Consider the following 72,089-nt stretch of genomic DNA (forward strand, 5'->3'; position numbering starts at 1 on the left):
TGAGCGGTGTTGTTTACCATACTGTTCATTTCGAAAGTATAGATGCCACATAGATGCCACACCTGTGACAGGTAAAACTATGATTTTTTCTTGAAAAACAGCGCCATCTGTTGGACGTAGGAGCAACACACGCTGTAATCTCTGAAAGTTCTTCACCGATTTCTTTGAAATTTTGACACAACGTTGCATTCATATAGGCGCATCTTTTTATTACCTACTACATAGATGCCACCTATGTGACAGGTAAAAACATGCGTTTTTGAAAAACAGCGCCATCTGTTGAACATAATGGCAACATGCATGCTATACTAAATATGTCACGAATTCTATTTCAATGTTTCCAAATTGCATTGATAAATTTTATATGCAAAGATTTAGATTTATTTTATTTTTTAGTGAATTATTTTTTGTGATATTGTGTTAGAATTGAGCGGTGTTGTTTACCATACCGCTCATTTCGAAAGTAAATGTATAGATGCCACACCTGTGATAGGAAAAACTTAGTTTTTTCTTGAAAAACAGCACAATCTACTGGATGTAAGAGCAACACACCCTGTAATCTTCGAAAGTCCTTCTCCAATTGCTTTGAAATTTTGACACAAAGTACCATTCGAATAACCGCATGTTTTAATATACCTACTACATAGATGCCACACCTGTGACAGGTAAAAACATGCTTTTTTGAAAAACAGCTTCATCTGTTGGACGTAATATCAACACACACACTATACTAAATATGTTACGATTACATTTCAACGTTTCCGATTGCATTGATAAATGGAATTTTCATAGATTACAATTTATTTTCAATTTGATTTAATTATATTGTTTGACATTGCATTGGAATTGAGCTGTGTTGTTTACCATACTGTTCATTTTGAAAGTATATGTATAGATGCCACACCTGTGACAGGTAAAAACATTATTTTTTAAGTAACTGTTTTTCTTATATAGCAGTGATAGGAACATCAGATCATTTGATGTTCCCAATTCTCTGATGGGTACATCAGATCATTTGTGAATGCATCAGACGAGGGAGTGGGGAATGGTTAGGAGCACGAGGGGACAGGAGTGGGGAATTGTGGGGAGGACGACGAGACAGGGGAAGGTGTAATTGTGGGGAGGACGACGAGACAGGGGAGGGTGTAATTGTGGGGAGGACGAGGGGACAGGGAATGGTAGGGAGGATGAGGGGACTGTGGTGTGGGGGAAGGGTTAGGAGAATGAGGGGGAGGGGGGGGGGGGAATGGTGGGCAGGACTGGGCAATCGGGGAGGGTTGGTGTGTCTCAGCAACGCGTGGCCGGGTACAGCTAGTATATATATATTATATATATATATATATATATATATATATATATATATATATATATATATATATATATACATATATATATATATATATATATATATATATATATATATATATATATATATATATATATATATATATATATATATATATATATATATATATATATTTAAATATGACCGAAAAAGTAAGATTAATAATTCTAACACGAATTTTCTCAATCTTTCGTACATTTCGCTTCACTGTTGGAGGTAAATCAAAAATCAATTCTCCAAAATTCATTTTTATTTCTAGTCTGACGCGACACGAGCGCGTTTCGTAAAACTTATTACATTTTCAAAGACTTTAGTTCGCAAATACACAACTGAATAGAACTTACGCATCTCCGATTTTATATCTACATTTGAGTGAGGTGGAAGGGGTGATGTGGCATTAACACAAGACAGAACAAGATGTGGTATTAATAGGGTATTAATTTCATCAACACAAGACAGAACAAGAGTATTAATAGGGTATTAATTTCATCAACACAAGACAGAACACGAAACAATGGATATTGAATAGAAGTGTTTGTAGAAAGCCTATTGGTCCATATTTCTTGATGCTTCTATATTGGAGCGGAGTCTTGAGGTGGGTAGAATATAGTTGTGCAATAATTGGCTGTTGATTGCTGGTGTTGACTTCTTGATGTGTAGTGCCTCACAAACGTCAAGCCGCCTGCTATCGCTGTATCTATCTTTGATTTCTGTGTTGTTTACTAGGATTTCTCTGGCGATGGTTTGGTTGTGGGAAGAGATTATATGTTCCTTAATGGAGCCCTGTTGCTTATGCATCGTTAAACGCCTAGAAAGAGATGTTGTTGTCTTGCCTATATACTGGGTTTTTTGGAGCTTACAGTCCCCAAGAGGGCATTTGAAGGCATAGACGACGTTAGTCTCTTTTAAAGCGTTCTGTTTTTTGTCTGGAGAGTTTCTCATGAGTAGGCTGGCCGTTTTTCTGGTTTTATAGTAAATCGTCAGTTGTATCCTCTGATTTTTGTCTGTAGGGATAACGTTTCTATTAACAATATCTTTCAGGACCCTTTCCTCCGTTTTATGAGCTGTGGAAAAGAAGTTTCTGTAAAATAGTCTAATAGGGGGTATAGGTGTTGTGTTAGTTGTCTCTTCAGAGGTTGCATGGCTTTTCACTTTCCTTCTTATGATGTCTTCGACGAACCCATTGGAGAAGCCGTTATTGACTAGGACCTGCCTTACCCTACAGAGTTCTTCGTCGACTTGCTTCCATTCTGAGCTGTGGCTGAGAGCACGGTCGACATATGCGTTAACAACACTCCTCTTGTACCTGTCTGGGCAGTCGCTGTTGGCATTTAGGCACATTCCTATGTTTGTTTCCTTAGTGTAGACTGCAGTGTGGAAACCTCCGCCCTTTTCCATGACTGTTACATCTAGAAAGGGCAGCTTCCCATCCTTTTCCATCTCGTAAGTGAAACGCAGCACGGAACTCTGCTCAAATGCCTCCTTCAGCTCCTGCAGATGTCTGACATCAGGTACCTGTGTAAAAATGTCGTCAACATACCTGCAGTATATGGCCGGTTTCAAGTTCATGTCGACTAAGACTTTTTGCTCGATGGTACCCATGTAGAAGTTTGCAAACAGGACACCTAGGGGAGAACCCATGGCGACCCCATCTACTTGCTTATACATGTGCCCATCCGGGCTCAAGAAGGGTGCCTCTTTAATACAAGCTTGGAGTAGTTTCCTCAGAATATTTTCTGGTATGTCAAGAGGAGTACAGGCTGGATCACGATACACTCTGTCGGCTATCATTCCGATTGTCTCGTCCACAGGTACGTTGGTAAACAGCGATTCTACGTCCAACGAGGCTCTTATCCCTGTGGCCCGTGTGCCCCGCAGTAAGTCAACAAATTCCTTTGGAGACTTCAGGCTGAAGGCGCAAGGAACATAAGGAGTCAGCAGGCCGTTGAGTCGCTTCGCCAGTCTGTACGTGGGTGTGGGTATCTGGCTAATGATTGGCCGAAGTGGGTTTCCAGGCTTGTGCGTCTTGACATTTCCATACGCATATCCAGGTTTATATTCCCCAATGATCTTTGGCAGGTGGAGTCCGGATTTCTTGGCGTTCACAGTTTCGATCAGTTTGTTGACCTTTGCTTTTAATTCGGCTGTAGTGTCCTTCGTTACCCTTTGGAACTTAGTTTGGTCAGAGAGTATGATGTTCATTTTCGCCAGATATTCGTCTTTTTTAAGAATGACATATATTGGCGACTTGTCACCTCTCCTGACAACTATCTCCTTGTTCTCACGAAGGCTTTTAGCTGCCGCTTTAAGCTCGGGGGACAGTATGGTGCTTCTGTAGTTGCCTCGATTCTTTCCTCCTTCTGCAATAAGTTCTGCTTGTAAAGTATCTTTGGTAGTGACCTTCTTTTGTGTCTCGAGGTCGAATATGTCGTCCAACAGAATTTCCAACTCTACTTTCCGGGCCATCTCACTCGGTCTGGACATAACATGACAGTTTATGCCCAGATTTAGGAGAGTGACTTGGTCCTCAGTGAGGTTAATTCCTGCAAGGTTCAGGAAGCCATCTCTTGGTCGTGGAATTGCCATAGGTCCTCCATATAATGTTGTTAGTTTCTTGATAATCCTTGTTTCAGTGCTGAGGTGATGTTGGTCTGTGAGGATGTCGAGGTGTTGTTCAATGCGGGTACGGATACTATCGTCGATGTTGCTATTTCTCCACTCGTTTGTAGCATGAAGTAGTTGCGTTTTGTTGTCTTTGATTTGACAACAAAATGCAACTACTTCATGCTACAAACGAGTGGAGAAATAGCAACATCGACGATAGTATCCGTACCCGCATTGAACAACACCTCGACATCCTCACAGACCAACATCACCTCAGCACTGAAACAAGGATGATCAAGAAACTAACAACATTATATGGAGGACCTATGGCAATTTCACGTCCAAGAGATGGCTTCCTGAACCTTGCAGGAATTAACCTCACTGAGGACCAAGTCACTCTCCTAAATCTGGGCATAAACTGTCATGTTATGTCCAGACCGAGTGAGATGGCCCGGAAAGTAGAGTTGGAAATTCTGTTGGACGACATATTCGACCTCGAGACACAAAAGAAGGTCACTACCAAAGATACCTTACAAGCAGAACTTATTGCAGAAGGAGGAAAGAATCGAGGCAACTACAGAAGCACCATACTGTCCCCCGAGCTTAAAGCGGCAGCTAAAAGCCTTCGTGAGAACAAGGAGATAGTTGTCAGGAGAGGTGACAAGTCGCCAATATATGTCATTCTTAAAAAAGACGAATATCTGGCGAAAATGAACATCATACTCTCTGACCAAACTAAGTTCCAAAGGGTAACGAAGGACACTACAGCCGAATTAAAAGCAAAGGTCAACAAACTGATCGAAACTGTGAACGCCAAGAAATCCGGACTCCACCTGCCAAAGATCATTGGGGAATATAAACCTGGATATGCGTATGGAAATGTCAAGACGCACAAGCCTGGAAACCCACTTTGGCCAATCGATAGCCAGATACCCACACCCACGTACAGACTGGCGAAGCGACTCAACGGCCTGCTGACTCCTTATGTTCCTTGCGCCTTCAGCCTGAAGTCTCCAAAGGAATTTGTTGACTTACTGCGGGGCACACGGGCCACAGGGATAAGAGCCTCGTTGGACGTAGAATCGCTGTTTACCAACGTACCTGTGGACGAGACAATCGGAATGATAGCCGACAAAGTGTATCGTGATCCAGCCTGTACTCCTCTTGACATACTAGAAAATATTCTGAGGAAACTACTCCAAGCTTGTACTAAAGAGGCACCCTTCTTGAGCCCGGATGGGCACATGTATAAGCAAGTAGATGGGGTCGCCATGGGTTCTCCCCTAGGTGTCCTGTTTGCAAACTTCTACATGGGTACCATCGAGCAAAAAGTCTTAGTCAACATGAACTTGAAACCGGCCATATACTGCAGGTATGTTGACGACATTTTTACACAGGTACCTGATGTCAGACATCTGCAGGAGCTGAAGGAGGCATTTGAGCAGAGTTCCGTTTTGCGTTTCACTTACGAGATGGAAAAGGATGGGAAGCTGATCTTTCTAGATGTAACAGTCATGGAAAAGGGCGGAGGTTTCCACACTGCAGTCTACACTAAGGAAACAAACATAGGAATGTGCCTAAATGCCAACAGCGACTGCCCAGACAGGTACAAGAGGAGTGTTGTTAACGCATATGTCGACCGTGCTCTCAGCCACAGCTCAGAATGGAAGCAAGTCGACGAAGAACTCTGTAGGGTAAGGCAGGTCCTAGTCAATAACGGCTTCTCCAATGGGTTCGTCGAAGACATCATAAGAAGGAAAGTGAAAAGCCATGCAACCTCTGAAGAGACAACTAACACAACACCTATACCCCCTATTAGACTATTTTACAGCAACTTCTTTTCCACAGCTCATAAAACGGAGGAAAGGGTCCTGAAAGATATTGTTAATAGAAACGTTATCTCTACAGACAAAAATCAGAGGATACAACTGACGATTTACTATAAAACCAGAAAAACGGCCAGCCTACTCATGAGAAACTCTCCAGACACAAAACAGAACGCTTTAAAAGAGACTAACGTCGTCTATGTTTTCAAATGCCCTCTTGGGGACTGTAAGCTCCAAAAAACCCAGTATATAGGCAAGACAACATCTCTTTCTAGGCGTTTAACGATGCATAAGCAACAGGGCTCCATTAAGGAACATATAATCTCTTCCCACAACCAAACCATCGCCAGAGAAATCCTAGTAAACAACACAGAAATCATCGATAGATACAGCGATAGCAGGCGGCTTGACGTTTGCGAGGCACTACACATCAAGAAGTCAACACCAGCAATCAACAGCCAATTATTGCACAACTATATTCTACCCACCTCAAGACTCCGCTCCAATATAGAAGCATCAAGAAATATGGAACAATATGCTTTCTACAAACACTTCTATTCAATATCCATTGTTTCGTGTTCTGTCTTGTGTTGATGAAATTAATACCCTATTAATACTCTTGTTCTGTCTTGTGTTGATGAAACTAATACCCTATTAATACCACATCTTGTTCTGTCTTGTGTTAATGCCACATCACCCCTTCCACCTCATTCAAATGTAGATATAAAATCGGAGATGCGTAAGTTCTATTCAGTTGTGTATTTGTGAACTAAAGTCTTTGAAAATGTAATAAGTTTTACGAAACGCGCTCGTGTCGCGTCAGACTAGAAATAAAAATGAATTTTGGAGAATTGATTTTTGATTTACCTCCAACAGTGAAGCGAAATGTATGAAAGATTGAGAAAATTCGTGTTAGAATTATTAATCTTACTTTTTCGGTCATATTTAATAATATATGCCTACAGGAAAGACTGCTACCAAAATATACTAATATATATATATATATATATATATATATATATATATATATATATATATATATATATATATATATATATATATATATATATATATATATATATATATATATATATATATATATATATATATATATATATATATATATTGTATTGGAAACATTGCTGATCAGACCTTTATATCCGCATGGTGGAACATGGTGGTTCCATGGGTTAAGAACCCTGTGGGTGAAAAAGCATCACCTGTTCTCAGTCCTACATTATGCTTGTTGAGCTTGAAACCGTTGTTCCTTGTTTGTTACATCTGACCTTTTGAAGAAATTATCAGGATCAACATTTTCCAAATTGTTCAATATTATAAAAGTTTCAATGAGGTCAGCCTCGTCATGCCTGGTTTGCGTTGCTGTTAGCCCTGTGGCCCTCAACCGCTCCTGATATATCCCTGAATACGTGGGTAAAGTATGAGAATATCTTCTCATGTTCATTATGTAGGAGAATATTCCTGAGTGAATGAAATAATTACAACACAGTGGACACCGTTAGTTGAAAGCGACCGATGTTACACAATAAACAGTGTGTAACGTCGGTCGCTTTCAACCAACGGTGCTCACTGGGAAAAAGCTCCACTATCTTATGGTGTTTAGTCTATAATCCTTGATAACGAGTATTCATTAACATCTTGTAGAGTGACGCTGGTCCTAGCTCCTGCTCACAGAGTTTCTGGGAATGAAAGTGAGGCAAATTGGTATAAATTTATTCAGTAATATAACATCAATAATAGCGTAAAAGTTAGTTATAAAAATGTAAATTGTTCTACAAACAAAATCACGTGAAACAGAACACTGACATATAGGCTGCTCGAAACTGAATTACATTCAACTATAATAACCCTCAACTGAATCTCTCATGTACTGTCTATCACAACCTTCACTTTAACGATACCAACTGTAAGTACTACAGAGCAAAACTTGCCAACAATGTATTATCAAATAACCATAATGTGTCTCTAATTAACATCAATGCAAGGCCTCTTTAGCGAACACCATGATGATGTTGGTACCTTATTGCAATCACTAAACTACCAATTCTCCCTTGTTGTTCTTATTGAGACCTGGTTAAATGATGACATTACCCAACTATATAATATTCCCAATTATTCTGCTATCCACAACTGTAGACCTAACCAGAGAGGTGGGTGGTACACTAATTTAACAATTTAGTGCATTCAATTTAATTTATTACCATATGGAACTATCACGTACAAAAATGATCAAATCTAGTATATATATAGTATATATACATGGAGAGTATATATTTTCCCAGTTCAAATTGAAGGGCCTGAACACCAACTTAACTTTGGGAGCAGTCTACAGAATTCCTAATACTGTTGTAGCCGAATAAAATTCGAAGCCTAGAACCTTAATAATATAAAACAAGCTTAACAAAAATCAACTAATATTAACTGGAGATTTCAACATTGATCTATGCCAGCCTGATAACCCACTTGTTGCCAGCCTCCTCAACTGTATGAACTCCTGTATGTTTTTGCCTTTGATTACTAAACCCTCGAGAATTACTGAAACTGCCTCCACCCTTGACCACATTTGGACTACCTTAACCTCTCCACTAAGCTCAGGAATAATCGCCGATGATACAACAGACCACTACCCAACATTTCTCCTAACCGACATTTTTTAACCTTCTCCTCAAACAAAGAAAACAAGCTTTAGACTGCTTACTGAAGCTTCCATAAGTAATTTTACAACTGCTGCTGCAACATAAACTGGGAAACGGAATTTGGAAATATGACTAATGTTAATCTAAGAGCGCAGACATTTCTTCGCACAACTCGAAGCCTCTATAACTGTCGTTTACTTAGTAAGCAAGTCTCAACTAAAAGGGCCATCAACTCTTGACTCAATAAGGTTTTACTTACTTAAATAAATAAAAAAAAATAATATGAGAAGAAATGCAGGCTTGATATCATTCCCAGGGAATTGACTAAGCAATACTCCTCACTGCTTTCTAAGATATTAAAAAAAGTCAAGGCAACCCACTATGAAAATAATTTTAAACTTATAAAAGGTAACAAGAAGAAAATATGGGACACTATTTCCCAGATATTAGGGTCAAAGAAGAACTTGGATAAAAAAAATTATATATATTCCTAGCTGGAAATAGTAGAATGTTATCAGGCGCTGAGACAGCTACTAAATTCAATAGTTTCTTTTCTTCCATTGGCACCTCCTTGGCAAATGAGATCCCAGCATCCCTAGTAATGTGAGCGGAAACCTCTCTGACAGCTATTGTGAGCCTCTGTACATGTTCCCAGCTAACTCCTTATATTTTTTTATATTACCCTGTCACTTAAAACTAAATCCTGTAACCCTTCCGAGATACCAACCGTAATCTATAAAAAGTCCTCCAGGTTTCTAGCTCCTGCAATAGCGTTGCTCTACAATAAATCTCTGGAGCTCCAAGCCTTCCCTGATGCTCTTAAAAAAACTTGCTTAAGTCATTTCAGTCCATAAGAGTGAAGATCTCCCCGAAATCAACAATTTCAGACCAATATCAGGCCTTCCCACCTTGTCCAAAATCTTTGAGTAGCTCCTGTACAAACAGCTCTATTCGTTTCTCGATAAACACAATATACTCAGTTCAAGCCAATATGGCTTCATGCCCCATAAAAGCACCAGTGATGCTCTTATAAATATGCTTAACCTATTACATGCAGCTCTTGAGAAAAATGTGTACCACATTTCTCTGTTTGTTTACCTAGGTAATGCGTTTGACACTTAACCACAATAACCTTCTCTCAAACTCCAACACTATGGAGTCAGAAGCCACTCTCTACAGTACTTGCAATCTTACCTCAGTGACAGGCAACAGTATGTTTCAGTGAACGAGTCTACTTCTCCTGTTTTACCAATATACATTGGCGTTCTGCAGGGTAGTATACTTGGTTCACTCTTCTTTCAGCGAGAGGAGAAAGAGATATCCGAAATTCGAATAATTTCGAACCCTCGACCAGGGTACTCCCAAGCCGTGCACCTTACCTCTGGACAACAACATTGTAAAAGTTATTCAAGATGGGATTCAATCGAATCTACAATACGTCTTGCTCCAATTTTTTTCATTGATATATCACGCTAGTGTGACCTGCTTGTGTAAATAATAATAATATAATATTAATGATAATAAATAAAGCCATTAATACGCAAAGCATTTCAGGCAAAACTTAAAATAATTCAGTTAATTTTGTTGTTATAGATAAAATGGAATGAAGACAATACTAAACAAGAAGTAAACTAACAAATGTGAAATGTTCAAGAAATGTATCTAATGATAAGCAATATAAAGGTGATAGAGTACAGGACAGTCAAGCTTTAGGTAGCCAAGGGTGAGGCTGTGAGGTAGTCAGTTGTTGGATGGTCGAACATATTATCAATAATGAGGTACTGAAGTGTGAGGAACAGGATGAGGCGCTTCACGCTTGATTGTGGTGATACCGTTGACGATGAGGAGTGAGGTGCTCTCTAGGAACTGTCTATCTGATGTCTTCTGCATCTCCGGCTCTTCTTCCCATTTATCCACTGTCTCATTCTCCTCTTTCACACTCACTTCTTCTGCTTCCTTAATCATGGGATAACTTCTCTGCATCACACAAGCACGTTTGATCACTTCTATGTCACATTTTTCCCTCACCTTGAGTTCCCTGGTTAAATAACAGTCGTTGCCAAGATCTTGATATCTTCCCCATATACCATTAATGTGTTTACTTTCTAAGTTATAATCCTCTGTCTCCACTTTTAGACCCACTTCTTCTGCCTCCCTAATCATGGGATAACATCTGTGCATCACACAAGCATGTTTGATCACTCCTATGTCACATTTATCCCTCACCTGCAGTTCCCTGGTTAAAATATAGTTGTTGCCAAGAACTCGACATGTTCCCCATATACCATTCATGTGATTACTGTCTAAATTATAATATGCTTCTGTATTTCCGAGATATTTTCTACCCTCATACTTATTTAGCTTATCATTCGTGTTTATCTTATCAAAATTAGTTTCACCAGTAAAACACGAATCCTGAGATAAGACGTTTACAGCTGTTTTATGATGATCTGCAGCTGGTTTGTGATGGTCTACAGCTGTTCTGTGATGGTCTACATCTGTTTCGTGATGGTCTACAGCTGTTTTGCGATAGTCTATAGCTGTTTTGTGATAATCTACAGCTATTTCGCGATGGTCTACAACTGTTTCGTGATGGTCTATAGCTGTTTTGCGATAGTCTATAGCTGTTTTGTGATGGTCTACAGCTGTTTCGTGATGGTCTACAACCGTTTTGCGATGGTCTATAGCTGTTTTGTGATAGACTACATTGTCTCGTTGATGGTGCACAGCTGTGCTGTTGTGAACAGCTGGTGTATGGTCAGTAGGGACGCTTGTGACTTGCCGTTGGTCGATATTAATGTAAGCACCACTGCTGTCTCTTGACGTACTAACTGTATCAGAGTTGTAAACCTTCACTACCCAGGCTGGATTGATACGTTTTTTGCTATGAGTCATTCTATGGAGTAAGTTGTCATAACCTTTCCTTCCAGGTTCAGCATGATCAAGCAGATGCGTTAGAAGTCCTTCGTATGTTTTACAGTCCTCACGACAGAAGTCACATAAGAAACGTACATGTGTTTTCGTGCAATCCATGATCCTTCTATGTTTTCGAGCGGTGCTGTCATTATTAAACTGGGTTCCACATAGCTTACAAAAGAATGGTTTAAAAACATAGTTTCTCTTGCATCCAGTTTGTGAAGTTTGGTGACGGAGAACATGTCTTTTAGAGTTGAGCATCCTTCCACATTGTTCACACTGAACTCTGCCAATATTAGTATGAGTCATCGTGTGCAAGATAAGAGAACTTCTTACTGCAAATCTTTTCATGCATATGTCACACTTGTGAGGTTTTTCATTTGAATGTACGGATTTTAGATGACTTGCCACCGAAATTTTGCTTTTAAACTTTCTTCCACATTCTCCGCATTCAAATGGTCTTTCATTTGAATGTTTAACCATATGGTTTTTAAGTTTAAGGTTGGAGGTAAATTGTTTTTTACATATTTTACACTCAATCTTACTTTTTCTTTGACACAACAATATGTGCCCACGATAATTTATTCTCGTAACAAATTTTTCTGGGCAAGTGGTACATTGGTATTGTTTTTCTCCTGTATGACGCCGCATGTGGTCAGCTCGAGTTGCACTCTGAGTGAACCTTGCACCACAAATATTGCACTCATAAGGTTTCTCACCTGTGTGACCTCTCATGTGCATAATGAGTACTGATCGTGTTGTGAAGGCCTTTGAGCAATTGTCACACTTGTATGGTCTCTCACCTGTGTGTTTTCTTCTGTGAATATCGAGGCCAGATTTTGTTACGAATTTCTTGTCACAGTCTTGGCACTCATGTGGTTTGTTTGCTTCATGTCTCTTCATGTGTCTTTCAAAGCTTAATGTTGTGGCGAATGTCAACTGGCAGATGTTACAGCGATGGGTTTTGGTTTTGGTGAGAGCACCACCAGCCTGTTGGTGCTCGCCGGCCTGTTGGTGCTCGCCGGCCTGTTGGTGCTCGCCGGCCTGTTGTATGTCTCCATTCTCCTGATGTTTCTCAGTGTGTTGCTCATCCTCGTTACACTGTTTCTCATCAGCCGATTGTCGGTTCTCAGCTGTTCGTTTGAGGAGCTTACTGGACAGTTTGCGGCTCCGTCCCATGACTGTCGTCCCTCTGGAACCAAACGAAAGATTGAATTATACACAAATGATTATCATAAGGCATTCGAGTGTTTAAAATCTGTGTGTACACATTTTTATCCAACATCTATAATTTGATTTAAGTTCTGTTAAGAGGATAATGAACGTTTACAGACTGTAAAATCCTAACATTCTAGACGAACAATCAGGGATCCCGTGTTCGATCCTTGGGCTGGACAGAGATGATTGGGTATGTTTTAATTCACCTAATGTAACTGTTCATCTAGAAGTATAAAGGCAACGAGTTAGTTAGGTGAGTTAAATTGAATTAGGCAACTGTTGTGTGTTGTTAGGCTCATTCACTTTTGTCCTTCACAAGTTCTTCCTTCTTCACCGTCTGGTATTCTCGTGAAAATTTGGGTCATTCAGCTCTTCAAACCTTCACAATAATTGAATGTTATTTTAAAACTGGACCCGAGTAGTTACCACGATACCAGTGTATAGTGTTTATATAATAATAATAATAATAATAATAATAATAATAATAATTTTTATTTAGGCAAAGGTACATACATAAAGAGATTTTACAAAGTTTGTTGGCTTTATAGATAGAGCTAGTACATACAATGCCTAAAGCCACTATTACGCAAAGCGTTTCGGGCAGGAAAAAACACTAGTGACTAAAGCTTAAAACTAATGGGTAAAAAGAAAAAAATGCGTTGAGTACAAATAAAAATAGGGGTAAAAGAGGGGGGAACATTGTTGAAAAAACAGAACAAATACAATTACAAATTATTACAGAAAATTACATTAAAACAGCGTTGATTTGAAAAACAAAAAAAACAAAAAACATACATGGGTTGACAATAGAGGGGTAAGGTAGGTTACAGGGAATTTATTAGGTATAGCTTCGTTTTTAACTTAAACTGGTTGAGAGAGGTACTGTCTTTAACATGGTTGGGAAGGTCATTCCACATTCTGGGCCCCTTGATTTGTAGAGCATTTCTGGTTTGATTAAGTCGTACTCTAGGAATATCAAAACTGTATTTATTTCTGGTGTGGTGCTCATGGGTTCTGTTACAACCTTCTATGAAGCTTTTGAGATCAGGATTGGCATTACAGTTTAGCGTTTTATATATGTATAATACACATGAGAGAATGTGCAGTGACTTAATGTCTAACATATTCAGGGATTTGAGTAGGGGTACCGAGTGATGTCTGGGGCCAGAATTGGATATTGTCCTAATAGCAGCTTTGTGTTGAGTAATTAGAGGACGTAAGTGATTTTGGGTAGTAGAGCCCCAAGCACAAATACCATAGTTGAGATATGGATAGATAAGGGAGTAATAGAGAGTCACCAGGGCAGGGCGTGGTACATAATATCTGATCTTAGAAAGAATGCCCACAGTTTTTGAAACTTTTTTTGATATGTTTAGAATGTGTCCCTGGAAATTCAGCTTGTGGTCAATGAGAATGCCAAGGAATTTGCCATCTAATTTGTTACAAATTTGGGTATTGTTTATTTTGAGATTTATTTGATTAGAGGATTTATTGCCAAACAGAATATAGAAAGTTTTGTCAATGTTAAGGGTGAGTTTGTTGGCAGTTAGCCACAGATGGACTTTATTTAGCTCAGTATTTACTGTGGCATTTAGAACAAGGGGATCAGGACTGGAGTAAATGAAGGTTGTGTCGTCAGCAAATAGGATTGGTTTGAGGTGTTGGGAGGCATTTGGAAGGTCATTAATGTAGATGAGAAAGAGGAGAGGGCCAAGTATGCTGCCCTGGGGAACACCAATGTTGATGGGTAGGGTGGGAGAAATTGTATTATTCACAGAAACACATTGGAGCCTGTCAGAAAGGTAGGATTTGAGGTATTGTAGGGAGTGTCCTCTGACACCATAATGATGTAATTTAAGAAGAAGGTTTTGGTGGTTGACAGTATCGAAAGCTTTACGCAGGTCCACAAATAACCCAACAGGGAACTCATTTTTATCAAGAGCTGTATGAATCGAGTTAAGCATACTAATAAGTGCATCGTTAGTGCTTTTTTTGGGCCTGAAGCCATATTGGCAAGGGCTAAGTATATTGAGTTTGGCTAGATATGAGTAAAGCTGCTTATAGATTAGTTTTTCAAAAATTTTAGACAAGTTTGGCAGGATTGATATAGGTCTGTAGTTGTTAACATCTGTGAGATCACCACATTTGTGGACAGGCGTTACTCTCGCTTTTTTTAGAATATCTGGAAAGGTTTGGAGTTCAAGTGACTTGTTGAAGAGCAAAGCAATAGCAGGGGCTAAAGATCTGGAGGCTTTTTTGTAGATTAAAGTTGGTATCTCCTCAAGGGCACCAGACTTGGTTTTAAGGGAAAGGATTATCTCATTGACGTCAATGGAATTAATAGGCTTTAGGTACAGAGACTGGGGATAGTTCCCTGTAAGATAGTCCTTAATGTCAGTACTGGAAGATGGAATATCATTAGCAAGGGATGAACCAATGGAAGAGAAGAACCTATTGAACTCAATAGCAGAATCAGAGGCTGAAAGCTGACCATCGTTATTAGACAGGAGAGTCGGTTTGTTATTTAAAGACTTCTTTGATCCCAATATTTGTGAAATTGTTCTCTCTATATATATATAGATGTGTATTTAACCCAATCTACTACAGTGGTACAGTTGAGTATGTTGTCCTCCCATTAGTGTCACAGGTGTGTGTATGTTGTCCTCCCATTAGTGTCACAGGTGTGTATGTTATCCTCCCATTAGTGTCACAGCTGTGTATGTTGTCCTCCCATTAGTGTCACACCTGTGTATGTTGTCCTCCCATTAGTGACACAGCTGTGTATGTTGTCCTCCCATTAGTGTCACAGCTGTGTATGTTGTCCTCCCATTAGTGACACAGCTGTGTATGTTGTCCTCCCATTAGTGTCACAGCTGTGTATGTTGTCCTCCCATTAGTGTCACAGCTGTGTATGTTGTCCTCCCATTAGTGACACAGGTGTGTATGTTGTCCTCCCATTAGTGTCACAGCTGTGTATGTTGTCCTCCCATTAGTGTCACAGCTGTGTATGTTGTCCTCCCATTAGTGACACAGGTGTGTATGTTGTCCTCCCATTAGTGACACAGGTGTGTATGTTGTCCTCCCATTAGTGTCACAGCTGTGTATGTTGTCCTCCCATTAGTGTCACAGCTGTGTATGTTGTCCTCCCATTAGTGTCACAGCTGTGTATGTTGTCCTCCAATTAGTGTCACAGCTGTGTATGTTGTCCTCCCATTAGTGTCACAGGTGTGTATGTTGTCCTCCCATTAGTGTCACAGGTGTGTATGTTGTCCTCCCATTAGTGTCACAGGTGTGTATGTTGTCCTCCCATTAGTGTCACAGGTGTGTATGTTGTCCTCCCATTAGTGTCACAGCTGTGTATGTTGTCCTCCCATTAGTGTCACAGGTGTGTATGTTGTCCTCCCATTAGTGTCACAGGTGTGTATGTTGTCCTCCCATTAGTGTCACAGCTGTGTATGTTGTCCTCCCATTAGTGTCACAGGTGTGTATGTTGTCCTCCCATTAGTGTCACAGGTGTGTATGTTGTCCTCCCATTAGTGTCACAGCTGTGTATGTTGTCCTCCCATTAGTGTCACAGGTGTGTATGTTGTCCTCCCATTAGTGTCACAGGTGTGTATGTTGTCCTCCCATTAGTGTCACAGCTGTGTATGTTGTCCTCCCATTAGTGTCACAGCTGTGTATGTTGTCCTCCCATTAGTGTCACAGGTGTGTATGTTGTCCTCCCATTAGTGTCACAGGTGTGTATGTTGTCCTCCCATTAGTGTCACAGCTGTGTATGTTGTCCTCCCATTAGTGTCACAGGTGTGTATGTTGTCCTCCCATTAGTGTCACAGCTGTGTATGTTGTCCTCCCATTAGTGTCACAGGTGTGTATGTTGTCCTCCCATTAGTGTCACAGCTGTGTATGTTGTCCTCCCATTAGTGTCACAGGTGTGTATGTTGTCCTCCCATTAGTGTCACAGGTGTGTATGTTGTCCTCCCATTAGTGTCACAGCTGTGTCTGTTGTCCTCCCATTAGTGTCACAGGTGTGTATGTTGTCCTCCCATTAGTGTCACAGGTGTGTATGTTGTCCTCCCATTAGTGTCACAGGTGTGTATGTTGTCCTCCCATTAGTGTCACAGCTGTGTATGTTGTCCTCCCATTAGTGTCACAGGTGTGTATGTTGTCCTCCCATTAGTGTCACAGCTGTGTATGTTGTCCTCCCATTAGTGTCACAGCTGTGTATGTTGTCCTCCCATTAGTGTCACAGGTGTGTATGTTGTCCTCCCATTAGTGTCACAGGTGTGTATGTTGTCCTCCCATTAGTGTCACAGGTGTGTATGTTGTCCTCCCATTAGTGTCACAGCTGTGTATGTTGTCCTCCCATTAGTGTCACAGGTGTGTATGTTGTCCTCCCATTAGTGTCACAGGTGTGTATGTTGTCCTCCCATTAGTGTCACAGGTGTGTATGTTGTCCTCCCATTAGTGTCACAGCTGTGTATGTTGTCCTCCCATTAGTGTCACAGGTGTGTATGTTGTCCTCCCATTAGTGTCACAGCTGTGTATGTTGTCCTCCCATTAGTGTCACAGGTGTGTATGTTGTCCTCCCATTAGTGTCACAGGTGTGTATGTTGTCCTCCCATTAGTGTCACAGGTGTGTATGTTGTCCTCCCATTAGTGTCACAGGTGTGTATGTTGTCCTCCCATTAGTGTCACAGGTGTGTATGTTGTCCTCCCATTAGTGTCACAGGTGTGTATGTTGTCCTCCCATTAGTGTCACAGCTGTGTATGTTGTCCTCCCATTAGTGTCACAGGTGTGTATGTTGTCCTCCCATTAGTGTCACAGCTGTGTATGTTGTCCTCCCATTAGTGTCACAGGTGTGTATGTTGTCCTCCCATTAGTGTCACAGGTGTGTATGTTGTCCTCCCATTAGTGTCACAGCTGTGTATGTTGTCCTCCCATTAGTGTCACAGGTGTGTATGTTGTCCTCCCATTAGTGTCACAGCTGTGTATGTTGTCCTCCCATTAGTGTCACAGGTGTGTATGTTGTCCTCCCATTAGTGTCACAGCTGTGTATGTTGTCCTCCATTAGTGTCACAGGTGTGTATGTTGTCCTCCCATTAGTGTCACAGCTGTGTATGTTGTCCTCCCATTAGTGTCACAGGTGTGTATGTTGTCCTCCCATTAGTGTCACAGCTGTGTATGTTGTCCTCCCATTAGTGTCACAGGTGTGTATGTTGTCCTCCCATTAGTGTCACAGGTGTGTATGTTGTCCTCCCATTAGTGTCACAGCTGTGTATGTTGTCCTCCCATTAGTGTCACAGGTGTGTATGTTGTCCTCCCATTAGTGTCACAGCTGTGTATGTTGTCCTCCCATTAGTGTCACAGGTGTGTATGTTGTCCTCCCATTAGTGTCACAGCTGTGTATGTTGTCCTCCCATTAGTGTCACAGCTGTGTATGTTGTCCTCCCATTAGTGTCACAGGTGTGTATGTTGTCCTCCCATTAGTGTCACAGCTGTGTATGTTGTCCTCCCATTAGTGTCACAGGCTGTGTATGTTGTCCTCCCATTAGTGTCACAGCTGTGTATGTTGTCCTCCCATTAGTGTCACAGCTGTGTATGTTGTCCTCCCATTAGTGTCACAGCTGTGTATGTTGTCCTCCCATTAGTGTCACAGGTGTGTATGTTGTCCTCCCATTAGTGTCACAGCTGTGTATGTTGTCCTCCCATTAGTGTCACAGCTGTGTATGTTGTCCTCCCATTAGTGTCACAGCTGTGTATGTTGTCCTCCCATTAGTGTCACAGCTGTGTATGTTGTCCTCCCATTAGTGTCACAGCTGTGTATGTTGTCCTCCCATTAGTGTCACAGCTGTGTATGTTGTCCTCCCATTAGTGTCACAGCTGTGTATGTTGTCCTCCCATTAGTGTCACAGCTGTGTATGTTGTCCTCCCATTAGTGTCACAGCTGTGTATGTTGTCCTCCCATTAGTGTCACAGCTGTGTATGTTGTCCTCCCATTAGTGTCACAGGTGTGTATGTTGTCCTCCCATTAGTGTCACAGCTGTGTATGTTGTCCTCCCATTAGTGTCACAGCTGTGTATGTTGTCCTCCCATTAGTGTCACAGCTGTGTATGTTGTCCTCCCATTAGTGTCACAGCTGTGTATGTTGTCCTCCCATTAGTGTCACAGGTGTGTATGTTATCCTCCCATTAGTGTCACAGCTGTGTATGTTGTCCTCCCATTAGTGTCACAGCTGTGTATGTTGTCCTCCCATTAGTGTCACAGGTGTGTATGTTGTCCTCCCATTAGTGTCACAGCTGTGTATGTTGTCCTCCCATTAGTGTCACAGCTGTGTATGTTGTCCTCCCATTAGTGTCACAGCTGTGTATGTTGTCCTCCCATTAGTGTCACAGCTGTGTATGTTGTCCTCCCATTAGTGTCACAGCTGTGTATGTTGTCCTCCCATTAGTGTCACAGGTGTGTATGTTGTCCTCCCATTAGTGTCACAGCTGTGTATGTTGTCCTCCCATTAGTGTCACAGCTGTGTATGTTGTCCTCCCATTAGTGTCACAGCTGTGTATGTTGTCCTCCCATTAGTGTCACAGCTGTGTATGTTGTCCTCCCATTAGTGTCACAGCTGTGTATGTTGTCCTCCCATTAGTGTCACAGCTGTGTATGTTGTCCTCCCATTAGTGTCACAGCTGTGTATGTTGTCCTCCCATTAGTGTCACAGCTGTGTATGTTGTCCTCCCATTAGTGTCACAGCTGTGTATGTTGTCCTCCCATTAGTGTCACAGCTGTGTATGTTGTCCTCCCATTAGTGTCACAGGTGTGTATGTTGTCCTCCCATTAGTGTCACAGCTGTGTATGTTGTCCTCCCATTAGTGTCACAGCTGTGTATGTTGTCCTCCCATTAGTGTCACAGCTGTGTATGTTGTCCTCCCATTAGTGTCACAGCTGTGTATGTTGTCCTCCCATTAGTGTCACAGCTGTGCATGTTGTCCTCCCATTAGTGTCACAGCTGTGTATGTTGTCCTCCCATTAGTGTCACAGCTGTGTATGTTGTCCTCCCATTAGTGTCACAGCTGTGTATGTTGTCCTCCCATTAGTGTCACAGCTGTGTATGTTGTCCTCCCATTAGTGTCACAGCTGTGTATGTTGTCCTCCCATTAGTGTCACAGCTGTGTATGTTGTCCTCCCATTAGTGTCACAGCTGTGTATGTTGTCCTCCCATTAGTGTCACAGCTGTGTATGTTGTCCTCCCAATATAAAAACAATAATTTACTGTTCAGTACTCAATAAGTTTGCCTTTAATATTTCATGATCCTTTAGAATCTACATTCTAGTTAAGATTCTATTACTCTACTAAGTAAACCTCATTAATAAACTGGTGACGAACCACACTGGTTCCTAGATATATATGAATTTCTAGAAATATCCCCCCCCCCAATGTTGATATTTGAGGCTTTTAACTTTAATCAATTAGTAATACAGTCCATTCATTCTCTTTAAGTGATTGTTAAATAATTTAACACACATAGGCACTGGTTCTATAGTGTCAGTCTTATAATCCCTTTATTTGTTTTCCCTCTTTTCTCAAAAGTGGGTGGTCCTTCGATTATATTAATTTTCATGATTAAATAATTCCATATTTGAGTTAAAGCCCCAGATAACCAACACGTGTGCCCCTTGTGTTAAATATCCTGTCTTTATCTACCCTATCAATTCCCTTGAAAATCTTGAATGTGGTGATCATGTCCCCCCTTAACTCTTGTCTTCCAGCGAAGTAAGGTTTAATTCCCGTAGTCTTCCTTCGTAGCTCATACCTCTCCGCTCAGGTATTAGTCTGGTGGCAAACCTCTGAACCTTTTCCAGTTTAGTCTTATCCTTGACTAGATATGGACTCAATGCTGGGGCTGCATACTCCAGGATTGGCCTGACATATGTGGTATACAAGGTTCTGAATGATTCCTTACACAAGTTTCTGAATGCCGTTCTTATGTTGGCCAGCCTGGCATATGCCGCTTATGTCATCCTCTTGATATGGGCAGCAGGGGACAGGTCTGGCATGATATCAACCCCCAAGTCTTTTTCTCTCTCTGACTCTTGAAGAATTTCATCTCCCAGATGATACCTTGTATCTGGCCTCCTGCTCTCTACACCTATTTTCATTACATTACATTTGCTTGGGTTAAACTCTAACAACCATTTGTTCGACCATTCCTTCAGCTTGTCTAGGTCTTCTTGAAGCCTCAAGCAGTCCTCCTCTGTCTTAATCCTTCTCATAATTTTGGCATCATCAGCAAACATTGAGAGAAATGAATCTATACCCTCCGGGAGATCATTTACATATATTAGAAACAAGATAGGACCGAGTACAGAGCCCTGTGGGACTCCACTGGTGACTTCACGCCAATCTGAGGTCTCACTCCTCACCGTAACTCTCTGCTTCCTATTGCTTAGGTACTCCCTTATCACTGGAGCACCTTACCAGCTACACCTGCCTGTCTCTCCAGCTTATGTACCAGGCTCTTATGCGGTACTGTGTCAAAGGCTTTCCGACAATCCAAGAAAATGCAGTCTGCCCAGCCTTCTCTTTCTTGCTTATACTTTGTCACCTGGTCGTAGAATTCTATTAAGCCAGTCAGGCAAGATTTACCCTCCTGAACCCATGTTGGCGATTTGTCACGAAGTCCCTTCTCTCCAGATGTGTTACTAGTTTTTTTCTCATGATCTTTTCCATCACCGTGCATGGTATACAAGTCAAGGACACTGGCCTGTAGTTCAGTGTCTCTTGCCTGTCGCCTTTTTTGTATATTGGGACCACATTCGCCCTCTTCCATATTTCTGGTAGGTTTCCCGTCTCCAGTGACCTATTATACACTATGGAGAGTGGCAAGCAAAGTGCCTCTGCACACTCTTTCAGTACCCATGGCGAGATCCTCTCTGGACCAACAGCCTTTCTAACATCCAGATCCAGCAGGTGTCTCCTGACCTCCTCTCTCGTAATTTCGAAGGCCGCCTGGTTTACTTCCCTTTCTCCTAGCACAGTGATCTCACCTTGTTCTATTGTGAAGACTTCCTGGAACCTCTTGTTGAGTTCTTCACACACCTCTTTGTCATTCTCTGTGTACCTGTCCTCGCCTGTTCTAAGTTTCATTACCTGTTCTTTAACTTTTGTTTTCCTCCTAATGTGACTGGAGTAGCTTTGGTTCGACCTTGGCTTTATTTGCTATATAATTTTCATAATTTTTCTCTGCTTCTCTTCACACCCTAACATACTCATTCCTGGCTCTCTGGTATCTCTTTCTGCTTTCTGGTGTTATGTTATTCCGGAAGTTCCTCCACACCCTTTTGTTCAGTCCCTTTGCTTCCATACATGCCCTATTATACCATGGATTCTTCATTTGCTTCTCGGATTTTTCCCTTTGGGCCGAGATGAACCTGTTTACTGCCTCCTGACACTTTTGGGTGAAATAGTCCATCATATCTTATACAGACTTAGCTCTGAGGTTTGTGTCCCAAAGTATTTTCCTTAGGAAACTTCTCATCTCATAATTCCCCTTTCGGTATGCCAGCCTTTTGTTTCCTAGTTCTTTTTTGGGGAGATAATTCCTAGCTCTACCATGTTGTTGTTGTTAAAGATTCGCTACCTGGAACAGAGTTTCCAAGTAGCACGGGCTATGGTGAGCCCGTAGTGCCTTATAGCTCTACCAGGTACTCAAAGTTCAATACACTGTGATCACTCATTCCCAAGGGTGCTTCCATCTTAACTTCCCTTATATCCCACTCATCAGATCGAGCATGGCTGGTTCATCTTCTCCTCTCATTCTTGTTAGTTCCTTGATGTGCTGGCTTAGAAAGTGCCTTGTTGCCACGTCCAGCAGCTTATCTTTCCATGTTTCTGGTCCTCCATGCAGGTCTCTGTTCTTCCACTCTATCTTTCCGTGGTTGAAGTCTCCCATGATTAGTAGTCCAGATCTATTCATGCTAGCAACAGAAGCTGCTCTCTCTAATATGTTAATGGTGGCCATGTTGTTTCTATCATATTCCTGTCTGGGCCTTCTGTCATTTGGTGGTGGATTATATATGACTACGACTATAATTTTTTGTCCACCAGTTTTTACGGTACCTGTTATGTAGTCTCTGAAACCTTCACATCCCTGAATAACCATCTCCTCAAATTCCCAGCCTTTTCTTACCAGCAGAGCTACACCAGCACCACCTCTTCCTTCTCTCTGTTTCCTCATAACATAATTGTCCTGTGGGAACACTGCATTTGTTATGGTTTTCGTTAGCTTTGTTTTTGTGAGTGCTGTTATGTCTGGGTTTTCTTCTAGTGCCCATTCTCCAAGTTCATTTGCTTTATTTATAATTCCATCTATGTTAGTGTACATTGCCTTGAGGCTCGCTTTCTTCTGTCCCTTCTCAAATCATCTCCTTGGTGAGTGTTCTGCTGGTGGGAGAAGCTGTTCCATGCGTGTGAGGATTTGTGAGGTGGATAACAGGGTCTCAGTGGATACTGGGGTGAGGGGTGGGGGGTCAAGTGAAGAATGGGGGGAGGGGGCAGGGGGGATATGGGATGAAGGGGGAGGGAGAACAGGAAGGAAAAGGGGGGAGGGGGGACATATCGGGAGAAGGGGAGGGGTAGCAGGGTGGGAATGGGGTTTGGGGGGAGGGAGATTTGGCTGAGCATTTGAGTGGGGGCAGGGAGGGTTTGGGGTAGGGGGGGGGTTTCTATGCAGAGGAGGGTGGTGGGGTTGTCCTCCCCTCTGGCGTTACTGGGTAGCTGGTTGTGGGTTCCCCCCTCACCTCTGAGGATGTTGTGTTGGGAGCTGTGATTTCCTAGTTTTCCCCTCTCGCCCTGCGTTTCTTCCTTGCTTCGGCCGCCGTGGCTCTCCTCCCTCATCATGTCCCTCTGGAGGAATACGTTTTTGAATTCTCCCATATATTGTAGGTGGCTCTTCCTTGTTAGAATCTTCTCCTTTGTGTTCTCTGTTGCTAACACTATCTTTAACACACGGTCTCGATCTTTGTTGTACCAGCTTAGCCTGAAAACCTTCTCAATGCTATGCTCACTTCCATGTCTAGTGCCTTCAGTATTTCATCCACTGCCGCTTTGTCCTTATCATTCCACTCTGTCCTATTGGAACCTTCCTGCTCTTTAATACCCACAGCTACCACTGATCGAGGGGGAAGTGTGTGTTCCCCCTTCCTCAAGGGGGAAAATTCTACATGTGTGTGTGTGTGTACTCACCTAGTTGTGCTTGCAGGGGTTGAGCTCTGGCTCTTTGGTCCCGCCTCTCAACCGTCAATCAACAGGTGTACAGATTCCTGAGCCTATTGGGCTCTATCATATCTACACTTGAAACTGTGTATGGAGTCAGCCTCCACCACTTCACTTCCTAATGCATTCCATTTGTCAACCACTCTGACACACTGTGTGTATGTGTGTGTGTGTGTGTATGTGTGTGTGTGTGTGTATGTATGTAAATAACACTCAGGTAGGGGTTACCCCTACACTCAGGCTCGTTACCTGACAGAAACCCCCCTGACAGGGGTTTCTGTCAGGTAACGAGCCTTATCTTCCCACTTGCGTGCGACACCGGTCACCCTACTCCTGCCCCACGCCTATCCCCCCTGCTCAACCTTAGTCACGACACCCGCACTGCCCTCTTCCTTATATCCTCCCTTGCCCCCCAACAGCTCCCCCACCAATCGATCATATCTTCCCCCCTCGCACCCTACCAACTCCTCCGTATCTCACCCCCTCTCATTGCCAGCTCCTGTAAAATGAAATAATTATGTCTCTTTTTTTTCTCTCTCTTATTTTCCCGTTCTACATCTATCTCTCTCGTCTCATGGAACAATGTATCTTGTAAAAACAGCTTTTACAATGCATTTTACCACTATTCTTCTTACTGTATTTTGTCAATACTCAAGTGTTTAGGGCTCAACTGTTCTATATTCCGGGCATGTTCTTACATGTTCTCTGCATATCGTTATTCGTTCTTACATGCTTCCTCCGTCCTTTGAATATTCTTACATGTACTCTGCACTTCTTCTTATGCGTTTTGCATGTTCTTAAATATTCTCCAAATGTTCATTTCATATTTGCATGTTATCTCCATGTTCTCCAAATTTTTGCAGCATGTTCTTTGCACACTTACTCTCCATGTTCTCAGAACGTTCTTACAAGTTCTCTGCACAACTTATTACACGTTCTTACATGATCTTTGCCTGCCTTTTACGTGTTTTCTTTATGTTATGCATGTTCTCAGCATGTTCTCAACGGTATTCATGTTCTCTATAAGTTCAGTTCACACTCTTTTCATATTCTTATGTGTATTCTGTATTTCTTTAAAGCAAAATGTACAATTGTTTCAATTACATCTTTATACATAAATAGTTCTTTGTTATATATTATCAACAGCATTACTGTTTCTCAACAAATTTAATTATATATTTTCCAGTTTATTTACTTTAAAAATATTTATTTAAAATTTATTTATAAGTTATTAACAAAAGTTATATTATTTACTTACAAATGTTATTTACAAAACTTTTACTCATTTATATACTTATTGCAAAACTATGTTAATGTATTTCTCTTTATCAATTTAATATTTCTTACTTATATTGTTCTTAAACAAAGCTACACTTTATGCTTTAACAAATTTACTAAAACAATCTTTTCTTAACGTTTCTTAAATAAAATCACTCCTCATTCAACTGTAAAATAGTCTAATGTATCGTCTTCGCATCCTTTCTTAGCTAAAATAGTTTGCTTTCAATCAAAATAGTCACGGGAATCTTTCATAACGTTTCTTAACTAACATTATTCTTCCTGTAGTAGGAAAATGGTCAAAGGTAATTTTGTTCATAATATTTATAAATCCCTACAGACAAAAATCAGAGGATACAACTGATGATTTACTATAAAACCAGAAAAACGGCCATCCTACTCATGAGAAACTCTCCACACACAAAGCAGAACGCTTTAAAAGAGACCAACGTCGTCTATGCCTTCAAATGCCCACTTGGGGACTGTAAGCTCCAAAAAACCCAGTATATAGGCAAGACAACAACATCTCTTTCTAGGCGTTTAACGATGCATAAGCAACAGGGCTCCATTAAGGAACATATAATCTCTTCCCACAACCAAACCATCGCCAGAGAAATCCTAGTAAACAACACAGAAATCATCGATAGATACAGCGATAGCAGACGGCTTGACGTTTGCGAGGCACTGCACATTAAGAAGTCAACACCAGCAATCAACAGCCAATTAATGCACAACTATATTCTACCCACCTCAAGACTCCGCTCCAATATAGAAACATCAAGAAATATGGACCAATAGGCTTTCTACAATCACTTCCATTTCAATACCCATTGTTTCGTGTTCTGTCTTGTGTTGATGAAATTAATACCCTATTAAATACCACCTCACCCCATCCACCTCACTCAAATGTAGATATAAACAAATCGGAGATATGTAAGTTCTATTCAGTTGTGTATGTGTAAAGTCTTTGAAAATGTAATAAGTTTTACGAAACGCGCTCAAGTGTCGCGTCAGACTAGAAATAAAAATGAATTTTGGAGAATTGATTTTGAATTACCTCCAACAGTGAAAAGAAATGTACGAAAGATTGAGAAAATTCGTGTTAGAATTATTAATCTTACTTTTTCGGTCATATTTAATAATATATGTCTACAGGAAAGACTGCTACCAAAATATACTAATATTTATAAACTAAACTTACTCTCAGAGACATCTTTACGCGTAAAAGGATACTCTCCGAGCCATCAAGGATATTCTTCAAGACACTCTCCATGCTCTCCCTTCAGCGAAATAGTGAGTGAGCTAGGGAGTAGTGATCACAAAGAAGATTTAGCATTGAATGGAATATATTTGTAAGATAAAATTATGTTAAAGTGCCAGATTTCCGAAAAGCTGATTTTAATGGCCTAAGGAATTTTTGGGGTGTCCTGTGCATGGGGGGGGGGGGACGATCTTGGAGCGAGACGTGAACCCAGCGATGGGTCACGTATATCTTGAGGTTATCTTGAGATGATTTCGGGGCTTAGGGTCTTCGCGGCCCGGTCCTCGACCAGGCCTTCTTTTTGTTACACATCCCCCAGGAAGCAGCCCGTAGCAGCTGTCTAACTCCCAGGTACCTGTTTACTGCTAAGTAACAGGGGCATCAGGGAGAAAGAAACATTTTGTCCATTTATCTCCGCCTCCACCGAGGATCGAACCCGGAACCTCAGGACTACGAATCCGAAGCGCTGTCCACTCAGCTGTCAGGCGCACGTTAAAAGAGATTTCGATGTTGATTCAAAAATAACTTATATAAAAATATTCTAAGCCAAGCACAGGAACGAAGTATTCCATACAAATTGAATAGCTCGAATAATAATGACCCGAATGGATAACAAAGGATCTGAAGAACCTTATAGGTAGAAAGGGAGCTTGGTACAAAAGGATAAAGAATGGGGAAGTCAGTTTAGAACAAGAATTCGTCCAACTGGTTAGAAATATTAAAAAAAGAGATAATGAGGGCAAAAAGAAACTATGAAGTTAGCATAGCAGGGGCAAGCAAAGACAAATCATAAAGACTTTTTTTTCAGTTATATCGAACAAAGATTAGAGAAAGGACAGGTCCATTAAAATCTGAGACAGGTCAGATAACTGATAAAGACGAAGAGATGAGTAGTATTTTCAATAAATATTTTATTTGTATTTACTAAAGAAGAACTTAACATTATGCCTTCAGCCGAACAAGTCTATGTTGGTGTGGAAGAGGACAGGATGACTAGTTTAGCAGTTACCAGGGAGGATGTTATTAAGCTAATTGGCCGATAGTTTGACGCAAGTGATCTATCTCTTTTCTTGAAAATTGGTACCACATTAGCAACCTACCACGACTCTGGCACTCTGTCTGACTAATTATTTATTAAATATGGTAGACAGTGGCTCGCAAAGCTCCACTTTGCATTTTTTAAGCACCCTGGCAAACACTTCGTCCAGCCCTGGGGATTTGTTTGGCTTGAGTTTCACTGTTTGTTTAACGTCTATTGTGGGAAAGTTGCTTGAAGCAAACATTGCAAATACTATCAGTCTTCATCTTGTAAAACATAGATTAATAAAAAATTCACAACATGGTTTTACAAATGGCCGTTCATGTTTAACAAATTTGCTATCATTTTATTCCAGCATAGTTGAGGCAGTTGATAGTGGTAAGATTTATAATTTTTGTACGTTGACTTTAGCAAAGATTTTGATACAGTGCCACATAAAAAATTTATTAAAAAGATAGAGGCTCACGGTATTGGGGTTCTATATTAAGTTGGATTATGGCATGGCTATACCAAAGGAAACAAAGAGTTAGTATAATAATAATAATAATAATAATAATAATAATAATAATAATAATAATAATAATAATAATAATAATAATAATAATAATATTATATTTAGGAAAAGTACATACATAGATGCAGAGTTAAAAAGTTTCAGATTATTTATAGACAGAGCAAGTACATACAAATACCTAAAGCCACTAATACGCAGAGCGTTTCGGGCAAGGTGTGGAAGAAAAAAAAATTAGACTAAAACTTAATAGTAAAAGAGCTTAAAGTATAAATTCGATTGAAACAAAAAATAAAGATAAAAGAAAGGGGGGAACATGGTAGAAAATAGCCAATACACAAGTTGGTCAACAAACAGCATTGTTTAAAAATAGTAAGACATGGGTTAACATTTAGGGGTAAGGTATGTTACATGGAGTTAATTAGGTAGTACTTAGTTTTCATCTTAAACTGGTTGGGAGATGTACAGCCTTTGACATGATTGGGAAGGTCATTCCATATTCTGGGTCTCTTGATTTGTAGAGCATTTCTAGTTTGATTAAGTCGTAATCTTGGAATATCAAATAGGTATTTGTGTCTTGTGTGGTGCCCATGGGTTCTGTTACCACCTTCTAAGAAGCTTTTAAGGTCAGGACTGACATACAGTTCAGAGTTTTAAATATATAGAGTACACATGAGAGGATGTGCAATGACAATATTTTTTTTTTTTTTTTTGAGATATATACAAGAGTTGTTACATTCTTGTACAGCCACTAGTACGCGTAGCGTTTCGGGCAAGTCCTTAATCCTATGGTCCCTGGAATACGATCCCCTGCCGCGAAGAATCGTTTTTTCATCCAAGTACACATTTTACTGTTGCGTTAAACAGAGGCTACAGTTAAGGAATTGCGCCCAGTAAATCCTCCCCGGCCAGGATACGAACCCATGACATAGCGCTCGCGGAACGCCAGGCGAGTGTCTTACCACTACACCACGGAGACTGCAATCATATCTAACATATTCAGAGATTTGAGTAAGGGTACCGAGTGCTGTCTGGGGCCAGAGTTAGATATTGTTCTAATAGTAGCTTTGTGTTGGATAATTAGAGGACGTAAATGATTTTGGGTAGTAGAACCCCAAGCACAAATACCATAGTTGAGATAAGGATAGATGAGGGAGTAATAGAGCGTCACCAGGGCAGGGCGAGGTACATAATATCTGATCTTAGAAAGAATGTCAACAGTTTTAGAAAAATGGGGTAAAACGGGGTTAAGTAAGAGTGGGAAAATGTTGTGAGTGCCTCAAGGCTCTGTCCTGGGACCTCTGTTATGTATTTATTTATTTTTATTAATTTTATACAAGAGCTCTTACATTCTTGTACAGCCACTAGCACGCATAGTGTTTTGGGCAAGTCCTTAATCCTAATTTTCAGACACACACATCCCCAGGAAGCTGCCCGTAGCAGCTATCTAACTCACAGGTACCTATTTACTGCTAGGTGAACAGGTACATCAGGGTGAAAGAAACTCTGCTCATTTTTTCTGCCTCTGCCGGGAATCGAACCCAGACTCTTAGATCTACGCACGCCGAGCGCTGTCCACTCCACCGTCAGGCTCCGAATTATTATTATTATTCATAATATATATAAATGATTTAGATTCCGGTTTGAGAAGCAATATTTGCAAATTTGCTGATGATATAAATATCAGGAGGGAAATAAATCCCGCAAATTTGAAACCTGTCATGAAGAAAGATTGACGAAGCTTAAATTACATTCTCTAATGTTCCAGAGATGTGTAAATAATTCAAAATGATCTGCTACCAGAAATCTTAGTCAAATATCCCCAGTTTACTAACTGTAGGTAGTAACTAAGTGACTGGAACCTATCCACCGCTGCCCACTGGATGGGGGGCGGTGTGCAGTTCAAACATATCAATTGTGACATTAACTCTGCACATATGTCAGTTGCTTAATTTAGGAACCGTACTTGTGGTCGGTCTCGAGTCCATTGTTGATGCGACGATGTGCATTGAATTCTGTAACTAGCTCATCAAGACTGTAACTTGCTTAGCTAAATGAATTGTGGAGTTCAGTCCCTGAGCCCATTATGTGCCTCTGTAACCCTTTCCACTACCGCCCACAAGATGGGTATGGGGCATAATAAATGACCTAAACTAACATACCGAACCAGTATTTACCCAGGTCTTTCCTAAATCTAAACTTATCCAACTTAAATCTAGATAAGTTTAGATTTAGGAAACACATGAGTAAATACGGGTTTCGTAACAGGGTTGTTGATTTGTTGAACCAATTACCGCGTAACATAATAGAAGTAAGATCCCATGATTGTTCCAAGCACAGATTAGACATTTATATGAATAAGATTGGGTGGATATAAGTAAGAGCTGCTTCATATGGGCCAATAGGCCTTTTGTAGTTACCTTCATTCTTATGTTCACTACGGGCCCCTGCTACTTGGAACTTTTTGTTTAGAGTAGCTGAATCTAAAACAACAACAACAAACATCAATTTATTTAAGTCCTGCTCTATGTTCAGGACAAAACTATACTATCTGATTGGTCAGTAAACAGGTGTGGCCTACATGTAGCCGGCAGAGGTCTGGAGGTCTGAAGTCCCCTACACCTTCCTCCCTCACAAATTCATTCCTTCTAACCCCGAGGGATGTGCTTGTTAGGATGGGGGGGGGGGGAAGGAGAGAAAGGTCACCACAGGTGCTCTTCACTCCTTCCCTCTCCTCCCCCACCCCCCCCGTTCCTATACACACCGGCAGAGTTCCACCCCCAGAGAGCCCGGGGCAGCTTTAGCTGTTACCTTCTTCTTTTTCACATATCTATCAGGCTTATACAGTCTCAACAATTAATAATCTACCTTCTTTATTAAGTATTATTGTTCTTGCTAAATGATTCATGTTGATAAGACACTGGGCACTATATCCAACAGTGCCGTTATCGAAGCCCCGCCCCCCTAAGGTCGAGCTATACAAACACACCCCAGGATGGAACCCCACAACAACTGCCTAACTCCCGGGTACCTATTTACTGCTAGGTGAACAGACACATTAGGTTAAAGGAAATGTGCCCAATCATTTCTCTCCGGCCTAAGAATCGAACCCGGTTTCCCGATTGAGTGTCGAGAATGAAGAGCCAACTGCACTATGACGGTATACGGCACAGGAATGTAAAATGCAGCTACATACCGCAACAGTGTAGATCACACTATGCAGCGCTGGCGTTCACAGTTGTAAGAGTCAGACTGTGTTAGGAAAACGTTTTGTAGACCCCCACGAGCGCGGCGGCACCTAACGTCCACAAGTGGAGACTGAGGCAGCAAGGCGTCGACGGGCCGCCAATACTATCTCCTAATCTCCCCGTACTTGCCATAATTCGCCATATACGTGGCGCCCCGTATACTTGTTATTTATTTATTTATTTATTTATTTATTTATTTATTTTTTTTTTTATATACAAGACGGTACATAGGGTTTATTAGCGTACAGAGACTTGAAGTTAGACATTCCTGTAAATTGATCAGACCACACACTAGAAGGTGAAGGGACGAACGACGTTTCGGTCCGTCCCTGGACCATTCTCAATCGAAATTACTGTCCAAAACGCTAATGACGTCGTCGTCTCTTCACCGTCTAGTGTGTGGTCCTGGTCAACTTACTTTAGCCACGTTATTTGTGACTCATCGCCTGCACTCCTGTGAAGCCACTAGCACGCATAGCGTTTCGGGGCAATGTATACGCCACGTGTGTTCCAGTGTTCCACGTTTTATTTGTAGCACAGTATATATATGTATAATATATATATATATATATATATATATATATATATAATATATATATATATATATATTAATATTATATATATATATATATATATATATATATATATATATATATATATATATGTCGTACCTAGTAGCCAGAACGCACTTCACAGCCTACTATGCAAGGCACGATTTGCCTAATAAGCCAAGTTTTCCTGAATTAATATATTTTCTCAAATTTTTTTCTTATGAAATGATAAAGCTACCCCATTTCATTATGTATGAGGTTAATTTTTTTTATTCGAGTTAAAATGAACATAGGTATATGACCGAACCTAACCTATCTTTATAGGTTAGGTTTAGGTTAGGTAGCCGAAAAAGTTAGGTTAGTTAGGTTAGGTAGGTTAGGTACTCGAAAAGCAATTAATTCATGGAAAACTTGGCTTATTAGGCAAATCGGGCCTTGCATAGTAGGCTGAGAAGTGCGTTCTGGGACTACCTAACCTAACGTTTTCGGGCTACCTAACTAACCTAACCTATAAAGATAGGTTAGGTTAGGTTAGGTAGGGTTGGTTAGGTTCGGTCATATATCTACGTTAATTTAACTCCAATAAAAAAAAATTGACCTCATACATAATGAAATGGGTATCTTTATCATTGCATAAGAAAAAAATTAGAGAAAATATATTAATTGAGGAAAGTTTGGCTTATTAGGCAAATCGGGCCTTGCATAGTAGGCTGAGAAGTGCGTTCTGGCTACTATACGACATATATTTATATATATTATATATATATATATATATATATATACTATATATTATATATATATATATTTATTTATTTATATATATTATATATATATATATATATATATATATATATATAATATATATATATATATATATATATATATATATATAATATATATAAATACATATATATATTATTGTCACGTGGGGTGGGCCGGGGCTCTGCTAGCACTCAGCTGCTAGGGGCTCAAAAGGCTGGATACTCAGCCCCTCTGACTCCCTGGATTCACCGGAGTCTCCTTGGTCACACAAGAGAGGACCAACAATGCCCACCTCCGCAGGTCTTTGCTTCCACCACAAAAAAGGGGGGTGCCACTGATTCACCCTGGAAGCCCTTCAGTCAAACACGGGAAAACTGCTGTTAACAGTTTCGGCCTAGACCCGTGGAGGAGTGAAGGAAGACTCAGGCTTACCTTATAACAATAACCTCCCTGAGTCTTGCCTGCCAGAGAAAAAGGTTGCAGGAACTCTTTTTCCGTCTGTTCTCTATCTTCTTCTTAACAAGGTCGCCAGCTGGGTTATTATATCTGCACCCCAGCAATGCAGTTCAGTGGGCGTATTATATATTGTTTGTAGCCAGAAGGTTGCTATTCCCATAGATCTGCTACTAGACTGTCGGCCCAGGGTACTCTCCCAGGAAGGTCTGTGTGGCTTTACCTCTCTCTAGCCACTACGTTACTAATTGCCACCATTCAGGCACCGATACTGATCGGATGGCTAAGGGTACACTTTTATATAAGTCCGTGCTGTCTTAACCACTCTCCAGGCAATAAGGACTTCTATAGAGAACGTAGTGTTCCCTAGGTGGTACTGTGATAAACCTTCGTGTATGCTCATAGAGAAATATATAAATGGAGGCACACTTAAACACAATGGTAAAAGTGTGAATTTACTGATGCAAATTACATGATCACACATACAATCACAAGTAATACATGAATATGAAAATAAGGATAATAAGTCTGGAGATCGTCAGCCTCTTTTTCCACGACCTCCAACTCTCCTTCAACTGGGCAGAAAGACAGGAGTTCCCACACTCTCTCACAGGAGGGCCTCTTCACCATGTCACTGGTGAAGAGGCCTTCTTCACTGTCCTGCCATCCATACACACTGTCCCCTCTGACAGTCCTGGACTCAAGCTGCCTGCAGCCTATTCTACTACTAAAGTATTAATGTTCTATTGCCACATACATAAGTAAATATTGTGGCCTAACTAACCTACTCACACAAGGGGTAATGGGAGGGAAAATGATCTACCTTACATTCCTAGCTCACGACGCCTGTCCCTCGAAGGTGTGAGGTTCCCACGCTTCCTGAGTCGATCCTTGACGATCCAGGAACGTTCCACAGGTCCTCAGGTGTCGTGGAGCCTTCGCGTCGTCGCCGTTCCAATCCCTGAGATTCAGCTACCCCAATCCTGGTTCATCGATTGGGCGCTGAGCTAATCGCTGTTTTCCCACACAGCGTCGTCGCCGAATATTTTCCAAGTTTGGCACTCTTTTGTTCAATACCCAGCAAACAATTTTAGGTTGCCACAACATATCTGGAAAGTATTTGAAAGTATTGGAAACGTTTGTTTTATCGTATCAGATACGATATTGTGTGTGGGCTTAAATAGGTTTCCAAAACTTATAACCAAGACATATGTATCTAACACTAATTTGAGATGTTTGTGGCAACTTTACACTCCTAACATGAGTCATTCATAATCCATTCATATACCAATATGAATCTCTTATGAAAGGTTTGAAGCCAATAATCTGAACCCTTTTCACATCTTTGTGTTTAAAGTTAAATTTCTTGAAATTAAATTATATTTTATAATTATATTATTTTTATTATATTTTATATTATATTATTATTTTCAATTAAATATTAAAACCAATTAAGGGTAAAAAAATCTAATAATTTATATTTCTTTTATTATTTACTAACAATTATAATTATTTACTAACGGAGAGAGGGGAGGCTGTACGGCGGAGAGTGGCGGCTGTGGCGGACAGTGGCGGCGGTGGCGGATAGTGGCGGCAGGCGGACAGTGGCGGCGGCGGGCGGACAGTGGCGGCGGCGGACAGTAGCGGCGGTGGCGGATAGTGGCGGCGGGCGGACAGTGGCGGCGGTGGCGGATAGTGGCGGCGGGCGGACAGTGGCGGCGGGCGGACAGTGGCGTCGGGCGGACAGTGGCGGCGGTGGCGGATAGTGGCGGCGGGCGGACAGTGGCGGCGGCGGACAGTGGCGGCGGTGGCGGATAGTGGCGGCGGGCGGACAGGCGGCGGCGGGCGGACAGTGGCGGCGGGCGGACAGTGGCGGCGGGCGGACAGTGGCGGCGGGCGGACAGTGGCGGCGGGCGGACCGTGGCGGCTTTGGCGGCGGTGGTGGACAGTGGCGGCAGGCGGGACAGTGGCGGCGGCGGGCGGGCGGACAGTGGCGGCGGCGGGCGGACAGTGGCGGCGGCGGGCGGACAGTGGCGGCGGCGGGCGAACAGTGGCGGCGGCGGGCGGACAGTGGAGGCAACGGGCGGACAGTGGAGCGGCGGGCGGACAGTGGAGGCGGCGGGCGGACAGTGGAGGCGGCGGGCGGACAGTGGTGGCGGCGGGCGGACAGTGGTGGCGGCGGGCGGACAGTGGTGGCGGCGGGCGGACAGTGGTGGCGGCGGGCGGACAGTGGTGGCGGCGGGCGGACAGTGGTGGCGGTGGCAGACAGTGGTGGCGGTGGCGGACAGTGGCGGCGGTGGCGGACAGTGACGGCGGTGGCGGACAGTGGGCGGCGGTGACGGACAGTGGCGGCGGTGGCGGACACTGGCGGCTGTGTCTGGCGGTGGTGGCGGGCGGTGGCGTCTGTGATGAGTGGTGGCGGCTGGCGGTGGTGGGTGGTGGCGGCGGTGGTGGTGGGTGGTGGTGGCGGCGGTGGTGGTGGGTGGTGGTGGCGGCGGCGGCTGGTGGTGGTGGGTGGTGGCGGCGGTGGTGGTGGGTGGTGGTGGTGGGTGGTGGTGGCGGCGGCGGCTGGTGGTGGTGGGTGTGGCGGCGGTGGTGGTGGGTGGTGGTGGCGGCGGGTGGTGGGTGGCGGCGGCGGCTGGTGGTGGTGGGTGGCGGCGGCGGGTGGTGGTGGTGGGTGGTGGCGCGGGTGGTGGTGGTGGGTGGTGGCGGCGGGTGGTGGTGGTGGGTGGTGGCGGCGGGTGGTGGGTGGTGGCGGCGGGTGGTGGCGGCGGGTGGTGGTGGTGGGTGGTGGCGGCGGGTGGTGGGTGGTGGCGGCTGTGGTGGGTGGTGGCGGGCGGTGGCGGGCGGTGGTGGGCGGCGGCGGCTGTGGTGGGTGATGACGATCGGCGGTGGGGGGGGCTGGTGGCGGCTGGCGGTGGCGGCTGGCGGTGGCGGCTTGCGGTGGCGACTGTGGCAACGGGCGGTGACGGCTGATAGCGGGCGGTGGTGGCGGCTGGTGGCAGGTGGTGGTGGCGGTGGTGGCGGCTGGTGGTGGCGGCTGGTGGTGGTGGCAGCTGGTGGCGGTGATGGCGGCTGGTGGTGGTGGCAGCTGGTGGCGGTGATGGCGGCTGGTGGTGGTGGTGGTGGTGGCTGGTGGTGGTGGCAGCTGGTGGCGGCTGGTGGCGGTGATGGCGGCTGGTGGTGGTGGTGGTGGTGATGGCGGCTGGTGGCGGGCGGTGGCGGCTTGGTGGTGGCGGCGGTGGTGGGTGGTGGTGGTGGTGGTGGGTGGTGGTGGCGGCTGTGGTGGGTGGTGGCGGTGGTGTCGGCGGCGGCTGTGGTGGGTGGTGGCGGCGGCGGCGGTGATGGGTGGTGGCGGCGGCGGTGGTGGTGGGTGGTGGTGGCGGCGGCGGTGATGGGTGGTGGCGGCGGTGGTGATGGGTGGTGGTGGTGGCGGCGGCGGCTGGTGGTGGTGGGTGGTGGTGGTGGGTGGTGGCGGCGGGTGGCGGTGGTGGGTGGCGGTGGCTGGTGGCGGGTGGTGGCGGGTGGCGGGTGGTGGCGGGTGGCGGGTGGCGGCTGGTGGTGGGTGGTGGCGGCGGGTGGTGAGTGGCGGTGGTGGGTGGCGGTGGCTGGTGGCGGGTGGTGGCGGGTGGCGGGTGGTGGCGGGTGGCGGCTGGTGGTGGGTGGTGGCGGGTGGCGGCTGGTGGTGGGTGGCGGGTGGCGGCGGGTGGTGGGTGGTGGCGGCGGGTGGTGAGTGGCGGTGGCTGGTGGCGGCTGGCGGCTGGTGGTGGGTGGTGGCGGGTGGCGGCTGGTGGTGGGTGGTGGCGGGTGGCGGGTGGCGGCTGGTGGTGGGTGGTGGCGGGTGGCGGCTGGTGGTGGGTGGTGGCGGGTGGCGGCTGGTGGTGGGTGGTGGCGGGTGGCGGCTGGTGGTGGGTGGTGGCGGGTGGCGGCTGGTGGTGGGTGGTGGCGGGTGGCGGCTGACGGTGGGTGGTGCGGGTGGCGGCTGACGGTGGGTGGTGGCGGGTGGCGGCTGGTGGTGGGTGGCGGCGGGTGGCGGCTGGTGGTGGGTGGCGGCGGCTGGTGGTGGGTGGCGGGTGGCAGCTGGTGGTGGGTGGTGGCGGGTGGTGGCGGGTGGCGGCTGGTGGTGGGTGGTGGCGGGTGGCGGCTGGTGGTGGGTGGTGGGCAGTGGCGGGTGGCGGCTGGTGGTGGGCGGCGGGTGGCGGCCAGCTGGGACACACCCTTCACCACTGAAGGTCTGAGCAAAACTAACCATATGTCTCTCTCACCCACCAGCCCAGTGTTGCCAGCTCGCGCTCTCAAAATGTTTCCTTCAAAGATTGTATATTATCTTTGAACAACAAGTTTGATTATCAAGGAAATAATGCATATATTATTGTCACATTAATACTGTGCAATATCTTATTACATTCCTGCTAAATAATTATAATTTGAAACAGGACAAAAAATCCCACATATATATAAAAACCAACATTAGAGATCACGAGGCCTAGGCCTCGCCTGTGACCACACATCCTGCCTCCCTGCCCTGCTACTCTCTCACACCTCACACTCTTAACTCTCTCATAATCACTCTCACTCTCTTACTCTGTCACTCTTACTCTCTGTCACTCTTACTCTCTGTCACTCTTACTCTCTGTCACTCTTACTCTCTGTCACTCTTACTCTCTGTCACTCTTACTCTGTCACTCTTACACTGTCACTCTTACTCTGTCACTCTTACTCTGTCACTCTTACTCTCTGTCACTCTTACTCTGTCACTCTTACTCTGTCACTCTTACACTCTGTCACTCTTACTCTCTGTCACTCTTACTCTGTCACTCTTACTCTCTGTCACTCTTACTCTCTGTCACTCTTACTTTCTGTCACTCTTACTCTCTGTCACTCTTACTCTCTGTCACTCTTACTCTGTCACTCTTACTCTGTCACTCTTACTCTCTGTCACTCTTACTCTCTGTCACTCTTACTCTCTGTCACTCTTACTCTCTGTCATTCTTACTCTCTGTCACTCTTACTCTGTCACTCTTACTCTTAGTCACTCTTACTCTCTGTCACTCTTACTCTCTGTCACTCTTACTCTCTGTCACTCTTACTCTCTGTCACTCTTACTCTGTCACTCTTACACTGTCACTCTTACTCTCTGTCACTCTTACTCTCTGTCACTCTTACTCTGTCACTCTTACTCTGTCACTCTTACTCTCTGTCACTCTTACTCTCTGTCACTCTTACTCTCTGTCACTCTTACTCTCTGTCACTCTTACTCTCTGTCACTCTTACTCTCTGTCACTCTTACTCTCTGTCACTCTTACACTGTCATTCTTACTCACTCTCAGTCACCCTTACCCATTCATACTCACTCTCTCACTCTTACTCTCATACTCCTACTCTCAATTACTCTTACTCTCAATCACTCTTACTCCCAATCACTCCTACTCCCAATCACTCCTACTCTCAATCACTCCTACTCTCATTCTTACTCTTACTCTTACTCCCAATTACTCTTACTCTCAATCACTCTTATTCTCATTCTTACTCTCACTCTTACTCTTACTCCCAATCACTCTTACTCCCAATCACTCTTACTCTCAATCACTCTTACTCTCAATCACTCTTACTCTCAATCACTCTTACTCTCATTCTTACTCTTACTCACTCTTACTCACAATCACTCTTATTCTCATTCTTACTCCTACTCCCAATCACTCTTACTCTCAATCACTCTTACTCCCAATCACTCTTACTCTCAATCACTCTTACTCTCAATCACTCTTACTCTCAATCACTCTTACTCTCATTCTTACTCTTACTCACTCTTACTCTCAATCACTCTTATTCTCATTCTTACTCCTACTCCCAATCACTCTTACTCTCAATCACTCTTACTCTCATTCTTACTCTTACTCACTCTTACTCTCAATCACTCTTACTCTCAATCACTTTTACTCTCAATCACTCTTACTCTCAATCACTCTTACTCTCAATAACTCTCAATCACTCTTACTCTCACTCTAACTCTCAATCACTCTTACGCACTATTACTCACTCTTTCTCTCAGTCATCCTTACTCACTCTCATACTCACTCTTACTCTGTCACTCTTACTCTCTGTCACTCTTACTCTCTGTCACTCTTACTCTCTGTCACTCTTACTCTGTCACTCTTACTCTCTGTCACTCTTACTCTCTGTCACTCTTACTCTCTATCACTCTTACTCTGTCATTCATACTCTGTCACTCTTACTCACTCTCAGTCACCCTTACCCATTCATACTCACTCTCTCACTCTTACTCTCATACTCTTACTCTCAATTACTCTTACTCTCAATCACTCTTACTCACAATCACTCCTACTCCCAATCACTCCTACTCTCAATCACTCCTACTCTCATTCTTACTCTTACTCCCAATCACTCTTACTCTCAATCACTCTTATTCTCATTCTTACTCTTACTCTCACTCTTACTCTTACTCCCAATCACTCTTACTCCCAATCACTCTTACTCTCAATCACTCTTACTCCCAATCACTCTTACTCTCAATCACTCTTACTCTCAATCACTCTTACTCTCAATCACTCTTACTCTCAATCACTCTTACTCTCACTAACTCTCAATCACTCTTACTCTCACTCTAACTCTCAATCACTCTTACTCTCATACTCACCCTTACTCTCAATCACTTTACTCTCACTCTTACTCATTCTGTCACCCTTACTCTCAGTCACTCTTACTTATACTCACTCTTACTCACACTTACACTCTGGCACTCTCACTCACCTTCAGTCACTCTTACTCACTCTTACCCACTCTCGCTCACTCTTACTCACTCTAGTTAATAAGAACACGCCAATATAAGACAACAAAACGTTTTCAGATTCTTTCTCACCACTTTCCAGCAACTTTTATAATTTATATAAATTATCTTAGGGAATAATACATAAATTATATATTTAAACATGATATTAGTGTTTAGTGGAATGCATAAGGAGTCAAATTGTGTTAAAAAGAGCGATTTTTAGAAAATTTGGAAAACTACTTTTTTCTGTTCATATTATAACTAAATGGATTTTAAAGGTTTCACTCAGAGAATATATATCATTCACAATTTATTAATGAATTTTACAAAAAAACACCATAAATTTTATATTTAAACATGTAAAAACTATTTGTTTTACATTTGGAAGAAAATAATTGTAGAAAAACAATTTATAATTAAACCTTTGTGTTTGGATTTTTTGAGTAAAAGTTTCTCAAAGGCTCTCCTGCACCATTCTCAATGCAAATCATTCCCACACCTATGGGAAGAGATAGGCGAACGTTGTGTAGATGATTTGTGTTTGCTGGGTAAACTTGGTTCCTTTTTGCTTCCCAGAAGCGCGGGGTCTCCAATACGTAAGATGGGCTGCGATAGCCAGCACTAATCCACTAAGAAAGGCTTGTAGAGCCTCAAATCCTTGAGAGCTGACCGAGGTGCGTCCTCTCGCTTCCAAGGTCAGGTCAACTCTGACGTTGGCGCCGCCCGGGGCACTCGGTGACGTCATGGCGGGCCCTGATTGGTCGCCCGCGACCTAAGTCGGCCAATCCGCGATCGGCTAGTGTCCCTTCCAAAACGTCATATCTGCATTAGGGGATACTCTTTCATTTTATATCAGGGCGCCAATTTTTCCTTACTTACAACTTATAATGTAACTTTCTCCCTTAACTGGCAGCCGGTCTGGTCGCCACATATATCAATAGACTCCCTGAACCTCAGAGAATCAGTAGGGAGAGCTGATATGACTCTTAAAGCGGGCAAACGAAAGAATTAGGAGAGGGCACCGTAACATAGCGCCTCCACCCGTCGTGCACTCCGAGATAGTCTTGCACTTCCACTGCGTCCTACAGGTACTCCACGTTTCCTCTCATGAGCTCCTCTTCGCCAATCTTCTCTCTTCTCGGTTCCTCTTCTCCCATAGGTGCGTTGTCTCCTCACAGTGGCACTTGTCACCTGTACTCCATCCACCAGCTTCCCCTCTTCCACACTAGGCTTTTGCGATGGCCCAATGCCCCTCTGGTTAGGCTGGCGCCTACCCTGGGTGTACCTATTCCCTGCTTTCTTCGTATTGCCTTTCCTATACCATTCGCTCCTTCGTTCCCGACGAACATCTTCACTCCTCCATGAGATTCTCTTCCCTGCAGACGTCTTCTTCGGTTCGTGGTTGGGCTCATCCGCCTCCCTGTGGCTCACCTCACCACGGTGGTTCATCTTGCACCTACCACTATTCAACTGGCCGGCATAGGGTGCACTGCGTCGTGGCTCCTCCACTCTGCCCCTCACTGCCGTTCGCCCATCCACTGAGCTTACTTTATTCACGTTTCTGTGTGGAGGGAGTGCGGTCTGCAGCCTATTCACCGCCCCAGGCGTTTGTACAGCTGCTCCTCGCCACTCCTCCACACGCATCATCAGGCTAAGTCGGAGGTCCTCGTCGGGGTTTTCCACGACCTCCGACGACCTCTCTGCACTCTCGCCCTCGTTGTCGTCGTCTCTGGCGACGTTTCCCCTGGCGAAGTCGGCTTCCTCACTACCATCTGGAACGACCGATACCTTACCTGGCAGGGTTGTACCGCTGCTTGCAACATAGGCACTCCTGGCCCAATCGGGTTGTATCCTGCCTCCTCCGAGGTCATTACTCAGCACCATCTGTACATGCTCTAGGGGTAATTTAGGGGCTACAGCTACAATAGCTTTCTCGACTCCGCAGTCGGCAATCAGCTGTACTTCGTGAAGTGGCAACCTGTATTCCTCCCCCACACTGCGTATCCTCACCACTCCCACAGGTGAATCATTAAATTCCTTGGGGAGAATACTCCTGGTTACCATACTTATGTCAGCACCCGTATCTCGAAGAACGGCAACCTCCACTGGGTCTGACTTTCCAAACTTCACGTTGGCCCCGAAAACGAAGGGATGTTCACCCAACTTCATTTCCCAACCATTCACGTAGGGTCCACTATAATATGGGGTGTGAACAAATACTCTCTCCTCTTCCAACATTAGTACTATATTCCTTTGGTGCTCCTCACACTCGCGGGCATAATGTCCTCTCACACCACAGTTGAAGCATCGGCTGCCTCCCCTGGGCGGCCACTCGCCAGTCCCCCTGGCAGTACCACTTGCAGACGTCCCCTGGGTCCTCCTTGGACTCCCTGTCGTCGTGTCCGGGACTGCCGCACCTGCTCTCGAGCTAGGTCCACTGCTCACAGCTTGGGGCTTCCTCCCCGCGTCCCTTGAGCTCTTGAACTGGGTTACCTCATTGGGTACACTACTCTTGGGAGAGTCCCCACCCGTCATCGCTCCTCCTGAACTCCTAAAGTTCCCTCCCGACCTGGGGTAAGGCGAGTGTCTAGGTGGCCCCTCCCTCCTGAGATGTAGTGCCTCCTCCAGCATGTTGGCTCGGTCCGCTGCAGCCTTCAGGTCCTTAATACCTGCTTCTCTCACCCTTACTCGCAACTCAGGATGGAGCACTGGCATAAACTTCTCCATCACTACCAGTCGTTTGATATCATCCGCCGACTCCGCTTCCAACCATCGTGGGAATTTCCGTTCCATATCCCTGGCGGTCTCGGCGTAAGACTTCCCCGACGCTCTCGTACACTCTCTGAACCGCTTCCGGTACATCTCCGGAGTCAGCCGGAATGAGTGGAGCACCGCATTCTTAATCGCGTCGTAACTAGTACACTCCTCTTGGTCCAGCATGTTGTAGGCTTCCCGGGCCTCACCAGTCAACCTGCCCTGGACCAGAGCAGCCCAATCATCTTCCGGCCACTCCTTCAGAGTTGCTATCCGTTCAAAGTGTTCGAAGAACACCTCAGCTTCTTGTGGTTCGAACGTAGGTAAGTCACGTTCCCTTACCTTGAGGTCATCTCGCCGTGCAGGTAGTGAGGGCAGACCACGCTCAACGCGACGCAATTCGACTTCTTTCTTTGCCTTTATCTCCTCCAGTCTCAGTTGTCTCTCTCCTTCTCTCTGCAGCAGAGCTTCTCGCTCCTCTCGCTGCAGCCGTGCTTCTCGCTCACGCTCCTCTCGCTGCAGCTCAGCTGCACGTTCCTCTCGCTGCAGCTGCAGTTCAGCTGCACGTTCCTCTCGCTGCAGCTGCAGCCGTGCTTCTCTCTCCTCTCGTCACAGCTGGGCTTCCAGTTGCATCTTCATTATTTCCAGTTGCAGGCTCCTCCTACTACAGCTGGACCTTCCACTGCTCCCATGTTCACTGTGAATTCCCTCCACACTGGTAGGCGCTTGGGGTGGCTCTAGTCGGGACGGTTCACCTTGCGACGGCTCTCCTCGGGATGGCTCCTCTTGAGATGGCTCCTCTCCCGTCGCCTCCTTTCGAGCTGTGAGCTGTGCCATGATCTCTATCCTTCGCTCCGCTACCTTAGTCGTCCTCAACCTGATCCCAAAGTGGATTGCCACTTGTTGGAGCTGGGCCTTGGTATACTCTTCCAAAATTCTCTCGTCCCTTGTGTTAATAAATTTCTTTACTTTGTCCTCCTCCATCTCTATATCATTGAGCATACACGACAGCACAGACAAGTTAGTAGGCACTAATTTCACCGTTTCAGGCCCTTAGCTGGTTGAGTAGCAGTACCACTGAATTCACTGGCCACACTGTATTTGTACCCTGGCAACACATGTCTTGAAATTTGGGCCACACTGTAGCTTGATCCATGCTTCCTGGCGAAGTTCCCAGTTCTTGGCTACCGGGGTTCGAATCCTGGCGAGGTCGCCAGTTCTTGTCACGGGGGGTGGGCCGGGGCTCTGCTAGCACTCAGCTGCTAGGGGCTCAAAAGGCTGGATACTCAGCCCCTCTGACTCCCTGGATTCACCGGAGTCTCCTTGGTCACACAAGAGAGGACCAACAATGCCCACCTCCGCAGGTCTTTGCTTCCACCACAAAAAGGGGGGTGCCACTGATTCACCCTGGAAGCCCTTCAGTCAAACACGGGGAAACTGCTGTTAACAGTTCCGGCCTAGACCCGTGGAGGAGTGAAGGAAGACTCAGGCTTACCGTATTTATTTATTTATTTTATTTTATTTTATTTTATTTTATTTATATATATACAAGAAGGTACATTGGGTTTGTGAGAATACATTGGATAGCACAGTAATTACATTCTTGTAAAGCCACTAGTACGCGCAGCGTTTCGGACAGGTCCTTAATCTAGCAGATAATTTTAAGTAGGTAAGTTCAATCAGAATTGATAAATGAAAGATACATTACAAGAGAAAAATGAGATGAGAGAGATAAGTAAGTATATTAAAGCACATTGTTATATTAGAGCTCTGATTGATTACATTGACAGCTTGATTAGTAATTTACAAGCTTAATAGACACCATACAGCAGATTGACAGCACATATAAGACAGCAATGATCACAATGGTAAAGAAGTTCAGAATGGGTACTTAAAGATTGGGAGACTGGGTAGTAAAAGATACAGATAAACAAGATTTATAAACACCATACAATAGAATGGCAGCACATATAAGAAGACAGCAATGATCTCAATGGTAAAAATGTTCAAATTGGGAACAAAAAGGTTGGGAGATTGGGTAGCAATAGATACAGTGCAATTTTAAGGCAAAAACAGAAAAACTATGAAGATGAAATTAGGCACTTTTTAATATTGATTTTGAATGATGTAAAAGTTGGACAGCTTTTCAATTCAGTAGGGAGTGAATTCCATAAACTGGGTCCCTTTATTTGCATAGAGTGTTTACACAAATTAAGTTTAACTCTGGGGATATCGAAGAGATATTTATTTCTGGTGTGGTGATAATGGGTCCTATTACATCTGTCCAGGAAGAGTTTCAGACAAGGATTTGCATTTAAGAATAGGGTTTTGTAAATGTAGTTGACACAAGAGAATTTGTGGAGTGAGATTATGTTTAGCATGTTTAGGGAGTTAAACAAGGGGGCTGTGTGTTGTCTGAAAGCAGAATTTGATATTATTCTGATAGCAGATTTTTGCTGGGTGATGGTGGACTTGAGGTGGTTTGCAGTGGTTGAACCCCATGTGTAACGGGGGGTGGGGGAAATGGCTCTATCTTGTCCATTATTCCACCCCCCAGTTAACTAACGAGGCCGGGGGAAACAGCTCTCTCTAGTCCGTTATCCCGTCCTCAGTTAGCTAACTATTCTAGAGCACCTCCAGAGTTCCTAAGGCAACCTCTCTCGTTCAACACCTTGTAACCTAGGTATTTGACTACCTAGGTGCTAAGACTACAAGGCGCTGTAACTGGATCAGCTACCCGAAACTCTAGAGAACTCTAGAATACAGAATCATTGCCACAAACGTATAAGAGAAAACGAAAGGCAAGAAATGAATAGTGAAGTAATTAGTGAGGGTTTGGGGTGAGAGGTAGGGAGGTGGGAGGAGCGAGGAGGGTCATTAGTTGAAAGTGAGAGTTTAGACAGAGGAGGAGGGAGAGGGGTAGATAGGTAGAAGTAGAAGAGTAGATAGTAGAAGTCGAAATGTAGATAGTAGAAGACGAAATGCTGCCACCATCCATTCTAGACCATTACATACAAGACAAGGAATGGAACTTGTCTGTATCAAAATATTCTCAAAAGATGTTATTACCATGTATCAACTCCAAACATGTACTCATTAATATCATGAAACCAGTAACCACAGAGGCTTTCTCACCTCACCTCAAAGCTCTAGGGAACAAAGTTAAACACAATTTAAATAATAAATTCATAATTATATTTCACATGAAGTATCATAATTTAGCAATTCAATTAAAATGTTCCAGTTTAATATGCAAAGTGAGTCATCATCCAAGAATTCGAGAACCCTACAACTTGACTGCCCCTGATCATCACACAACATATGTAAACACGACCAAGTCACCTTACTGCTCAACTCACCAAGTGTCTCTGCCTATAGCTGGATAGAGAGGGGGGAGGGGTCTGTAGTTGACAGAGACTCCCGCCCTGCCGGCCGACAGCCTCCCTGCTAGGGCCGTCTCCTCTGCTCTGCTGACTGCCGTTCTGTCTGTTAATGCTTCATGCTTGATAGTTCTCCGAGTTTATATTGGGGAACCTAGTAGCTAACTCCGCCCACAAGTAGATAGCCTCCGGCACTCTACCAAGCCACTCCTTAAACGTCGGCATGTTTGAAGGCTACCCGGCTCCAATTATAAGCTTAGCGGAAGCAAGGTGAAATTCTCATGATCTGACCTCAGGTCACTTGAGGTCATTAACGCTTTGAGGTGTGACTTTCCGGTGGACCAACTGGCACCTTCTCTAATCCCTGTCTGTGACTCATGTACTCTATGTATGAATTAAACTAAACCAAACACTTTTACAGTGTTACACATGCACAGATACCATAGTTGAGATAGGGATAGATTAGTGCATAATATAGAGAGATGAGAGCAGAGTTAGGAACATAATATGTGATTTTGGAGAGTATACCAACTGTTTTAGAGACTTTCTTAGTTATGTGTTGTATGTGGGTACTGAAGTTGAGTCTCTTGTCTAGGAATATGCCAAGAAACTTTCTATCATTTTTATTGCTAATGTTTACATTGTCAATCTGAAGCTGAATTGCATTTGTAGATTTGCTTCCAAATAGTTTTGATTTGCTTCCTTATAACAATAACCTCCCTGAGTCTTGCCTGCCAGACAAAAAGGTTGCAGGAACTCTTTTCCTGCCTGTTCTCTATCTTCTTAACAAGGTCGCCAGCTGGGTTATTATATCTGCACCCCAGCAATGCAGTTCAGTGGGTGTATTATATATTGCTTGTAGCCAGAAGGTTGCTACTCCCATAGATCTGCTACTAGACTGTCGGCCCAGGGTACTCTCCCAGGAAGGTCTGTGTGGCTTTACCTCTCTCTAGCCACTACGTTACTAATTGCCACCATTCAGGCACTGATACTGATCGGATGGCTAAGGGTACACTTTTATATAAGTCCGTGCTGTCTTAACCACTCTCCAGGCAGTAAGAACTTCTATAGAGAACGTAGTGTTCCCTAGGTGGTACTATGATAACCTTCGTGTATGCTCATAGAGAAATATTATAAATGGAGGCACACTTAAACACAATGATAAAAGTGTGAATTTACTGATGCAAATTACATGATCACACATACAATCACAAGTAATACATGAATATGAAAATAAGGATAATAAGTCTGGAGATCGTCAGCCTCTTCTTCCACGACCTCCAACTCTCCTTCAACTGGGCAGAAAGACAGGAGTCCCACACTCTCTCACAGGAGGGCCTCTTCACCACGTCGGCGCCTCTTCTTCACTGTCCTTCCATCCATACACACTGTCCCCTCTGACAGTCCTGGACACAAGCTGCCTTGCAGCCTATTCTACTACTAAAGAATTAATGTTCTATTGCCACATACATAAGTAAATATTGTGGCCTAACTAGCCTACTCACACAAGGGGTAATGGAGGGAAAATGATCTACCTTACACTCCTGGCTCACGACGCCTGTCCCTCGAAGGTGTGAGGTTCCCACGCTTCCTGAGTCGATCCTTGACGATCCTGGAACGTTCCACAGGTCCTCAGGTGTCGTGGAGCCTTCGCGTCGTCGCCGTTCCAATCCCTGAGATTCAGCTACCCCAATCCGGGTTCATCGATGGGCGCTGAGCTAATCACTATTTTCCCACACTCGCCCCTTCCATAAGGCGTTGCTCCTTGTCCTAGGAACGGTGTCATCCTTCCAAAACCCTCAGTGGATGTGACTCGGTCACAGCTAGGCTTGCCCGCCACCTTTCCAGGCCCTCAACGTCCAGCGTCGCCGCCCAGCGTCGTCGCCGCCCAGCGTCGTCGCCGCCCAGCGTTGTCGCCGAATATTTTCCAAGTTTGGCACTCTTTTGCTCAATAAACTTGGTTACTTTTTGCTTCCCAGAAAAGCGGGGTCTCCAATAAGTAAGATGGGCTGCGATAGCCAGCACTAATCCACTAATTTGAGGCTTGTAGAGCCTCAAATCCTTGAGAGCTGACCGAGGTGCGTCCTCTCGCTTCCAAGGTCAGGTCAACTCTGACGTTGGCGCCGTCCGGGGCACTCGGTGACGTCATGGCGGGCCCTGATTGGTCGCCCGCGACCAAAGTCGGCCAATCCGCGATCGGCTAGTGTCCCTTCCAAAACGTCATATCTGCATTAGGGGTACTCTTTCATTTTATATCAAGGCACCAATTTCCCCTTACTTACAACTTATAATGTAACTTACTCCCTTAACTGGCAGCCGGTCTGGTTGCCACATATATCAATAGACTCCCTGAACCTCAGAGAATCAGTAGGGAGAGCTGATATGACTCTTAAAGCGGGCAAACGAAAGAAATAGGATAGGGCACCGTAACAATATATATATATATATATATATATATATATATATATATATATATATATATATATATATATATATATATATATATATGCGAACAAGCCTGAATGGTCCCCAGGACAATATGCAACTGAAAACTCACACCCCAGAAGTGACTCGAACCCATACTCCCAGAAGCAACGCAACTGGTATGTACAAGACGCCTTAATCCACTTGACCATCACGACCGGACAAAATGAGGTGATAGCCGAGGCTATTTGAACCACCCCACCGCCGGCACTCGGATAGTAATCTTGGGCATAGCATTTTACCAAATCACCTCATTCTTTGGGGCACACGTGAGGAACACAAATGCGAACAAGCCTGAATGGTCCCCAGGACAATATGCAACTGAAAACTCACACCCCAGAAGTGACTCGAACCCATACTCCCAGAAGCAACGCAACTGGTATGTACAAGACGCCTTAATCCACTTGACCATCACGACCGGACAAAATGAGGTGATAGCCGAGGCTATTTGAACCACCCCACCGCCGGCACTCGGATAGTAATCTTGGGCATAGCATTTTACCAAATCACCTCATTCTTTGGGGCACACGTGAGGAACACAAATGCGAACAAGCCTGAATGGTCCCCAGGACAATATGCAACTGAAAACTCACACCCCAGAAGTGACTCGAACCCATACTCCCAGAAGCAACGCAACTGGTATGTACAAGACGCCTTAATCCACTTGACCATCACGACCGGACAAAATGAGGTGATAGCCGAGGCTATTTGAACCACCCCACCGCCGGCACTCGGATAGTAATCTTGGGCATAGCATTTTACCAAATCACCTCATTCTTTGGGGCACACGTGAGGATCACAAATGCGAACAAGCCTGAATGGTCCCCAGGACAATATGCAACTGAAAACTCACACCCCAGAAGTGACTCGAACCCATACTCCCAGAAGCAACGCAACTGGTATGTACAAGACGCCTTAATCCACTTGACCATCACGACCGGACAAAATGAGGTGATAGCCGAGGCTATTTGAACCACCCCACCGCCGGCACTCGGATAGTAATCTTGGGCATAGCATTTTACCAAATCACCTCATTCTTTGAGGCACACGTGAGGAACACAAATGCGAACAAGCCTGAATGGTCCCCAGGACAATATGCAACTGAAAACTCACACCCCAGAAGTGACTCGAACCCATACTCCCAGAAGCAACGCAACTGGTATGTACAAGACGCCTTAATCCACTTGACCATCACGACCGGACAAAATGAGGTGATAGCCGAGGCTATTTGAACCACCCCACCGCCGGCACTCGGATAGTAATCTTGGGCATAGCATTTTACCAAATCACCTCATTCTTTGGGGCACACGTGAGGAACACAAATGCGAACAAGCCTGAATGGTCCCCAGGACAATATGCAACTGAAAACTCACACCCCAGAAGTGACTCGAACCCATACTCCCAGAAGCAACGCAACTGGTATGTACAAGACGCCTTAATCCACTTGACCATCACGACCGGACAAAATGAGGTGATAGCCGAGGCTATTTGAACCACCCCACCGCCGGCACTCGGATAGTAATCTTGGGCATAGCATTTTACCAAATCACCTCATTCTTTGGGGCACACGTGAGGAACACAAATGCGAACAAGCCTGAATGGTCCCCAGGACAATATGCAACTGAAAACTCACACCCCAGAAGTGACTCGAACCCATACTCCCAGAAGCCACGCAACTGGTATGTACAAGACGCCTTAATCCACTTGACCATCACGACCGGACAAAATGAGGTGATAGCCGAGGCTATTTGAACCACCCCACCGCCGGCACTCGGATAGTATTCTTGGGCATAGCATTTTACCAAATCACCTCATTCTTTGGGGCACACGTGAGGAACACAAATGCGAACAAGCCTGAATGGTCCCCAGGACAATATGCAACTGAAAACTCACACCCCAGAAGTGACTCGAACCCATACTCCCAGAAGCAACGCAACTGGTATGTACAAGACGCCTTAATACACTTGACCATCACGACCGGACAAAATGAGGTGATAGCCGAGGCTATTTGAACCACCCCACCGCCGGCACTCGGATAGTAATCTTGGGCATAGCATTTTACCAAATCACCTCATTCTTTGGGGCACACGTGAGGAACACAAATGCGAACAAGCCTGAATGGTCCCCAGGACAATATGCAACTGAAAACTCACACCCCAGAAGTGACTCGAACCCATACTCCCAGAAGCAACGCAACTGGTATGTACAAGACGCCTTAATCCACTTGACCATCACGACCGGACAAAATGAGGTGATAGCCGAGGCTATTTGAACCACCCCACCGCCGGCACTCGGATAGTAATCTTGGGCATAGCATTTTACCAAATCACCTCATTCTTTGGGGCACACGTGAGGAACACAAATGCGAACAAGCCTGAATGGTCCCCAGGACAATATGCAACTGAAAACTCACACCCCAGAAGTGACTCGAACCCATACTCCCAGAAGCAACGCAACTGGTATGTACAAGACGCCTTAATACACTTGACCATCACGACCGGACAAAATGAGGTGATAGCCGAGGCTATTTGAACCACCCCACCGCCGGCACTCGGATAGTAATCTTGGGCATAGCATTTTACCAAATCACCTCATTCTTTAGGGCACACGTGAGGAACACAAATGCGAACAAGCCTGATTGGTCCCCAGGACAATATGCAACTGAAAACTCACACCCCAGAAGTGACTCGAACCCATACTCCCAGAAGCAACGCAACTGGTATGTACAAGACGCCTTAATCCACTTGACCATCACGACCGGACAAAATGAGGTGATAGCCGAGGCTATTTGAACCACCCCACCGCCGGCACTCGGATAGTAATCTTGGGCATAGCATTTTACCAAATCACCTCATTCTTTGGGGCACACGTGAGGAACACAAATGCGAACAAGCCTGAATGGTCCCCAGGACAATATGCAACTGAAAACTCACACCCCAGAAGTGACTCGAACCCATACTCCCAGAAGCAACGCAACTGGTATGTACAAGTCGCCTTAATCCACTTGACCATCACGACCGGACAAAATGAGGTGATAGCCGAGGCTATTTGAACCACCCCACCGCCGGCACTCGGATAGTAATCTTGGGCATAGCAATTTACCAAATCACCTCATTCTTTGGGGCACACGTGAGGAACACAAATGCGAACAAGCCTGAATGGTCCCCAGGACAATATGCAACTGAAAACTCACACCCCAGAAGTGACTCGAACCCATACTCCCAGAAGCAACGCAACTGGTATGTACAAGACGCCTTAATCCACTTGACCATCACGACCGGACAAAATGAGGTGATAGCCGAGGCTATTTGAACCACCCCACCGCCGGCACTCGGATAGTAATCTTGGGCATAGCATTTTACCAAATCACCTCATTCTTTGGGGCACACGTGAGGAACACAAATGCGAACAAGCCTGAATGGTCCCCAGGACAATATGCAACTGAAAACTCACACCCCAGAAGTGACTCGAACCCATACTCCCAGAAGCAACGCAACTGGTATGTACAAGACGCCTTAATCCACTTGACCATCACGACCGGACAAAATGAGGTGATAGCCGAGGCTATTTGAACCACCCCACTGCCGGCACTCGGATAGTAATCTTGGGCATAGCATTTTACCAAATCACCTCATTCTTTGGGGCACCAAAGATTTTACCAAATCACCTCATTTTTTTTCTTATGAAATGATAGAGCTACCCATTTTATTATGTATGAGGTCAATTTTTTTTTTTGGAGTTAAAATTAACGTAGATATATGACCGAACCTAACCAACCCTACCTAACCTAACCTAACCTATCTTTATAGGTTAGCTTGGGTTAGGTAGGTTAGGTAGTCGAAAAACAATTAATTCATGAAAACTTGGCTTATTAAGCAAATCGGGCCTTGCATATTAGGCTGAGAAGTGCGTTCTGGCTACTAGGTACGACATATATATATATATATATATATATATATATATATATATATATATATATATATATGTCGTACCTAGTAGCCAGAACGCACTTCTGAGCCTACTATGCAAGGCCCGATTTGCCAAATAAGCCAAGTTTTCCTGAATTAATATATTTTCTCTAATTTTTTTCTTATGAAATGATAAAGCTAACCATTTCATTATGTATGAGGTCAATTTTATATTATTGGAGTTAAAATTAACGGAGATATAGGACCGAACCTAACCAACCCTACTGAACCTAACCTAACCTATCTTTATAGGTTAGGTTAGGTTAGGTAGCCGAAAAAGTTAGGTTAGGTTAGGTTTGGTAGGTTAGGTAGTCGAAAAACAATTAATTCATGAAAACTTGGCTTATTAGGCAAATCGAGCCTTGAATAGCAGGCCAAGAAGTGCGTTCTGGCTACTAGGTACGACATATATATATTTATATGTAAGATAGAGATATATATAAATAATATATATAATATATATATATATAAAAGATAGAGATATATAGAGAAGATATATATATATATATATATATATATAAATAATATTTATATACATAAATAATATATATATATATATATATATATATATATATATATATATATATATATATATATATATATATATATATATATATATATATATATATAAATATTATTAAATATGACCGAAAAAGTAAGTAAGTAATTATCAAAAGAAGGCACCAAACCGGGAAGGCTATGTAGCACCATCAAATACGCAAAATAATCAGAGGGCGCTAAATATCACCAAGGATGCCAATACGAGAACAAAAACGCATAAGGCGAACGATATCAAAAGTATCCGAGTCACCAAGAATTCTATCGAGGGACAGGTGACCGCGAGGGGCAGGACATTCAAGAAGGACATGCACGACCGTAAGAGGGACAATGCAACTAGGACAATAAGGAGCAGGGCGGCGCTCCATCAAGTGACCATGGGTTAAGCGAGTATGGCCAATACGCAACCTCGCCAGAGCTGTTTCCCACCGCCGGTTACGGTGGAAGGAGGACGGCCACGAGGAAACACAACATTTAAGAGTACGTAGCTTGTTACCAGTAACAGACAACCAAGAAGCCTGCCAACAGGTAAGGACTGAGGAATGGATAACCGGGTAAAACTCGGAATATGGAATGCCTTTACGAGAGATGGGACAAGAGCGGACAGCTTCCTTGGCGGCAGCATCCGCACGCTCATTTAAAGACACACCAATATGGCTGGGAACCCAACAAAACTCAACCGACGTAAATTTACTGTGAACGAGAAACAGCCAATGCTGGATCTCGACAACTACTGGATGAACCGGATTAAAGGACCCGAGAGCCATGACGGCACTACGAGAGTCAACAACAACTACAAAGGAAGACTGACAACGAGAAAGCAGGAGACGAAGAGCATAGAGAATAGCATAAAGTTCCGCTGTAAAGATGCTAGTCTCCGGAGGCAAGCGACACATATAAGTGCGATCAGGAAAAACAACAGAGTAGCCAACACCGTCCGCTGACTTAGACCCATCGGTGAAGACAGAAACGGAGTGGGAGTGAGAAGAAAAGTGCTCGAGGAAAAGGCGTTTTAGAACCGTAGGAGAGGTAAAAGCTTTAGTGATACGGGTCAAGGAAGTACAAAACCGCGGAAGAGGGACCCTCCATGGGGGCAAAGAAGGAACAACACGAGGAGAAACATCAGAAATACGAACGGAGAGAGAATCCTGTAGGCGAGATAACCGGACAGAATGAGGGAGGTGGTGAAGAGGAACAGGAATCGCAGGAGGGGTAAAAGTTAAAGCACGACAGAGGCGAGAGGAAGGATGTTGCAAGGACCGCGCAAGATAGCGAAGACAGTAGCGATCACGGCGGTCCTGGAGAGACAGGAAGCCAGTGTCAACATACAAGCTAAGGATGGGAGTCGAACGAAAGGCACCAGAACTGAGGCGCAACCCAGTATGGTGCAAAGCATCAAGACGGCGAAGAATAGAAGGAGAAGCAGACGAGTAAGCAGGGCAACCATAATCGAGCTTAAACAGGACGAGAGAGGAATGTAAAGCAAGGAGAGTGCGCCTATCTGCCCCCCAAGAAGTATGGGACAAGACCCGAAGGAGGGTAAGGGCCTTAGAGCACTCAACACGGAGGTAAGAGATATGGGGAGACCAAGACAAACGAGTGTCAAGGAATAACCCCAAAAGCTTCGCGGAATCTTTGTATTCAAGGGGATGACCATAAAGTGACAAAGGGGGACGAAGAACAACCCGTTTCCGCGTAAAAGTCATGGCACAAGTCTTAGAAGTAGAGAACTTGAAGCCATGACCTGTGGCCCAAGACGACACAGCATTAATTGCAAGTTGAAGCCGGCGTTGAAGGAGAGGCGAATCATCACCCCGACAACAAAGGGTAAGATCATCGACATAGAGAGCGGAGAAGACACCAGAAGGAAGAGAGGAAAGAAGACCATTGAGGGCAACCAGAAAAAGAGTAGTGCTCAGAACACTACCCTGGGGCACACCTTCGTATTGCTGAAAAGAGGGAGAGAGAGCGGTACCAAGGCGCACCCGAAAGGAATGACGAGAGAGGAAGCTGCGGAGAAAGAGAGGGAGATGACCACGAAGGCCAAAAGAATGAAGTTGAGATAGGATATGATAACGCCAAGTGGTGTCGTAAGCCTTTTCTAGGTCAAAAAGGACGGCAACAACGGAGGTCTTCGCAGCAAAAGCAGTACGAATATAAACCTCCAAGTTCACCAGGACATCTGTCGCGCTGCGGCACTTGCGGAAACCAAATTGAGAAGGGGAGAGGAGGTGATGGTGTTCCAGAAACCACATCAGACGAACGTTAACCATACGTTCAAAGAGTTTGCAGACACAACTTGTGAGAGCAATAGGGCGAAAGTCCTTAGGGGAAGTACCCAGAGACCCCGGTTTGCGAACAGGGAGGACAACGGCATCGAGCCAGTCCTCAGGGACTGACGACGACTCCCAGATCCGATTATACAGACTCAGTAAATACTGAGACGTGCTCGGAGGGAGATGGCGAAGCATCTCATAATGAATACCATCGGAGCCCGCCACCGTAGAACCGCAGAGGGCCAGGGCAGAACGAAGTTCAGAGAGAGAAGGGATCATTATAGGGAAGCTGAAGATGAGTGCAGAAACCTAAAGGACGAGACTCAAGGACAGGTTTACGAAGAAGGAAAGATTGGGGAAGATGAAGACCAGAGCTAACAGAAGAAAAGTGGGAACCCAGTTCGGAAGCAACCTGCAACGGGTCCGCCACAAGAGTATCATGGAGGTGAAGGACCGGTGAAACATCGGGAACGAACTTACCCGCTATCTTGCGGATACGCTTCCAGATCTGGGCCAGAGGGGTCTCGGACGTAATTGTTGAGACATAAGATGCCCAACATTCACGTTTAGCCGTACGGATGGCCCTACGGGCCACCGCACTCGCTTTCCGAAAGAAAAGAAAAGAATCGGTCGTCTGCCTACGGCGGTGCCTCTTCCAGGCTGCACGCTTACAGCGGACAGCCCGAGCACAGTCCGCATTCCACCAGGGAACGCACTTCCGTGAACCCCGAGAGGAAGAGCGAGGAATAGAGCGGAGGGCAGCGTTGAAGACAGTGTCATGAAAAAGGAGGAGAGCGCGAGAGAGAGGCAGAAGGGAGAGGTCAGAGAGAGCAGCACTGAGGGTAAATAGGGTCCAGTCTGCCTTAGCAAACTGCCACCTAGGGAAAGAGAGGGAAGGGCGAAAAGAGAAAAAGGAAACAAGGATGGGGAAATGATCACTTCCATGGAGGTCATCAAGAACCTGCCACGTGAAATCTAAGTAAAGAGAAGAAGAGCAGAGAGAAAGATCAAGACAAGAAAGGGTGTGAGTCCGAGAGTCCAAATGAGTGGGCTCACCAGAATTCAGAAGAGATAGGGAAGAAGAGAGGAGAAACGGCTCAAGGAGGCGACCCCGGGTATTCGTCAGAACGTCACCCCAAAGAGAATGATGACAATTGAAGTCACCCAGCAGGAGCACAGGCTCCGGCAAGGAGTCTAGGAGGTGTTTCAAATCAGGAAGAGAGAGCGGGACACTCGGGGGGAGATAAATGGAACAAACTGTGTACCATTTCCCCACAAAGATACGAGCAGCAGAACAATGGAGAGGCGAAGGAAAAAGTAAAGGAACAAAGGGAACATCAGCCCGAATCAAGAGAGCAGAAGAATTAGAAGCCCCAGCAATGGCTGGGGGGGGGGGAGAGAAATGAATAGCCACGAAAACGACCAGGACGAGCACCAAGCATTGGCTCCTGGAGACAGACACAAAGGGGCGAAAACCGCGAAATCAGAAGTTGGAGTTCGAGGAAATTGGCGTAATAACCTCGAACGTTCCATTGAAGAATGGACAACGACGAGAAGAGAAAGGACAAAAACAGAGAACAAGGAAGAAACAAAGGCAAAAGAGCAACAGAGCACGTTAAAGAATATCAGGGTCGGGATCAGGGTCAGCAAAGTCAGGGTTAGGGGGCATGGGTAAACTGAGCAAAGACGGAGGGAAGGAAACGGGAGAACAGATCAGAGGTGGGCGGGCAGGGTCCGGAGGAGGAGGAGGAAGAGGAGGAGACAACGGAGAGGAGCAGTCAAGGACAGCAGCAGGAAGAGGGGGGAGTAGAAAGAGGGGAGCGCACCCCAGCAAGAGCAGCAACCGAAAGGGAAGCAGGGGCCAAAGAAACCTCCAGAGCAGGAACAGGGGGCGCAAGCACTGAAACGGGAGGGGAAGGAGCAACAGAGCCAGAAGGAGGAGCTGAGGAAGAAAGCGAAGCCTTCTTACCCGCCGGGGAAGAGGAAGGAGAGGAGCCAGGCTTACGCTTCTGACTTAAAGAGACCGGTGTCCCAGCAACTACGTACCGGGCAACGGATTCCAGTGTCTCAACAGGAGAAGCCGAACGAGAGCACACACGACGGCCGTTAGGAGAGTGATGGACATCCGCCCGCACCGACAGGCGGTGGGGAGAGCCGATAGATGGAGGAAGAGGATGGGAAGGAGGATCGGAGGGGGACGAGGAAGAAGACACAGAAGACACGACAGACCGGGTAGAAGGAAGGGGAACCCCAGACAGAGGACCAGGAGGAGGATCCTTCGGGAGAGAACCCAAAGGAACAGAGGAGGGGGCAGTGGGCGCATCAGGGTCCAAGGCCCGGAAACGGTTGTGAGTCTGAGGAAGGCGGGAAGGACGAGGAGAGGAAGAGCGCAACACGTGAGCATAAGAGATATTAGCATAAGGCGGGAGCCGGCGAACCTGGCGCCTCGCCTCAGGAAAAGATAAACGCTCCCGGTGCTTCAGGTTGAGGACGGCTGCCTCAAGCTTGTAATGGACACACGCACGGGAGAAGGTAGGCTGGGCCTCACCGCAGTTGAGGCAACGAGCCTGGGGAGAAGTGCACTCCGACTTAGAGTGACCTTCGCCACCACACAAAGGACAGAGAGAGACAGTCCCGGAGCAGCGGAGGGCACCATGCCCAAACCTCCAGCACTTGTTGCAGAGCCGAGGAGAAGGAATGTACTCCTGGACAGAGCACCTGGCACCAGCAAGAATGACAGAGGGTGGAAGGGTCCTACCATCAAAGGTAATCTTCACAACCCGGAGGGGTTGACGGCGACTACCACGAGGGGGACGAGTAAACGTGTCCACCTGGAGAATTGAATGGCCCTGGCAGCGAGGATATGTCGAATATCGTCGTGGCAGTCGCGCAGGTCCCGAACACCGGTCGCAACATGGGGCGGGAACAAAATAGTGCCAACACTGGCATTCAACAGAGCGTTCTTCGAGACCCGAACGGGGGTCTCGCCAAGGCAGGATAAGGCAGCCAAGCGGGAAGCAGCATCCTGAGAAGGAGCAGCAACGACACGTGTACCGAGACGAGTGGGGTTGAAAGTAATGGAGGCATCCACGGAATCAATGAGATGTCGATGGAGGGAGAAATCGTCAGGAGGCGCAGAATCAAGAGGGAGGAGATCAAAATATTTGGCCCACGAAGCGGGACCAAACAAGGCTTGATAGGTAGCAGAACTGGAAGGAATCGAGCGAGGGCGGCCGTGACGAGGACGGCGGTGAGAACCCCCAGAGAGAGAGGGGTTAAAAGGCGCAGTAGTTACAACTAGAGAAGGAGCCGCGCCAGGGGACTAGGTAGTCACCACTGGGGGCTTGGGGCTCGACCCAACCACAGAGGAGGGAGGGGAGCCAGGGGAAGGAGTCAGAGAGGCCAAAGGAGGAGCAAGGTCGGGGCCCAATGCAGCGGAGGCTACAGAGCCCGGTCTTCCAATACGGACCGACTCGGGGGCTTGGTCGCCCACCCCTCGAGCCTGAGAAGGTAAGCCAGAAGCAGCCGAAACAGGGGTTATCATCTCGACGAAAAGAAGAATTCATTCACGAATGTGCCCCCACACCCACCATGGAGCCACAATTAGAGGCAGGACACCCAACAAGAAGCTATCGCCGATCTTGTCGGGGCCTCCTAGGGGTGCGTCGTGAGTATACGCCCCACAAACGCCACCTTAAGAAACCGACAGTCCGTCGAGATCGGGTTCAGTGACGAAAGGGGGATTGACAATAAAAGGTTCCCCTCGCTCTCGACGTCGGGTACTACAGTTCTACGGGTGCAAGAGTATGCCTCCTCAAGCACCCGGGCGTCAAAATAGAAGTCCAAGGGAAGAACCAGAACGAGCAAAAGGTCGGTAGGAAACGGCAAGCAGATAGGAGAAGAGGGGGGAGAAAAACGAAACAGAAGGAAAAGGAAAAGATGCCCAGCAGTATTGGAGAGGACGGCAGCAGGAGCACAAGGCTAGAAAAGGACAGAGGACTGTCCCAAGGAGCATCATACTCCGGCAGCCGCCCACGAAGCCCCCACACGGCGACAACGAGCTGAGCGGGGAGGGGGTTATTGGAGTTAAAATTAACGTAGATATATGACCGAACCTAACCAACCCTACCTAACCTAACCTATCTTTATAGGTTAGGTTAGGTTAGGTAGCCGAAAAAGTTAGGTTAGGTTAGGTAGGTTAGGTAGTCGAAAAGCAATTAATTCATGAAAACTTGGCTTATTAGGCAAATCGGGAATTGCATAGTAGGCTGAGAAGTGCATTCTGGCTACTAGGTACGACATATATATATATATATATATATATATATATATATATATATATATATATATATATATATATATATATATATATATATATATATATATGTATGTCGTACCTAGTAGCCAGAACGCACTTCTCAGCCTACTATGCAAGGCCTGATTTGCCTAATAAGCCAAGTTTTCATGGATTAATTGTTTTTCGGCAACCTAACCTACCTAACCTAACCTAACCTAACTTTTTCTGCTACCTAACCTAACCTAACCTATAAAGATAGGTTAGGGTAGGTTAGGTAGGGTTGGTTAGGTTCGGTCATATATCTACGTTAATTTTAACTCCAATAAAAAAAAATTGACTTCATACATAATGAAATGGGTAGCTTTATCATTTGATAAGAAAAAAATTAGAGAAAATATATTAGTTCAGGAAAACTTGGCTTATTAGGCAAATCGGGCCTTGAATAGTAGGCCGAGAAGTGCGTTCTGGCTACTAGGTACGACATATATATATATATATATATATATATATATATATATATATATATATATATATATATATATATATATATATTAGTATATTTTGGTAGCAGTCTTTCCTGTAGACATATATTATTAAATATGACCGAAAAAGTAAGATTAATAATTCTAACACGAATTTTCTCAATCTTTCGTACATTACGCTTCACTGTTGGAGGTAAATCAAAAATCAATTCTCCAAAATTCATTTTTATTTCTAGTCTGACGCGACACGGGCGCGTTTCGTAAAACTTATTACATTTTCAAAGACTTTAGTTCACAAATACACAACTGATTAGAACTTACGTATATCCGATTTTATATCTACATTTGAGTGAGGTGGGAGGGGTGATGTGGCATTAACACAAGACAGAACAAGAGGGGATATTAATAGGGTATTAAAAGTATCAACACAAGACAGAACACAAACAATGGGTATTGAATAGAAGTGTTTGTAGAAAGCCTATTGGTCCATATTTCTTGATGCTTCTATATTGGAGCGGAGTCTTGAGGTGGGTAGAATATAGTTGTGCAATAATTGGCTGTTGATTGCTGGTGTTGACTTCTTGATGTGTAGTGCCTCGCAAACGTCAAGCCGCCTGCTATCGCTGTATCTATCGATGATTTCTGTGTTGTTTACTAGGATTTCTCTGGCGATGGTTTGGTTGTGGGAAGAGATTATATGTTCCTTAATGGAGCCCTGTTGCTTATGCATCGTTAAACGCCTAGAAAGAGATGTTGTTGTCTTGCCTATATACTGGGTTTTTTGGAGCTTACAGTCCCCAAGTGGGCATTTGAAGGCATAGACGACGTTAGTCTCTTTTAAAGCGTTCTGTTTTGTGTCTGGAGAGTTTCTCATGAGAAGGCTGGCCGTTTTTCTGGTTTTATAGTAAATCGTCAGTTGTATCCTCTGATTTTTGTCTGTAGGGATAACGTTTCTATTAACAATATCTTTCAGGACCCTTTCCTCCGTTTTATGAGCTGTGGAAAAGAAGTTCCTGTAAAATAGTCTAATAGGGGGTATAGGTGTTGTGTTAGTTGTCTCTTCAGAGGTTGCATGGCTTTTCACTTTCCTTCTTATGATGTCTTCGATGAAACCATTGGAGAAGCCGTTATTGACTAGGACCTGCCTTACCCTACAGAGTTCTTCGTCGACTTGCTTCCATTCTGAGCTGTGGCTGAGAGCACGGTCGACATATGCGTTAACAACACTCCTCTTGTACCTGTCAGGGCAGTCGCTGTTGGCATTTAGGCACATTCCTATGTTTGTTTCCTTAGTGTAGACTGCAGTGTGGAAACCTCCGCCCTTTTCCATGACTGTTACATCTAGAAAGGGCAGCTTCCCATCCTTTTCCATCTCGTAAGTGAAACGCAGCACGGAACTCTGCTCAAATGCCTCCTTCAGCTCCTGCAGATGTCTGACATCAGGTACCTGTGTAAAAATGTCGTCAACATACCTGCAGTATATGGCCGGTTTCAAGTTCATGTCGACTAAGACTTTTTGCTCGATGGTACCCATGTAGAAGTTTGCAAACAGGACACCTAGGGGAGAACCCATGGCGACCCCATCTACTTGCTTAGCAAGTAGTCTTAGTTCAGTAGTCTTAGCAAGTAGTCTTAGCAAGTTCATGTCTTAGTCGACATGAACTTGCTTAGCAAGTAGATGGAGTCGCCATGGGTTCTCCCCTAGGTGTCCTGTTTGCAAACTTCTACATGGGTACCATCGAGCAAAAAGTCTTAGTCGACATGAACTTGAAACCGGCCATATACTGCAGGTATGTTGACGACATTTTTACACAGGTACCTGATGTCAGACATCTGCAGGAGCTGAAGGAGGCATTTGAGCAGAGTTCCGTGCTGCGTTTCACTTACGAGATGGAAAAGGATGGGAAGCTGCCCTTTCTAGATGTAACAGTCATGGAAAAGGGCGGAGGTTTCCACACTGCAGTCTACACTAAGGAAACAAACATAGGAATGTGCCTAAATGCCAACAGCGACTGCCCTGACAGGTACAAGAGGAGTGTTGTTAACGCATATGTCGACCGTGCTCTCAGCCACAGCTCAGAATGGAAGCAAGTCGACGAAGAACTCTGTAGGGTAAGGCAGGTCCTAGTCAATAACGGCTTCTCCAATGGTTTCATCGAAGACATCATAAGAAGGAAAGTGAAAAGCCATGCAACCTCTGAAGAGACAACTAACACAACACCTATACCCCCTATTAGACTATTTTACAGGAACTTCTTTTCCACAGCTCATAAAACGGAGGAAAGGGTCCTGAAAGATATTGTTAATAGAAACGTTATCCCTACAGACAAAAATCAGAGGATACAACTGACGATTTACTATAAAACCAGAAAAACGGCCAGCCTTCTCATGAGAAACTCTCCAGACACAAAACAGAACGCTTTAAAAGAGACTAACGTCGTCTATGCCTTCAAATGCCCACTTGGGGACTGTAAGCTCCAAAAAACCCAGTATATAGGCAAGACAACAACATCTCTTTCTAGGCGTTTAACGATGCATAAGCAACAGGGCTCCATTAAGGAACATATAATCTCTTCCCACAACCAAACCATCGCCAGAGAAATCCTAGTAAACAACACAGAAATCATCGATAGATACAGCGATAGCAGGCGGCTTGACGTTTGCGAGGCACTACACATCAAGAAGTCAACACCAGCAATCAACAGCCAATTATTGCACAACTATATTCTACCCACCTCAAGACTCCGCTCCAATATAGAAGCATCAAGAAATATGGACCAATAGGCTTTCTACAAACACTTCTATTCAATACCCATTGTTTGTGTTCTGTCTTGTGTTGATACTTTTAATACCCTATTAATATCCCCTCTTGTTCTGTCTTGTGTTAATGCCACATCACCCCTCCCACCTCACACAAATGTAGATATAAAATCGGATATACGTAAGTTCTAATCAGTTGTGTATTTGTGAACTAGTCTTTGAAAATGTAATAAGTTTTACGAAACGCGCCCGTGTCGCGTCAGACTAGAAATAAAAATGAATTTTGGAGAATTGATTTTTGATTTACCTCCAACAGTGAAGCGTAATGTACGAAAGATTGAGAAAATTCGTGTTAGAATTATTAATCTTACTTTTTCGGTCATATTTAATAATATATATATATATATATATGTAAATAATATATATATATATATATATATATATATATATATATATATATATATATATATATATATTTATATATATTTATATATATATATATATATATATATATATATATATATATATATATATATATATATATATAATATATATATATATTATATATATATATACACACACATACACTCATATATAGATTCTATATAGACACTAGAGAAGATTCAGCGGTTTGACACCAGGCTCATCCCGGAACTGAGAGGAATGAGGTACGAGGAAAGGCTAAAGGAGCTGAACCACACATCCCTGGAAAACAGAAGAGTAAGGGGAGACATGATAACCGCCTACAAAATTCTCAGGGGAATTGACAGGGTGGACAAAGACAAACTCTTCAGCATGGGTGGAACACGAAGAAGGGGACACAGGTGAAAACTTTGTACCCAGATGAGCCACAGAGACGTTAGAAAGAATTTTTTCAGTGTCAGAGTAGTTAATAAATGGAATGCTCTAGGCAGTGATGTGGTGGAGGCTGACTCCATACACAGTTTCAAATGTAGATATGATAGAGCCCAGTAGGCTCAAGAATATGTACACTAGTTGATTGACAGTGTAGAGGCGGGACCAAAGAGCCAAAGCTGAACCCCTGCAAGTACAATTAGGTAAGTATATTTTCAGCTGGCGTCATCCAAGTCTGTTGTGTGATTCACATGTCTTCTTGCTTCACCACTCTGTAATGAAATATTGTTTGTTACTAATTGATTTCAATAATACATAAATTATTTTATTATATAATATTTAATTTAATAAGTAAAAATCCTTTCCATATTATAGAGAAAAAACTATTCCCACTTCCCCGTTCCATCGTCCTCCTTACCATTTCCCCCTCCCCTGTTCCCTCTTCCTCCCGAATCATCTCCCATTCACCTGTCCCTTTGTCCTCCCCAGCATTATCCATTCCCCTGTCCCCACCATCCCCAACTCCCCAGTCCCCTCGTCCTCCCCACCATTACCCTCTCCTCTGTCCCCTCGTCTTCCCCACCATCCCCCCTCTCGTCCTCCCCACCATTCCAAACTACCTCATCCGATGCATTCCATAATGGTCTGATGCTTCCATCAGAAAATTAGAACCATCAAATGATCTGATGTTCTCTCAGAAAATTGGGAACATCAAATGATCTGATATTCCCATCACTGAAAAATAAGAACAGCTAAAAAAATGAAATGAAAAAATAAAAAAATAAACTATACTCATGAAATGAACAGTATGGTAAACAACACAGCTCAATTCCAATGCAATGTCACACAAAATTATTAAATCAAAATGAAAATAAATTGAAATCTATGAAAATTCAAATTATCAATGCAATCGGAAAATTAAAATAATATCGTAACATAATATAGTGTGGGTTGCTCTTACGTGCAACAGACGGTGCTGTTTTTCAAAAAAGGCATGGTTTTACCTGTCACAAGTGTGGCATCTATACTTATACTCACGAAATGAACGGTATGGTGAACAACAAAGCTCAATTGCAATGCAATGTCACACAAAATAATTAAATCGAAATGAAAATAAATCAAAATCTTCAAAAATTTAATTTAACAATGCAATTAGAAACATTGAAATGGAACAATAACATTTAACATTTAAATATACTTTAAGATATAATCTAGAAGAAAATAAGGACATTGAAACGGTTGATGAACTCGATTTCAATAAAGGACACTATGGGGAACTTTGAAAAATAGTTAATGAGTATAATTAGACAGATTTGTTGCTAGGTAGAGGAGTAAATAATGAGATATTTAAGAACAAGAACAAAGGTATTTAAGGTAAGAACAAAGCAGTTGGCCCGGAGGGGAAAGGAGATACCCACAAGACTGGAATACAAGTCATTAACAAGCACACAAGTACTACACCACACAACAACCGCACTACTACCAGAACTGGACGAATCACTACCAAAACAACACACCCAAAATGGAAATGGAAATAACCAATCACAGGTCAGAGAACTACTGAGATTCTGTGACAAATTCTCGCTCAGTCAGCAGATAACAAAACGGACTAGGAACAAGAACACGCTGGACCTCATATTCACGAACAATGACGAGCTAATCAGACATTACTGTCTCAGACACTACGTACTTGGACCACAAACTCATTGAAGTGCAAACTAACATCAATAACGGTAGTAGGCCCAAGAGAAACAACAAGCGAGAAGGGCTATTCAGTAAATTCAATTTTAATAATAAAAGGATAGAGTGGGAGAAAATAAACAGGGAACTTACAAACATTCAATGGGAAAATGTTCTAGGTAATAAAAATCCTACACAAGGAAAAGCAAAAACCACTGCCAGTATTAGACCTATTCGTACTAGTGAAGGTTCATATACTGAGGATGACAAAGAAATTAGTGAAATCCTAAAAAAGCAGTAGGAGGACATGTTTAGCACTCCGATACAAAGCATGAAAGTGGAGGATCCGGACAACTTCTTTATGGGTGATATCCAAACCCCTGTAAATATAACTGATATCAACACGAGTGTGACAGATTTTGAAAGAGAAATTGACAATATGCCCATGCATTCAGCCCCGGGTCCAGACTCATGGAATTCAATATTTATAAAGAAATGCAAAGTGTCAGTTGCACAGGCACTCAGTATAGTGTGGAGGAAGAGCTTGGACACGGGGGAGATACCAGAGGCTCTTAAAGCAGCAGAAATAGCTTCTCTACACAAGGGAGGTAGCAAAGCATTGGCAAAGAATTATAGACCAGTTGCACTAACGTCCCACATAATAAAAGTATTTGAGAGTGATCAGGAGTCAGGTTACTAGTTTTATGGAGACCAATGACCTCCACAATCCAGGCCAACATGGATTTAGAGCAGGAAGATCGTGCCTCTCACAGCTCCTTGACCATTACGACAAAATCACTGAGATATGAGATAATGATGATACTAACCTCATCTACTCAGACCCCCCAACCCACTCATATTAAATATTGCTGTAAACAATAAATTTAAAAAAATCCACTTATGAATGTCAACCAACAAACTCACACTAAACATAGAAAGGACCTACAACATCTTATTTCGGAGCAAATCAACAAATGCAATTCAGCTACAGTTAGACAATGTTAACATCAGAAATAAAAAAGATGGTAAGTTCCTTGGCCTATACTTACATCTGCCCGAAACGCTATGAGTGCTAGTTGCTTTACAAGAATGTATAACTTCATGTCTCTGTACTCTCCCCCAATGTACCTTCTTGTATATAAAGAAAAAATAAATAAATAAACAATAAACACATAATAAATCAGTACTTACTAAATTTTGTCTATTACGTAGCAAAGAAGCAGGTCTACGGAAGGGTTTTCTGTTGAGTTCGAAGCCCAGGTTACTTGTGGTCTCTGAAATGAGGTAAGATTATAAGTATAAAATTTAGAAAACCAAATAATAATTCCGATATTGCTCAATTTCAGATGCTGACGTACTCAATGATATATCAGACTGTCAGCATGGTCTTCGATCTAGAAGGTCCAGTGTAACGAATTTACTCAGTTTCTATGATCGAGCCACAGAGATCTATAAAGAATTTTCATCAAGAAAGAGATCTAGGGGTGGTTTTAGATAGAAAACTATAACCTGAGGATCATATTAACATTGTGCGAGGGGCCTATGCTACACTTTCTAACTTTAGAATTGCTTTTATATATATATATATATATATATATATATATATATATATATATATATATATATATATATATATATATATATATATATATATATATATATATACACACATATATATAAGTAAATAAATAAATGCGCATAGGACACTACAAACGGGTGCTAAACATTTCAAGTGTGCTGAATGCGGGCCAAAGATTCAGAAAACGTTCCAGTACAATAAGTCACATGATTGTGCATACGGATGATAAACCTCATGAATGTCCTGAGTGTGGCAAAAGATTCAGTTGTTTGCGACTTATAAAAACTCACAGGATGGTGCATACAGCTGATAAACCTCTCGTGTATCATGAGTGTGGAAAAGCTTCAGATGGTGCATTCAGATGATGAACATTACCTAGTTCCTTCATCTAGGAAGAATGAAGACATATTGGTGCATTCGGATGATAAAAACTAGCTACTGTAGTTCAATTGATCAACAGACTGTACATCATATGCAGACTGTATGTGGGTCTGCGGGCCACTCCAAACAACAGCCTGGTGGACCAAGCTCCACCAGGCCTAAAGCACAAAGTGGTCCACTGGCACCAGCAACTTCAACCAAAACCAGAGAACCAGCATGGTATATTAATAACAACAGAACAATTAATAACATAGAGGCATTTGTACCTATTACAATAACATTTGCATAACAATAGCATTTGTACCTGTTACAATAATGCATAAACTGTAAAGCAATAGAGTATAATGTATGTCTTTCAATCTCAACATTAGATTTTATAACTTTCTAATGTAATAAATAAATACCATTAAACTATTTTCTTTTTAACTGTTAGAAAAATTGAATTAGATATATAAAAAGAAAAAAAAAGATTACATGGATAGTAAAATCTGGATTCCCAACTATAATTTATATAGATGTGATAGAAAAACTAGGTCAAATGAAGGAGTAGGTCTGTATATTAAAGAGCACCTGATATGCACAGAGCTACTAAACTCAATGAGGTGGTAGAGGTTCTTGGAATTAAGGAAGAAAAATAAACCTAATTGTTATTCTAATATATAAACTGCCTGATACAAAGGTTGAGGAATTCACAGACAGCACATACTGTGCCGGCATCAACTGCCGTGCCGGCATCAACTGCCGTGCCGGCATCAACTGCCGTGCCGGCATCAACTGCCGTGCCGGCATCAACTGCCGTGCCGGTATCAACTGCCGTGCCTGCCTCACATGCCATGCCGGCATCAACTGCCGTGCCTGCCTTAAATGCCGTGCCGGCATTCGGATGATAAAAAATATCCATATACAGTATAAACACATACATATATAATACAAAAATTATAAAAATTACTTAATATTACATTGCAAATATTCAAGGTTTTGAAGGCACTTTTCTTCTTGCGCTCAACGAGGTAAGGCTTGTGGGAAAAACCTGCTGGGATTGATATAAGAGGAGACTACTAGAGACTTGGACTGAACTAAATTAAAAAATTACTGTCTGCAAATTAATTCCAAGAATCTCTAGCTAGGGTCGTAAATCCTAGCTCCTCTTTTCCTAATGATAGATTGTGGGCTGTAAGGGACAGGTGGGATGAATGGATTAGTTGATAGAAGTTCCAGTCCACCTGTAGACAGGGATCTCACATCAGCTTGTATATTATACAAGGATAAGATTTGATAAATTCAGTTATATGACTGAACACTGGCTCTGTTTAAATCAGAGATTTAAACATACATAGTCTAATCTAACACCGTAACTAACAGCCAATAGGTTCTTATACTATGAACAACAAATTAAATTGTAAAAGTATAATAAATGACTTTAAATGTAGTCTAAGCACTTAACTAAGTACTAGAAATTATTCAATTAAATGAACTTGTATGATAACTTATAAATTAACTAAGCAAGCAATTGTTAACTTTATTTATATATTCAAATATATATGCAGACATATTTATATTCGATTTATATGATTATGTAGTCAGCTTGACTGAATCCTTTTCCACACAATGGACACTCATGAGACTTTATTTAAGCATTGCGACTGAATCTTTTTCTGACAACTGGACACTCATGAAGTTTAGTGCCTGGATAAGGACCTGCTGCTCATCTACAATATTAATAAACTTACTGAAATGTGAGGCTTAGCCTCGCTTTTTAACCAACAGACAGATTTATAGGATATTAAAGTCACACAAGCATACAATTGGCCAATCATATACCAAATAACCTTCAATATGCTTCTCTGCCAGTCGGGGTGCCTGTCTGACAAGGTGCCAGACTGATTAACTCTCTCTTGTTGAGTTTAGGCATGATATTTTGTCACAGCGTTGCTGTATGATGTACTGGTAGTGTTGCTACGTGATTGACCCTGCAGTTGCAGAAGAATGATAGTTGCTGAAGATTAGGAATGAAGGTGGTGGAAACCGTGTCACTATGAGCTCCACTATACACTCCTATTTTATATAAATGTTCTAGGATTTTCCTTGTAGATATTGTCCAGGTACTCCCCCAATTCTAGAGAGTGTTCACTGGTGATAAAGATATTAGATAAAGTGTTCTTGAGCTGGTAATGTTTGCTAGGGATCCGTCACACATGTTCACAGTTGTCAACAAACACGCGGTCCTCCTCGGCTCTCGTGGACGCTTCTCGCCCAGATCCCTTCCCATGCTCCCCGAGCACGGAAGTCTTCTATGAATATTGATTGATTATTTTTACAGTCTAGATTTATGATTGAGATAAGCTGTAATTATAATATAATTTGATATAGGATATAAAGATTATAAGTAGTACTTGATAGTACCACTGATTCTTATTAAGGATTCGATTTTTATCCCTACCGGATATTGAATCAATGTTCCAATAATTTTTTAATTATAAAATCCTTCTAGAAGTTTCTGGATCCATAAGAGATCATGCACAAAGTCACGTAGGCATCTATAGGGCCCTATGCGTACGGGATCCAAGTGGCATTATCTTCTAGGATCAAACTGTATAATGAATCTATAATGATTCTGATATGATTTTAGATATGATTTTGATATGATACAGAAATTATACATTTCTTAGATGATAATTAGATATGGTGGGAAAAAATTTCCCACAAGGCTTGCACCACAAAGCAAAGGGCCCTATCTTCTTCATCATTCGTCTCACTGTGTCATTACAGTTAAATTAAAATTAAAATTATTAAATTGTATTAAAATTCTAAAAATAAGTCATGCATTATATACAATTTGTGGGAAACTGTCTGCTGAGAAAAGCTGGTGTAGGGGGTTGTCACAAGAGTGAGTAATAATCAAAGCTGATGCATATAACATCCTTGTCAGGCACATGCAAAAGTGAACACTTCCAGATTTGGAGACATGCAGAAATGTAACACGTGGAAATGTCGTGACGCTGAAACCCCGGTTCATTCCGAACACAGCGAATACACAACACATAACACCTTGCCTCAGCAACCGTTACTACCACCGTGTACTCCTACACACACACACCAGACCCTTGAGGCGTACCACTAGGTTTGTACTGGAACACAATGAGTGAACATATGAAGGGTATTTAAAGGCCGTCGGGTTTTGTCATTTAATTACAAAGAATAGACTCTGACAAATAATAACATATTAACATACTCAATTAGGTAAATACACTTCCAATACCCATAGACCACTTGACCTCCGCGGTCACCACTTGCACTCGTAACTTCCGCCTAAGTCACTAATACGGAATGATTACTACAACGCTCCACACCCGGTTAGTCTTTCAACCAATACTCACATACTGCAGACTTAACTTCGTCACTAAGATCACATCAGGTTCTCGCATAGCTGTCTGCTACACTTCGCTGATGCCACAAACGGAGATTCAGAGGACTTCTCAGTTCAACTCCCACAATCAGACTGACTTTAGCCAACCATGGCCTCAAACATTTCACCACGCCTCTCAAGTAAGGTATAATCCGATTAACCTTATCCCTAGAGCGGTAACCTTGATCCTATAAGCCTGACGAAGAATAATTCCTCTTTCCAGGAATTATTAATTTGGCTAAACAGCTTCGGTCTTAATCCATTGACCTTTCTTAGATATGTGATCCATAGTCTGTCTACTTAACATGTACTTCCAATCATCATTCGTTAAGTGTTGTAGTAATGATCCTCTAGCTAATAATTCCTACTAACTTGTGGATTACAACACCACTCCCCTCCTTAAACACGCATATGTCCCCATATGCATCATTGCAATGGTTCCATTAGTGCAAGGACCTGGAGGATGCACCCACCATATATGTACTACTAAAAAATCATCCAATAAGTTCATCATACACACGATGAAATAAATTAAAATTTTCCCCGACATGACTCACAACACTTCTCCAACATATACATTATATTCACATCATAGCACAGGTAAAATAGTCTGTAATAATTTTTCTCATCTCCAACAATGCCTAAACTGCTGACATATAATTACATACAAACATAACCATAAAATTACATGGACCAGAATGCTGGCACTTAAATAGAAATGACACTAGTCATTAATATATACACACATATATATCTAAGGTTCTTCATCCTTAGTAATAAGTTACTAACAATTTAACATCTTGCCCTGTACTGTTGACATAAGGGCTTACAATGGTCACACAATGTTTCACTGGCCTCCTCCACAATTGGCAGCATCACTTCTCTTGTCTTCGTGTCCCATGGTTGCTAGGTCATAGATCCTCCATGACCCTGCCAAAACCCAGGCTGTCCAGCCTGGTGAATGTTGTCAATGTCCCATCGTTGCTCTGAGCTAACGTAATCCTGGCCTCCAGAGCAACGGAGATTCCTACCCCAGGGTCTTGTTCCCTCGGGTCTGTGTTGACGTCTCGTTCCAGGGCACCAACCCCAGAACGCTGTAGATACCTCACAGCTCTCTGGTCATCCTTCCTTGCTGTGCTCACCACAGCTGTAGCACATTACTCTAGGCCCATCTGCCCAGAGTGTGTCCACCTGTATTCACACCTTCCTGACCGATGTACCTGCAAAATATTCCCTCGGAGCCCCCTGGCTCGATCCCATTATTACATAACCCCCTCGGCTCCTTACTCTCTCCCCGTATATAGCCTGAGCGCAGCTGCAAAACCATTGCAGCTGGCCGTTATCCCTGCTTTGATGTCAGGGGGCGAATTTCGCCTATAACGTCACGTTGGCTGCACTTCCTCCCTCTTTTTTTTCTAGAATTACTGAGTGTAGCCTCATAGCTTCCCTTCTACTCTACCTGAAGCTCTGTGACATGATCCCGGGGGACCTTCTCAAGCCTAACAC

At 43.7% G+C, this 72,089-nt stretch overlaps 1 protein-coding gene across 1 annotated transcript; it reads right to left on the reverse strand.

The window, feature by feature from the left end:
• Positions 1-7,492: 7,492 nt before the first annotated feature.
• Positions 7,493-31,226, reverse strand: LOC138353073 (uncharacterized). Its single transcript, XM_069305715.1, has 2 exons — positions 31,116-31,226; positions 7,493-12,537 (listed from the first exon to the last, which is right to left on the reverse strand). Exon 2 carries the CDS (start codon positions 12,522-12,524, stop codon positions 10,197-10,199), a length of 2,328 nt encoding a protein of 775 aa, XP_069161816.1. The 5' UTR covers positions 12,525-12,537; positions 31,116-31,226; the 3' UTR covers positions 7,493-10,196.
• Between the last annotated feature and the right edge of the window lie 40,863 nt (positions 31,227-72,089).

This window comes from Procambarus clarkii, chromosome 56 (genome assembly GCF_040958095.1).
Source record: "Procambarus clarkii isolate CNS0578487 chromosome 56, FALCON_Pclarkii_2.0, whole genome shotgun sequence".
Taxonomy (NCBI): Eukaryota; Metazoa; Arthropoda; class Malacostraca; order Decapoda; family Cambaridae; genus Procambarus; species Procambarus clarkii.

Excerpts from the sequence above, each read along its gene's own strand:
- LOC138353073 (XM_069305715.1), bottom strand. The coding sequence starts at position 12,524 with ATGGGACGGAGCCGCAAACTGTCCAGTAAGCTCCTCAAACGAACAGCT.